Source organism: Sinohyriopsis cumingii, chromosome 12 (assembly GCF_028554795.1).
Source record: "Sinohyriopsis cumingii isolate HCF-2022 chromosome 12, ASM2855479v2, whole genome shotgun sequence".
NCBI classification, from domain to species: Eukaryota; Metazoa; Mollusca; class Bivalvia; order Unionida; family Unionidae; genus Sinohyriopsis; species Sinohyriopsis cumingii.
Window position 1 is genome coordinate 68,019,446 of NC_142972.1, and position 72,089 is coordinate 68,091,534.

The following is a 72,089-nucleotide window of genomic DNA, read 5'->3' on the forward strand; positions in this document are numbered from 1 at the left end:
TACATGTTATTCATAAGTAAGCTTATTTACCTTTAGACTATTGAATGTGTTGGCGAAATGGTTCATTTATCTCCTTGAAAACTACACATTTTCATTTCGAATCGTGATTTATTAATCTAGATTTAAAAGAAACTTAATTTGTATTTAGAATGCAGAATTCTGCATTTTCCACATCAATTTATTATTTCAATTTTGCGAATCCTTGGAGAAAATTCTAGAAGCAAGAATACCAGTCCAATTGAAATCGAGCTCTACGACAGAACGGTGATCTGACGGGCACAGATAAAAGTTTGTTATGATGGCCTTTTAAATTCCAAGTCCGCTAGATATACTCCCGTCTCTAAAAAAATCAGGTGTACATAGTAAACAGTGTACATTCATCTGCCCGGTACAAAGTCGTAACCGCAACTTATCCTGCACATTTTTATGGTTTGTCAAATTATAGTTACCCCGAATGCGCATACTGACAGATCTTGGCTGTGCACCTTTTACCATTTGTAAGATTTATCGCCATTTTAGTTTGACAGCTAGATGCAATGCACGACATAGATATATTAGTGCAAAATACTATTGCAGCTTTGAGTTTACTGATATGTGTGTGTGTGTGTGCGCGCGCGCGCGCGTGTGTGTGTGTGTGTGTGATTTGGATTTTTAAGGTAGTTTTAACAATTTTTCCTTCATATCGCTACGATGTTCGCAGTGTCGCAGTTTATAGTGATGTCTAGCACTGGGGCATCATGTCCCACCCAGTCACATTATCCTGACACTAGGCCGACCAGTCCTAACACTAAACTGTTAATGCTGAGCGCCAAACGAGGCACCTACTAGTACAATATTTATAAGTCCTTGGTATGACTCGGCCTGGATTCGAACCAGCAACCTCCTTCATTGGAGGCGGACGCTATAACCACTTAGTCCACCAATGTAAAACGTATGTACGTATGTATGTATGTATGTATGTATGTGTGTGTGTGTGGTGGGGTGGGTGGGTGTGATTATGACTTTTAATGTAGCTTTAACAATTTTCACTCCTATGGTTACGATGTCTGCAGTGTGGCAGTTGACAGTGATGTCTAGCACTGGGGCATCATGCAGCAGACATGCATTACGATGTCCCACCCAGTCACATTGGCCTGACACCAGGCCGACCAGTCCTAACACTAACCTCTTAATGCTGAGCGCCTAGTGAGGCAGCTGTTATTGTCATTTTTGTAAGTCTTTAGTACGACACGGCCGGGGTTCGAACCCACGACCCCCGCTTCCGAGGCGGACGCTCTAGCCACTAGGTCACCGGAGCGGTCTACTGTATATAGGTTTTAGTCATTCATCATCGATTGTATGGTGACTAATCATTATACTGGCACTATTTCACAAATACTGATATACGTTTTCTGACTATATATTCATTTCCATCGTATGGTACGGGTGAGATGCGCGAGTGGCAAGGGTATATTTGTGTGAGCCAATGGCTCCCGCTGAATTAGTTATTGATGGGGGAGGGGGTAAATATGTAGCGGTCAGCTACTTACCTTTTACGTATGTAGGCCTGAATAAATTTAGAAGTAAAATCTGGGGGTTAGGGGGTGTAAGTGACCCCCCCCCCCCGCAAGTGTGTGCGTACGCCCATTATGTGAGTGGATCGCTTGCCATTCCATTCAGACAGCAGCAATCCAGGTTTAAACAGTGTACATGTCATATCATCGATATTTAACCAAGGCAGAAACATTCGGTAAATTTCAAAACCATTTATAACTAATAACAACGACAATACTGATACTATTACTACTACTAATTTTATATATTTTACTAACTTTATGACAAATATAAAGTAGCAGCAGAGAGGGCGATCAGACCACTTAACGCGTCACGTACGCTTTTTAGACAAAAAAAAATAGTGACCCTTCATAGAGGTCAATACCACGTCTACGATTATTGTTTGTCCCAAACAGAATTGTAGACAAGGCCCTCTCTGCTGCTATTAATTAAAAAATTGTTATATTAAAAAAAATGGTACATCCAGAATCTCATACTGCAAGAATAGCACGAGAACGATTAGAAGCAATTAAAAAATTTCTTCCCGTGCGAGATTCATTTAGAAAAAATCTACAAGCGCAGCAAGAAGCACAAGTTGAGTACGAAGAAGAAACTAAAAAACTGTTTAAACCCGTCACTGCAGCTACTGAACAAGTTACAGCTGTCATCAAAGAAGATCTTCTTCCGGTATCAAAACAAACAGCAGAACAAATCGAAAAAATAGCAAGAAGAACTAAACAAAGAAGATTTTACGAGATCTTCCAATTGATATAGCTGCGGCTCAACCTCCACCTGTCGGCGAAGAAATACTTGAAAGTATTGGAAAACTTCATACTGAAGTCGCCGACGTGAGAAAAGAACTTACACCTGAACCCAACTAGTAGAAAAAAACGTAGAATTGATTGCAAAATTTAGGAAAGGTTTTGTCGAAGATATTAGAAATACTAAAAGAGAACAATTACCCGAAGTAATATTAAATAGTATATTTAATAAATCTGATATTTTAAACCCCCGTCATGAAAAAGTAAATGATGATAATCTTATTAGATGGATATATCGCGTATACTACAACAAAAAACAAGCTAGAGGTCAAGAATATGAAATTATTAATGAAGAAGTAAATAGACTTTATAGAGAGAGACTGAAACAACTAAAACAAGAACAACTCTCCCAGCAGAAACTTTCATATCAACTTCCTTCACCTCTGCAACAAATAGAACAACAGCAATTGATGTTAAAACCATCTAGAGAGAAAAGGAAGCAGATTGCAAAGGAAATGAAGCGAAAAGCAGAAGAAAAATGGAAACAAGAAGAAGAAATATTTAGAGATATAGAAACTAAACAACAGGAGAAATTACGTTCACTGGGTAAAGAAAGAGATCCTGACGATGATCCTCCAAGCGCTGTAGGAAGTGGGTTCCTGACTACATCAGAAGGAAATAATTTTGTTTGTCCTGATAATATCATTAATGATGTGTCACGGTTAGAAGTTCTCATAGGAGGAAAACGAGCTGGAAATAATTCACCAGAAATAATTAATGAAGCATCTGATATTTGTCGGCGATTATTTCAAGATGGTATCATGGATATCGGCGTTTACCGAGAACTTATCGATGAACTTGTTGATGACTAGTTGTTAAATAAATGGTAAATTAAAAAAGATGATCATACATAATAATCATCGTAAACCCGTACAGGTCAGAGCGGTAAACTCACGATTACCAATCTACAGAGCTACTTACGGAGATGGACTTGGTGATGTTGTGCGGGGATTATTCACAAGGATGGCTCCAAAAGCAGCACCCGTTGCAAAACAATTATCGATGAAAGCTATCGATGTTGTTCGTGATAAAGCTCCTGGAGCAGTTGTCAATGTTGCTGGTAAGGCGTTTTCGGCAATCAAAGAAAGACTAGCACAATTATTGCGACGAATAAACAACAACCGGTAAAATTACCAAGTACTGAAATTATACCCGCAGACGTAAGTAAAATAATAAATCAGGCTGCGAATAAAAAACTAGCGAAATTATCTGAAGAGGCAGAAAGAAATATAACATCAAATTTGATAGCAGATCAAGGACTCGGTTAATCAGGGAATAATATTTCAAGCATGATATCAGGGAGTGGAGTTTCCAAACCCGGTTTTCGTGTTAGACGAAAATAATTGTAATAAAATGTTTAAGCGTGAATCCGATGAAGCATTTGATATGGAGGCACCTGTCCTTAAGGATGAATCGGTACGTGATTATCAGTTTTATTCTTATGAAGCACGAATACCAAATCAACGTGGAAGAAATGAACTACAAGTTCATGATACAAGTAGATATTTTTACCCGCTGAGGCTTTTCTTGAGGTAGAAGGTGCAATTGTAAAAACGGATGATACTAATTACGGAGGTGCAGTAAAAGTTGGTTTTGTCAACAACGGGATCATGGCACTGTTTGATAGCGCCACTTATATGATCGATGGAAAAAATATCGAATCGATTCAGAAAGATGTCGACGTTGCTACAACAATAATAGGATTAGCAAGATATTCTGATGATTATACAAGATCAGCAGGTCCTACAATGATGTTTGTGAAAGATAACTCCAATCACCCTGAAAGCGATCCGTATAATATAAGACGACCAAGAAATTTTGCCGACAACAATGATGCTGATGTGTGGCCAGTGGTTCATGGTTCTGGCGAAAATTTCAACTTGGGATTTGCAGCACGTAGAAGTATGTTGTCTCCTGACAATAGAAGATTTTCATGTGCAATTCCACTATCGCATATTTTTGGATTTTGTAGAAATTTTAGAAAGGTTATTTTTGGAGCTAGACACACGGTTGTTCTTGTGCGAAAAGGTGATGACAACGATGCTCTGTGGAGACCTGTTGGTGATGCTGGTAAAGTAGTACTATCGAAACTTTCACTGTGGATGCCGGTAATAACTCCAACGATCGCAGTAGAACAAAAATTAATTTCTTTCATGGACACAGGTGGTAAATCCTTGTTGACATGGTTAACAACAAGCACAGATAGTATGCAAACTAACGTTAACGGTCAGTTCACATGGCATATAGCATCACAACAGGGTGTTTCTGCACCGCGACATATTTTTGTTGGTTTCAGGAAACTAATCGATTAGGCTCACAAGTTCGATCTCACATAATATTTAACAAACTAGGTATCACAGATATTTCTTTACGGATAAACGGACAACAAGAACCAACAGAAAATATACAACTAAATTATGAACAGAATCGTATAGGACGTGCATATCATCGTTTAATGTCATTCATGGGACGTGATCAAAATGTTGATACTGGATTGCAAATATCGCAACATGATTTCAGAACTTTGTATCCGATTTATTATTTTTCATTAGAACATCTTGATCTATCAAAACAATCTGTCGTTGATATACATCTTAAAGCAACATTGAATACAGGTGGTGTTGATTATAGGGCAATCGCGGTCATACTTAGCGATAAAGCCATGTTACTTGAAGGTGGTAGTGGTCGAATGAGAGTCGTTGATGCACCAGTGGAAAATCTTTAATTATTCAGAAAAATATTATTTATATAAAAATGTCGTATGGTCATGTTAATGTTACTCTGACTCCTGGTCAGGTCAAAAAACCTCAATCAAAAACCACCAGCAAATGCGGAACTAAAATATCACTAAAACGAGATCAGATGGGTGGTGGTCCAAACAAATTATCGTTGACAAATAATCAGATTAAACATTTCAATAAAGCCCTAGAATCAAAAACTGGAGTTCAATTACATCTTTCTCCGAGCGCCATCAAAGACATGGTCAAAACCGGTGGTATATTTCCACTTCTTGCGGCTATACCAGCGTTAGTAGCTGCTGATGCTCCAGCCGTAGCAAAAGCAGCCGCGTTAGGTGCTGTTGGAACAGCTGCTGGAATGGCTCTAAAGAAAGCAACTGGAAATGGATACCAAAAAAAAGGGACGCGGTCTAAGATTACCGGGATCTCGCTGGGGAAGAGGTCTGAGGCTTCCACGTTAGATACTCCAGCATCAAATTTTGATTTACTTAATGCTGTTAAAAAATTAAAAATAAAAGCCTTTAGAGGTGTTTTTATGCGAGATCAATTACCAAAACAACCGAATAAACTGGAAACAGGTATTATTAATCTAGACTCGAATTCAGGACCCGGTACTCCTTGGGTATCATACGCGGTTGATTCACGTGGAATCGTTTATTTTGATTCGTACGGGTTAGCTCCACCTGTTGAATTTATTAAGTATGTTGCACCACTTCACGCAAGAACCTCTGGTTGTAAAGTTTGGTATTCAACGCTACCCACACAAACAATGACAGATCCGCCAATATGTGGCCGTGAGGTAATTAATGTCCTTAACGCTATATCAAAATCATCCAAGCCACCACATAAAGTTGTGCATGATTATACAAGCAACCGATTCGTTGCGCGTAAAGCGTTTTAAACAGATCTTTAGATTATAATGGTTGATATTTACGGAAGAAGATCCTCACGCGTTAAGAAAAAATCCGGCGATGTTGATCTGTCGAAGTATGCGACTAAAGATGAACTTGCTGATATCATGAATCTTGCTGGAGTTGACCCAGATGAGGTTGTTATTTTTCAAGATCGATATGGTAAACTAAAAACGAGCAATATCAGATGGAATGATATAGTTCGACGAGTACTCGGTGCAGTTACAGATAATATTCCTGTGTTTACTGACGGTGGTAGAATCAGAGATTCAAGTGTATCATTTACAACCATCAGAGATGAAATTGCAAGAAGCGTTGCTAATCGCGTGAAAAATACCGGTGACACAATGACAGGTGAACTTAGCATGAACGGGAACAAAACAGTAGTTTTAAGAGATCCAACAACGGACGAAGACGCAGCAACAAAAAAAAAATACGTCGACACCGTAGATGGTAAACTATCCACGTTGCGGGCTGAGTATGACGTTCACGTAGGCGCGTTTACAAGATTTCGAAGAAATCATCAAAAAACCGATGAATCTATGGATAAATTCTTCGGCACTCCGCACTCCGTTGACATAAAACTTTCTGATATCAAGACGAACATCGACACAACTAAAAAAAGCAATTGAAGACATCGTAGCGGGGATTCCTGAGATCGCTAATAAAACCAATTTGATTAAAATTCCAGCCGGAATAACTCCTGGGCATATCACAGACATCGTATACACAGTATCATCGGGATTTGCAACATGGTCGCAGAAAAATAAAACCATCAAATATACCGCAACAGTCACTGGTGTGCACAGGTTGTCTGTGTTCAGTGCTGCAAAATTTGAAATATTTACAACGTTTCCATGGCGTTTTTCAACGGATAGGTTTTCCGGGGTTGTATCTGTTATATTAAATAGCGGAACCGAAGAAATATTTATCCTGGAAGCAGATGATAAGAAATTAACCGCAACATCTTACTGGTGGTGTTTGGAATTTGTAGCTGAAACACCTCAATTGGTTACTGCATACAAATATATGGACGGTGCACAATACAGATACAATCAAGCGCGTGAATGGCAGGCGGCGCTAAAAGATCAAGTCGAACAATATACAGTAAAAGTAAAAAAATATCGACGACGATTAGTTATCGTTGATGTGATTGTTTATTCAGTATCCGCTGTTGTTGCTGGAGCAGGTGTTATATTATCAGCGATGACAATGATGGCGCCAGTAGCCGTAACTATTTGTATTTCAGCAGCAACAACTATTGCAGGTGTGCTCAATATCATCGCAAAAAAAATATGTACTTGCATGAATGAAAAATTCTCCGATTACATGATAAGATTACATACAGCGACGGTCGCATACTCGAAGTTATCCTCGTTGTTATCAGCGAGTCTCAGTGATGGAATTATATCTGATTTCGAGTTTTCAATGATGACTTAAATATATGACGAAGGTATCGGTATTAAAGACATAAACACTAATAATGACAGAATTACTCCAGCAGATCGTGACTAATACAACTCCGCCAAAGATAACGATGATCTCGGTAAGTTCATCTGATCCTGAATTTAGTATTAATTTTCCTACTGCAATTCCAGTAAAAGAAATAGCATTAGCTCAATTACGGGTATATTACAGCTGGCCAGATCAAAATCATTTCATGGTACACCAGCAAATAATTCGCTTGTATTTGCTAACAAGAACAAACCAGATGGTACTCCTGACTGGATAAATGTTGGAATACCCACTGGTAGTTATGAGATCGAACAAATCAATGAGGAATTTCAACGTAGAATAAAATCAATAACCGGAAAAGAAGCAAAAATATCAATTAACGTTCATGAACCGACGCTGTCCTCGACGGTTGAGATACATTCTCCTGATTATGCCGTTGATATTTATCAATCCACGATAAGATCCGTACTAGGTTGGCCAGATGTTCCCCCAGTGTATGAAGGACCACCAGAACCGAAGTTAAATGATTTTCTCACGGACGAAGCAAAATTTATAACAACTCCAGAATATAGAGAAAAATTTCCATGGAATAGAGCCGGTGATGCGTATCGGGTTTATAATTTCAGTGATGATATTACTTATATGAATGTTTTTAGATTGTATTCTAATTCCATTAATTTTGAGATCCAACAATCAATTGATAAAATACAAAATCTGTTTTCATCGTTATCGCAACATTATTCTGAGGATATAAAACAACAAATTATTGAGTCAATACAGCATCTAAATCAAGTAGGATCAGATCTTAATTGTATTAATGATATTTTTGTTGAAGCAGCACTTAAACATGCCCTTTCCTTCCCCCGTCCTAGAAGACCATTTCTTAATCATTATACAATATCAGAAAAAGAGTATGAAGGACCGGGTAATCTCGAATTTATAGTACCAAAATATAAAAAGGATAAAATAGACAGAATTATCAACGAAATCTTCCCTAAAATACTCGATGCGTGGAGAAAACTAGCACCACCCGAGTCTATCCTCAGACATAATAATGATCCACATGGCGGCGGCAGGCACGTATCTCCGGGAATCGTTAATATAACCAGCACGATCGTGGTCAATCTGGTTTGTGACGTAGTCGATGGCAGCTATCAAATAGATCTCGGAAAATCAAATCAGGCTCAACAAGGATATATTTTATATACATTTACACCACAAGTTCCCCCTGGAAGTTTAATCGTGCAAGAACCAACTAATCCTGTGTATCTGCGATGTCACAGTAATATGTTAACACGAATAAATTTTAAGCTCACAGATCACCTTAATCGCTTAATTGACATACGTGGAGAAGAGCTTGTAATAAATCTGTATGTGAAATCTTAATTAATCCAGTAAATATTATATAATGTACCAGCATGTGAGGGCTTTTATACATGACAAAGAAGTACTTGAAAACGCCATCAGAACAGTGTTTTCACAAAACACAAAGCAATTTAACGTTAATTTAGTTATTGATGAATACGGAAGCGAGGATTTCTTATTAACACAAGAACAGTTAGATGAACTCCGTCAAAAACATATTACTGAGATCATTTGTAGCAGAGATCAGATTCTAAATTATGCACATTCCTGTATTAAAGTCGATCAACTTAAAAAAATAATCACTGATGGGATAAATTACACAAATCAATCAGTTTTGTATAATCTGAAACAATTTATTATTATTCTGAAATGAATCAGTCTGATGAGGGGGTACTTAAAATTACAAAAATCAATCAGATGGGGTGGTTGGTACTCAAATTCGTGTAAATTAATCAGTTTTGTAATTCTGATGGGATGATTAGATCTTTTATTTTATTTTATCTTATCAGAAATATTTATTTTATTTTTTCAGAAATATTTTATTTCATCAGAAATATGTCAACATTTTTTGTGAAATTTGTTATTTTTTTAGCTATAATTTAGTCGATTTGTCAAGGAAAATTTGTCAAATTACAGTCTTTCGTAGGTCAAACCTCAAGCGGTTCTCTAATTGTTCCATCGATAAATCGTCAAAAATCAGTAAAATTAGCTCAAAAAATGAGATTTTTGATGCGATTTTTGTTAATTTTTCTGGCAATTTTCGAAAAAAATGAGGATTTTTAATGATTTATCGATGAAACAATAAGAGAACCGCTTGAGGTTTGACCTGACGAAAAACTGTAATTTATCAATTTTTCTTGACAAATCGGCTAAATTATAGCCAAAAAAATAACAAATTTGACTAAAAATATTGAAATATTTCAGAATAAATATATAATATTTCTGATCAAATAAAATATTTCAGAATAAATATATAATATTTCTGATAAGATAAAATATTTCAGACAGGGTTGCTTTGGTCGTTACCCACTGACATAATTTTTCTTAAGTATTTTATACGGGTACTGATTGTTTTTTTCGTTTCGTACTCGTTGGATAATCCCAATCTGATCTTTTCTACTGCGACAGAAAGAGGAATAAATTCATTTACTTGATCATCGTTCACCATAGCCAGTGACTGAAACATAGCTGCCTGAATCCGCTTTATGAACTTATATTGAGATGATAGAACATACTTATTTTCATTTTTAAGTTCTTCTAACGTTTCAAAATCAGCTATTATTTTTTCAGGATTTAGTTCATCAGATATGTTAATTCCGTTTTCTTCTAGTTTTTTAATAGCAGAAATAATGTCTTTGATATTTTCATGGTTCATTATATAATATATAAATCTTTAAAATAAAAAACAATTATCCCTATAGAACCCCTATCGAGTGGTTAGCGAGTTCGTCGGGATGTTTCAAGGACGGCACAACATGTACAATGAATGAAGAGCCCCTATTCGAGTGTCTTAGCGAGCTCAGATTATGCATGGGACGGCACAACATATAGTATGAAATGAACTTCTATTCGAGTTTTTTAGCAAGTTCATTAAGTATGAAATGAAATATATACAATGAATGAATGAGATGAAATGAATGAATGAAGGACGGCACAAACATATACGCTCAGAAAAACCCCACCCACAGTAATCAAGCCCGTGGGTGATACGAAAATATGTATCAACCACCGGTTGATATGTGGTTAGAGTTTTGCTAAGCGGGGGGTTTTGCGGTGCCCCCAATTATAAAAATCGCAATTATGTGCAACCACCGACCAGTTGTCAGCCATGGGGATTCGATCCTGGACCGCCAGCGTCACAGTCCAATACGATACCGATTGAGCTATCGAAACTTGTTATAAACATATTCGGAAGTTAATATATAGCTAATAATCATTGAAAAGGAACTAATTTCGAATATATTTACTCAAAATACAATTCTGAATTCAAGAAATACGTTTTCACCAAACAATTTAGATTTCTAAAGCTGGATTAAGGAATTTCCTGTTTACTATACCACGCCATCTGTGATAGAACATCCGGTCCAGATCATCTAACTGCTAGATTTTTCCATCCTTCCTATAACATAACTGCTAGATTTTTCCATCCTCTCTATGACTATTACGAGATTTTCCATCCTCTCTATAACTGTTCAATGGAGAAATATATATTACGAGATTTCCCACTCGTAAATCTGTATCCATGAACATGGTGAAGGGAGTATTTAGTTGTTAATATTACTCGATAAAAAAAATAACCACACATACGCACATAAATACATAATCAGACATACGTATAAAAATATGTATCATGTATATTTCTGCACTGAACAAGGAAAATGCAACTGATTTTTAATTCCAAACACTATATACACGTATTTCTGTAATCGAGTAAATACATGCAGGATCCCTGTTCTGTACTGTAGATCTAAAATTAACCCGCCACGATCGATACAGACTAGACGCTGGATTCTGCACTCAGTAAGCTGGAATATACATGTCGGTTTTCTGTAGTTTAGATGTATTTTATGTGCTGTCTATGTGTTATGTTGTTCTAAATGTTTCACGAATAGAACAGAAAATACACGAACCGTATATTTTTGTAAGTTAGAAACCGTAGATAATTATGACCATATACCGAGGATCATAAAATTACCTCCCTTTCATGAGTCAAAAAATAAGTAGTATAATAATGATAATTTCTGACCAAAAAAAATAAATTTAATTCGAGGTGGTGATGATAGTTAACAATACTGAAAGGTGATTTTCTGCTTATATTTTTTTGAGAAAGCGGTTTTATATATATTTTCTGCTACTTTTTGTACTGAATATGAGTGAATATCAAAATATTTCGCAGCAGAACATATCGAACGAAATATAATTACTTCGCCAGTTTCTGTGTTTATAGAATTTACCGCCCTTCTAGAAACTGTCTTACATCTTCCAGTATTACCACATGCAGAGTTCTCGCTTTGTGTGACAACTCGAAGGTTGTATAAACTATTATTTTGAGGATCCCCGTCAACGCTGTCAGTAACAAGACCATCTTTGATCACTCCAAAGAAACATTCATAGATGAAACGATGACAATGATAATGTTTCTTCCCAACACTAAACATTAGATAACCAGCATTAGTAACATTACCAACTGGTCTCTTCAACCTACAATTTCTGATGACACCATTACGATCTGATTCGCAATTCTTGATGACAGGATGTGGGACAAATATATTTTGCTCCATATATGCAATAATATTATTTGTTTAAATCATTGTTTGTCTGAAATCTTGATATATAATCCTCCACGGATTTTATAGCGTTTTCACCATTATTATTTTTTTTTTGTCATAATATCTTTTAAGTTCTCTGAACCGTTTTCCACCGCACTTTCCACATAATTCTGTTTTTCCTCGCACTCCAATACCACATCGCAGACACGGTATTGGTCCTAGACTTCCTCGTCGTATGCCTTGTAAGTGCATCCAACAAAATTCACCTCTACAGGATTTATTACATCGATTTACTGAACCGATCATGAGCCATCTGCATTGAGACATTGTATATATATAATATTCTTTATTAAAATATTTGTTTTAATTATATGAACGAGTTTGAAAGATTATCCCAAACTAGGCCTTCTAAATATAAATTTAATCTCGACAGATTATCTTCTGATTTACCAGTACGAGATCTGGTTGATCCGAAAAATAAAAGTTTGATCAATAAAATTCACGACGCCAAGAAAGAATTTTACACGGATGGTGCATCTCATACATGGTCAACGTTCAAGATTATGCGCAATACTGTCAAGGACGCTACAATGAATGACAAGCGAGCGGCAACTATCATTAACTACATCGCTGAATACGAGGGTAATCAAAAATATTTCTTTAGAGTAAAATTCATTGTACTAACAGAAACAGGTAGTTGGATTATCCGTGATAAATATGATCCTGTCCTTGGTAATAATAAAATCGCCATATTAAGTAAAAATTCCAGACCGGGTCTGTTGACGGGTATTGACAAACCGTATTATGAGCGAGCGTATCCTGTAACAGCGGTTATTTATGGAATCTATGAGATAAATAAAAAACCCAACGTTGATAAACTGATACCCATCAAATTTTCAAGGTTAAATTGTGTAGCCGAACGAGTAATAGAACCCTTTACAAACGCGATGCGTGGAAACGGATTAACTGATTTAAGACGTGAAAAAATAAACTCGTGGGCTGATTCAGTTAAGGATACCGGTGCTACAATAAAAGATGTTGCTGAGTTAGGAAAAATATTAAAATTTCCAATAACCGTAGCGACAATAACGGGAGAAATACTGTACGAATCAAAATATAAATCGAAAGGAGCTTCAATAAATATTATTGATCATAACGCGCACGCATGGACCAACGCAGTAACAATATTTCCACGTGATCGAACTATTAGATTTTACCCCCCAGATATGGGGGAGGCATGTTTGATTTTATCAACGAAATAAGTAAAAACGATCCTGTATCGGTATGGTTATTTAAAAGTAATGAGGAAGGTGGACTTGATCAGTTTGTTAGACCAAACGGTGAAATATATCGAACAGAATTTCTCCATGACGAGATGAAAAATCTTGCGGAGAAGTTTTTAGAGTGCAAACACACGGAAAATACTGACAAATTACTAACTAATTGCTTTACTGTTCCATCTGCTGCGGCTCATTTCGCTAGAGAAAAAATATTCATGGAAACCAACACGATTTGATTTACTCGAGGACGTATGCGCAAGTTGCATCGAATACGGACACGGTGGATTATGGAATACCAAATATAATTACAATGATGTTATTTCGGTTGATATGGTTGCATGTTATCCGGGAAGTTTTCTAGGATACGGAGATTGTTCTGTATACTTTAAAAGATTCGGTCACCCTACAAACGAGATGACGCGAGTGGCAATTAATGGACCATTACCTGATTTTGATCTGACTGGATTCGCTTGTGTTGAATCATTCGAGCTTAACGAAAATCTTCACAAGATTTGTTATGTTTGGTTTGGCAGACATTTTTGTGAAAAACGTTGGGCACCTATAGTTTTATTACGATATATGCTAGATTGTGCGGTACTGACATCGTTGGTTGTCAGTGAGGCAATTATATCATATCATGCGCAGACCGAAGTTTGGTTGCCCATGTCAGATTCTATCAGTTTTGATGAAGTTATTAAGGAATTTAAGGAAAAATGTCCTGGCGTTTCCGAAGATGATATTATCAAAGAAGCTTCTAAAATTCTCGAGATTAAACTCAAAACCGCAAAAGATCTCGGTAGAAAAATTATAGATAAATTTACTCAAGGTGGTGCATATGATCATAAAAGACATCACGCACGATTAATTCTAGATGATGCCGAGTACGATTTTATAATCGCTGATACAACAGCGAAAGATATATTTGTAAATCGAGAAAGTGTTTATTTATCCGACGGAACAAAATTGGGTACGATCGTTAGTTACATAAATGATATCTCCCCACAGTATACTCATCTAAGATCTTCCATGTTGGCTTATGTTTCTATGAATTTATTATCGATGATTAATAGATTTCCTGAGACCGCAATCAGAGTCGCAACAGATTCGTTTTATATTTCGAGTAAATATTTAGAATCTGTTATGAAATTCACAAGTAATGATGAACGATGGAGTTCATGGAGAATAAAAAAGGAAATATTACACAATTATACAGAATCAGCAGATGTTCCGATGAGACATTTTTATCGTAAGGGTAATAAAATATCAGAAATGTCGAAAGCGCCATCGTTGAGTGATCCAATAACTAGATATAAGACAGTATATCTCAGTGGACCTGGTGGATGTGGCAATTAATGTTTTTAGAAATTCAGATATGATCGTGCTAACACCCACACACAGACTTGCTCGGGAGATGAAACAACGGCAAGTACAATCGTGCACGTATCATAGTTTCTTTCGGTGGCGGGGGCATACATGGACTCCTGAACGAATGGGAGAAAAATATATACCTAAAATAATTATTTGGGACGAGATATGTACGGTGTCATTGGATACATTAAAAACGTTTCTTGATTGGTTGTTGACGAAAAATACCGCTATACTAATGTGTGGCGATCATGGTCAACCGCCGCCCTTTGTTGGACCATCTCCACGTGATTGGTTAAATAATTTCGTTGATTATTACGAAGAAATAGACGATGATCATAGAGCTCTCGATGCAAATTTAAAGGAATTAAAAAAATTAATCAGATTACAATCAAACAAAATTCAGTGTGAAATAATACGCGGAGTAATCTCAGAGACCTCAATGAGTGATTTTTTAAATTTATGGAGACCCACCGATTTGATAGTAGCAAGCAGAAAAATAATCAGAGACGATTTACAACAGCAGTTATTTCAGCTGCATAAAGAAAAATATTCAGAATTACCTGTTCCGTTGTGTTATAGACCATCAGATACACGAAAACAGAATATTAATGTTGATATTCCAGGACAGACTGAGAAGCAAAATCTCGTATTAAATGATATTGTCGCTGTTGATATCAGTTTGGTCGAAGATGCATTATGCGCCGACAAATCTCCATGGGTGTTAGGATACGCTATGACGATCCACTCGTCTCAGGGATTAACTATTTCTGACACACGAGTCTGGATTGTAGACGATCGTATCGAGTGGTCAAATTTAGTCTATTTAGCGGTATCGAGGGTCAGAAAAATATCTCAATTACGGAGAATTATAATTCCTGAAATCGTTAATAAATTTAACATCATCGATGATGATATAATAAGAAAAAAATTAATCGGATACAAACAATCTGATAAAAAAAATAAACGCGACTTTGATCTTGATGTTGAATTTATTGAGTTAAAACAGCAACATAATAATAATTGCGCAAGTTGTAATTGTGTAATGCTGTGGAGGTATTCGAGTAATGATTCAAGACAATTTACCGTAGACAGAAAAGATAGTACTCGCGGTCATACACGAGAAAATACCGTGTTGACCAGTCTCGAGTGTAATCGACGTAGAGGCGCTAGTTAAGTGATCGCGGTGGTAGTTGTGTATCCTCTGGAATTATTTGTAATTGTTCACGTGTAAATCCACGCTGAGGAGCAGCCGAATCTAATCTGTAGATTGCAGGTCTACCTGAGGATCTTGTCACGGTGGATATTTTGTGTGTGGTAACACTCCAAATAGGATCAGTCGCTCTCGCTTTACCACCTTCAAGTTCACCCGGTTCATATCAATATCTAACTGTAACATCACCCAATATTTTTTGTTTTTCAATATCTTTTCGTTGTGTTGGTATATTTTTTTTGTAATTGCATTAATGGGTTTCATGTTGGTTGTTCGTGTAATCTCATTATTTAATGCAGCTATCACGCTTGGTAATCTTGCAACCCATTCGCGAGATCTTTTATCTTGAACAAATTCGTTAGCGTATTGATATCCAAATAACCGCTCAGCAAGTGTTCGATTAAATCGCTCAACAATTGCCTGATCACGGTGAATTGCAGTATGACCTCGTCGTATTTTGGTATTATGTTGTTTCATCAACGATGATACTGGACCAAGAAATTCCTTACCAGGATCAACCTGTAGTAGCTGTGGCCATCGCAGACCACCTTGTGGTCCGGGTCCTCGTTGATAAATTCGTTCAAACGCATCGGCTACTTCAGATGCTGTTTTCGTTGATAGCGGCTCTGCCTCTTTATACCTACTTGCAACATCAACAACGGTCAACGCGTACTTGTACGTTTTTCAGCGTACAGTATCATATGGTAAAAACAGAATATCAGCTTGATGAACTTCATTAGGAACATTAACATCGAAATACGAGTACTGAATTCGTTTCGGTGGTGGTAGATAAATTTGCCATATTGCCTGTTTGGATAACCACGCTTTAGCAGTAGAATGTTTAACCGCTGCTGCATCAGCAAGTTTACCAATTGCTGCTTTGCCTCTCCAATATCCTTTTGGTGAATAATAAATTAATTCCATTATATATTACCAGACCCAAACGCTAATTTACCTTTCATCGCAGATCTTACTAACCAATTAGCTAATGATTCTCTAATATTTTTATTTTTTATGGAATTTAACGCGTGAATTAATTTCACATCTGCAATATGCCTGTCTTGTAGATTTTTACTCTTATACGCAACATCATGAACATAACAAGCTTTATCAATAGCGTTTACTGGTTCCTCGCCTGGTTTTGGTTGATCTTGATTATCAAGTCTGATATCGAGTCGAGTACCAGGACCGCAGTAATTATATCCAGGTAGATGTTTTTCTCCTGAGTATTTAGCCCATGGAGTACCTGGAAACTTTGACATCAAATTAGCAATATCACCACCGCGTTTATTAGATAAAAACGAAAATTTCTTTCTACCGCACACAGAACATTTTCCATCATACGCTATTTTTATATTTTTTGTTATAACTGTAGCTAAATCAGTAGTTAGAGTTTTAACTCTACAGCGCAAGCAATATAAATTCATGTTATAAAATATATGGATATAATTGATTCTCAGCGACAAGAAAACGAGAACCTGTTAAGCATCATCCTGCGCTACCTAATTCCATCAGAATGATTATCATAGGACCATCTGGATCGGGTAAGACGCAGTTATTACTTAATCTGATAATGAGATGGTTGAAATGGGATAAATTATATTTAGTAGCACCATCCGTTGATGATCAACGATGTTATGAAGTATTGAAAGATTTTAACGAAAATGCAAGATTACTGGACGAAGATAATGATGTTATAGAGTTTATAACCGATATTGATGAAGCACCGTCCGTTGATGTTTTAGACGGATTTATTAATAATTTAGTTGTGTATGATGATGTGATGCTAGATAAACAATCAAATCCAGCCAGAATATTTTCTCGCGGCAGACATAAAAATACAGATGTGATCTATGTTACTCAGCGGTATACACAAATTCCGAAAGTGATCAGAGACAACTGTAATATTTTAGTTGTGTTTAATGGCGTAGACACACACACGCTGCGAAATATTCATCAAACCTGGTGCAGCGGTGACATGGATATAATTAAATTCAGAAATTTCTTTTCACGAGCGCAAGCTACTCCGCATGGATTTATAACAATAAATTTACATGATCCTAGAACAAGATATCGTGAGGGTCTTGATAAAATATTTGGATAAATTAATAAATTTAATTAAACAGATATCATTAATATAATGAACAATTGTACGTGGTTAATTCAAGGAACAACAGATAAATGCAACAAAAGGTGCCATGGAGAATATTGCAGGAGACATAATTATATTTTAAAGAAAAATCCTCATGCTGGTTCACAAAGTTGTGTTGGATGTAACAACGGCGTTAGAGGATTATATCAGATTTGCAAAAATTGCGGTGGAGATCGATACAGAAGTTTAATGATATATTACAGAAAAAGAAAGAACATAAATCCAAAAATAGAAAAACCACCATCAGAACTTGAATATTACTTGAAGAACAAAACAAAAGATTCCCAGGATTCAGATGAAGATTCCCAGGATTCAGATGAAGATTCCCGGGATTCAGATGAAGATTCCCAGGATTCAGATGAAGATTCCCAGGATTATTCAGAATAACATAGCAGCAGAGAGGGCCTTGTCTACAATTCTGTTTGGGACAAACAATAATCGTAGACGTGGTATTGACCTCTATGAAGGTCACTTTTTTTTTGTCTGAAAAACGTACGTGACGCGTTAAGTGGTCTGATCGCCCTCTCTGCTGCTAAATTTGTATGAAATGTTCGTTTTGATAGAAATATATGCAACTGCAACATTAACCATGGTTTCTGAATATATCACGTTTAAACATTTCGGTGGCCAGGTGGTTAGAGCGTCCGATTTGGACGGTTCGAACCCCGGCTGAGTCATGCCTATTACTTATAAAACTGCTACTAACAGCTACCTCGTTGTTGGTGTATTGCGGAACAGCAATTCCAGATAGGTCATTATGTGCCAGTCTGAGGAAAGGGCCTTGCTCAAGGACAAGCCGCGCGGTAGCTAGCGCTCATCTTTAAAAGGTTAGTGCTAGGACTGGTCGGTCTAATGTCAGGATAATGTGACTGGGTGGGACATCATGTGACATGTCTACAGCATGATGCCCCAGTGCCAGACATCGCTATAAACTGCCACCCTGCATGCATCGTAGCGATATGACTGAAGCATTATTAAAGCTACGTTAAAAATCCAACACACACACACACACACACACACACATTGCACTTCTGTAAATCTGGCATTTAACTCTGTAGCTTTAAAATGCAAAGGGAGTGGGATATCAATGGAAGCAATCTGAGCACCGATCCTAATACAACTATCCTTTACGGTTAGGAAACGTTTAGATCGCCTCCACACTACCTTCGTGATAATCAACCTTTATAGTGCGGGATAAATACATACGTATTAAGCCAGTGGGATTGAGCTGGCAGTATTAATTTTAACATCTAAAAGCTTGCATCTTATCACAAGGTTTCTTTCGTTGTAAAGAAAATATTTAATGGCTATATAGCTTTAATAAACTATCATAATTGCCAACCCTTCAAGTGTGAAGCAATAAACTCTGACAAGTATAAACAAAACATTTTGACAGAAAAGCGATCATTCCGTTTTATTTATTACCCATACACGTTTTCCATTCACACTACCGTCTGAAGTACCATAATTATGACAACAGAAACCAAGTACTTGACGTATAGCAGTGCAATTTAAAACGAAATATAGTCATTATTTTCAAGCTGTATCACTCGGTATTCACACTGTAGTACCAATTTCAACGCTGTATTGGCTTTAAATTTTAAAATTTGGATTTTTATTATCGGTCTTCAATACACTTTCGGTGGTTCTTCCAGGGTTCTTCCTCCACCATTAATACTGGCCGCCATGCATAGCCTATCATGTGCTGAAAATGGCGTTAAACCCCACAACAACAACAACATCAATACACTTTAGTATGTCTGCACAAAATGCTTCATGCACAGCTTTAAAAGGTTATACATGTTTCGATGATTATCAGTAAAACGCACAGTAGTATTTTGGTACTTACTTATAAATGTCCACAAATGTTAGTTTACATTATAAATCAATGAGACTTTACACATGTTATGATAACCGTATTCACATTAAATGGGGTTGATTTATCAATGCTTAACTTTCATTTCCTCATAATAATTTTGTGTATACCTTTTTGATTTCGAATTGTTGCTTGTCAGCGTCCGTTTGAGCACGATTATACACAATCTGATTAAAATAAGATCTCCACTATCCTATGTAGCACAGTGGAGATTGGATTTTAATCAGACTGGATTAATAATATACTGTTGTTTCACGTGTATACGAATTACATTTCAAACATAAAATTATAGAATTGGGATATATATTTTAAAAAACCCCACAAACGCCGATAATTCTGCGAAACTAGTTTCGCATTTACTGTATGCTTATTCAGGCACAAAATGTTTTGAAAGAAACGGACGACTTATTTTATTGTAAAATAACAATTACGTCATTATCATAACGTCATAGATGATATGAATCTTCATACCAATTATATATATATATGGCAGGATCAAAAAGATCCAAGATTCTCTAATGAAAACTGAATCACTAAAATAGAAACAAACAGTTATACATTCAAGTATATTTTTATAAAGGATATAAAGGATATCAATTTTTTAATTAACATTTTATAAAATTTTATATAGTGCCTTGGTATTAACGCCATTAGGATACAAAATATCTAACTTACGAATCCAATAACTTTCTTTTATCAGTCTGTTCATGTTTCCATGCACGATATCTACCGACATGAAAGAAAAGTAGAGTAGATAGTGATTAGTTGTATTTTTCTTTCGATTTTTCTCTCATGCCAATATATATAGCGCACGAAGAGGCAAGACACATAAAATGATCAAATTCGATCAAGTTTTGCGTTTAGAAAAGCTTCTCCTGGCGTCTAGAAAAGGTATCCATATTAAATTTGCACTTTTGATTCAAAGTCGAAGACGACATATTAAAGATGATCGGCTGGATATTGCAGACACTAAATGCTAGTATATTGTATGTGTCTAAATCTCTTCAGTCTTAGGTTCAATATGCCATCAAATGTCCTCCATCGTCGGTGGAGTTTTACGTTATTTCATATTTTAGTTTCATCCCACTGTCTGTCACTGTATCCCACTATTTGTACTCTCGCGAACATTAAAAAAAAGTTGTGTCGTTTTGTACTCGTTAATTCAAATACAAGGAATTTATGGTTAAAAAAAGAAACAACGTATGTTGGGAGGGTGGGTATGAATCAATAATCTTTTTAATATTTGCTGTTCTAAATCTTTGAAAGCTAGAATGTCGAATTGTGATTCTTATGATGATCTCAAAGTTCAACTTTTAAGATCCGCTTGCCTGGCTCATTTACAAAAAAAAACAAAAAAACAAAAAAAAACCAAAAACAAAAAAAAAACCAAAAAACAATACAAAAAAATTAAACCTTACTAAATAGAAAGTTGAATAATTTGGTGTATTGCGGAACAGCAATTCCAGATAGGTCAATCAGTGCCAGTCTGAGAAAAGGGCTTGCTCAAGGACAAGCCGCGCGGTAGTTGGCCCATGCTGATCCTATGGTAGGTTTCGCACCTGCAGCTATTCGGTCGCGATTCCATCACGCTAAAGTAACCTTTACCCTTGCCATTTCCTCAGTACTAAATTCTTGTTATATTATTTTACTCTCGTTGTTTTAATTAATTAATAATTTATCCCAATTATGAAGTCTGTACCAACTGTTATTGTCCGATAAATCAACCCCAACCCCCAGATCTGTGTTGATCCTGATGGGCGACAGGTGGTTGTGTTATTTCACATGGATTTACAAGTCATCGAACAGGATGTGCTCCGGAAATGTAATGCACATATCATCAAAAGAATCCTTCAGCCGACGGTAGTTCCACACCCCCGAAAAATACCGGTAAATGTATCAAATGTACACCGATGCGTGCAGCCAAAATTGGCAGCAAATAATTGCAGCTTTAATGAATAGGTGATATCAGCCCCATACCCGAAAATGAACATCATAAAGCATAACGGGCGAAGGGCTGATTTGTCTGCCAAGAAACTGTTACTGCCATTGATGCTGATGAGACACATTTGGCCGAATGTTGTTGTTTTTTTTTTTTGGGGGGGGGGTGTCAACACAGCAGTATGTGCAGGTTCTTCAGTGCCGAGCCAATGGACCTCTTGCACAGTACGCGTTTTGGACGAGTTACCGTTCCTGATATCGAGCGCTAAAAATCAAAACGAGGCTATTACTGGTGAGTGAATGTAGGACTAGTCTGACGTTTTATCAATAAAAAGTACGATGAAATTTGACAACACGAAATCACCTTATCGGTACTATGTGACATTTTATCAATATTTCATTGTACTTTATTGATAAAACATCAACTCCTGTGGTAGGATTTGCGGTACTAATTCATTTCCCATAGTAAACCTATGCAAACACCATATTAAAAACTCAATAACTTAAACTAGCAGTATAGATGTATCCTATATGACAGCTTTAATGCAAACAAAACCATATTAGGCGCGGCATTTTCTGGATCTGCATATGTTCGAAATATCCGCTTTCAATTCCGCACCAAACAGTCAGATGCTGATTTCAGTAATGAGTGTTCCAAACTTAAGCCTGTTAAAGGACTGAAATTCCATCAGTAAAACTTATTTTTCAGTTACAACTAGGATCAGCTCTCAAAAGAATCGTTAAAACAAAATATAATTTTCATTATCAACCAATACTGGCCAGCCAAACCCATATATGCTGTATTTTATCTTTCACCCATTTCCAGACTGGATCCCATTTTGCTTGCAATTAGTACCATGAGTCCTATAGGGAGGTGTTCACCAGTTATAATGTACTTTTGACAGAGTGACGTCTGTAAAGTGAAGTTGTTTGCATTTGAAACATGCACAGTGGAGAGAAAGTTGGCATACCTGCATGCTACTTTGATTTAATTTGGCTGACATTTCCTTGGATAGTGTACTTATTGTCCATGATCTAAGCACACTGCTAAATAAAAAGACACAGCCACGACACAGCCTTGTACTTAAAAAAATCATCCTGAATTAGCCTAAAGTACACTATTTTTAGCACCTATTAAAATAGGGGAAAATGAATTTTTCCCAACTAGGCAATACTAGCTTCTGAGAGTGCAATGGATGAATTACTACATATATAAAATGTAAACAAAAGTTATCGGCTCTTTTTTTATTACCTCTGAAGTCCAGGAAGCGAAAATGACCAAGCGGACCTAGCAGTTTTGAAAGGTACACATCTGGAGTAAGGCCAAAGCTGTATACTTTATAATCCATATTACACCTATCAATCATGCACCAAAATAAAGGGAATTAAAATTTCTTTGAATAATACCTAAAATAATCAAGGTCTTTTTTAAATAGCGAGCATAACCAGTGAGGACACGCGGAGAAATTCTTTTTCTTTAAAATTCTAACCTTATCCAAAATATAAAACCATAAAGCGCCACCATATTGACTTGTAAGTCGAGATCGTCGTTGTAAAATCGGAATATCATGTAAATGTACTTAGTGTTGATGAACAAATACGAGTATTCAGTATAATAATAATAATAATAATAATAATTAATAATAATAATAATAATAAACCTATTGCCCAGCATGTTTAATAAAATTACACAATGCCAAGCAAATGAAAAATAACTCGTGGAAATTTGTTTTATACTAAAAGTTTGATTTAGAATGTGCTTTATCATTTAATGTTTATTAATATTTGTCAAATCATGTTTAGAGGCATGTAGTTTAAACAAACTAAGTAAAATGTGTGGAAAAATAATCACTATCCTTGCAGATTCAGAAGGCAGGAGACCCCAGTCCTGCCCTTCCTGTTGAACTAAATTTTAAAATACAATTTCCCTAAGTCCCATTAGACTAATACCAATTTTAGTCTGTAGTGAAATCTACTAGTCTCTGACAGACGGACTGTTAGTTTCGAACCACGAAAGCATCTTCACAGACCGATTTTCAGAACACTGGATCTAAGTATGATAATTGTCTAAACAAATTTAATTTAAAATAATATTATTATATTGTTTTGGTAATTTAATTTAAAATAACATTATTTTATAGTTTTGGTATTTTAATTTAATAAAAACATAGTTTTTGTATTGTAATTTAAATAACATTTTAGAATTTTAATTAAAAAAATATTCTATTGTTTTTGTTATTGTATTCTAAAATAACATTATTCTATTGTTTCGTTATTTTAATTAAAATAGTATTCCATTTATAATTGCAAAGCATACTTTCTCCTGCAAAAATTACGGTATACGTATGCAACACCAGCATAGCCATTTGTCTGCTAACACTGTAACGTCGCCCTCTTAGTAAGAGGGGTGGTTAATTGGATTTGGCTGGCGTTATCTAGAGGATGTCCTCCCTCAATAGTATAGTCCGGTGGGAGTGGAGGATGGAATTTCAACAGAGAACTGAGCAAGAATATGGGGAAGAAATAATGCAATACGAACTCCTATAGACAAGAAAAATAAACTTAATCAAACAAATTAATAGCGGCAATTCCAATTCAATCTAAATTATGTCAACAGCATTTAATAGCAGTGTCTAATTTGGATTTATTTCATAATAATGAGTGGTGAAAAGAGCGCAATGTCCACGACTGATTGCATCACCTTCCTCCCTTGACCGTGTATCAGCGTCTTCCTATTTCCTCGAGCCTTCCTACTCCGAACGCTTCATCGCTTTCTGGACTTCCTAGTCCTTTATTCTGAACTCATCACTTCTTTTATTTGGACTTCCGTCTTCGAACTGTCCCATCTCTTCTCAGAAAGCTGTTCCTTGAAGGTCTACTAGAGTGCTCACACAACTTTCGTTTATAGGATAAATTTAATCTTCTATATATGAATTTTAAAGGTATTATGTAAAATACCACAACATTAATGAAAATAATGACCACAAAACATCGATTTTTTTTTTACCGCACAAGGAAAAACGCTCCTAGCCGGTTTAGCGCTCGACAGTTTCCCAGGGGTCCTATCAAACACCGCAAAGCCAGACAAAGGCAGGCAATGTCTGTTTATTTTTGTTTTATTGATACATATTCGTATAAATTATACTATATTAACTTTGTTTTGATATTTAAATTTATTTTAAAAAATGGTACATACGCACCCTTAGTTGTGTAGACAGAGTACGACAAAGTCATATAACACAGATAGCGTATGACAAAAGCAATCTCAATGTGACAAAGCCAGATTTAATAATTTTATATAATAATTGTCTTATTGAGAGACACATAATAATATTATGAAAGTAATATAAAATACATGATTTTAATATAAGTATTCAATCGAATATAGTATGCCAACGTGATGTAATAAACTTAAGATATTGTATGACAAAAACTGATTCATTGTGACAAAATAAGATGTACTAATACTTTTATTAAGAAGCGATTATGCTACAAACAGTAACAAATTACTTTGCCGCTGTCGGCAAAATCAAACGATGGTAATTAGTGATATTCTGCACCTGTAGCAGTTCGTGGCTATTTTGCATTGTCTCGAGCAGTTACACAAATCAGTTCATTCAGCAATCATTTAATCAACCTTTAACTATATACCGGAGTCGACAATCTCAAATATAAGTATTTCTTTTACTTTTTGCATATGTATTCTTTTATATTATTTGGCAACTAAATATGTTATTATCAGTCACAATCATATATTCGTGGTGTAACTTTTGTCTGAACACGCGATTTTAGAAATTTACTATTACCACACCTCGCATTATATCACTGTTCATTTGCTTCGTGTCTTTGTAGACCTGCATCGTGTCCTTTGATTTGGCTTCTTGGCTACCTTTGGGTCTTTATGGACAGTATATTTCCCATCCGAAGATGTCAGTCCTGAAACACTTGGAGTACTTGCACTTAGGAATTTGCTGAAGAGTTGTTGTTTCTCTTCTTCTGTCTTCGATGTCCATGAAAGTTTGATAATCTTAAATTTCGAAAATCCCGTGTTCAGACAAAAGTTACCCGTCCCGTATAATGCCCTTCTTAGGTCCACCATCTCCACTTTAACTAATTCGAATATCTTTTCAACCAGTTCGTCGGTTTTTCTGGGCTCCCAGTTAAGTTTCACTTTTAATCTGTGGTTCATGCTTTCGGTGTTGTCGTTTGCCCTTAAGTTGGTCTTCGTCACTGGAAATAACGTAGTTCGCCAATTTGTCCTCAACAGGCCGAACGTAATACTGCAGAAAGTCACTATGACGTTGTTCTTCAAGATTGTTTTTAAGTTTGATGTTTCGCTCCTCAAAGGTCGCAGAGTCGTTTGCCGTTGCAACGCCGTTTGCTCCGAAAATCATGTCAACGTTTTCCTATCAATGGTACTCTTTGGGATTTTGTCAGTCATTTGTCGAAGTATATTGTCTTTTAGGTGTTTTGAACACAGTTTTCTTGAGCAGCCCGGAAATGCCATGTCTATGGCATTTACCACTGCCAGTTCGTCGTCAGTTCCCAGGATCATTTCAATGTTTTTAATTTCCATGCCAAGCACTCCTCTCAAATGCGACAAAAATCTGAAGTAATTCTGTTGGCGGCCATCCCAATGAAGTACGAGTGGCCCCAGAAGTATTGGCGCGTCTCCAGTTCCCTTGTGCAGTACCTTGTTCGATTTGTATACCGTGGTTGTGACAACACACTTTCCCAGTGAAAATGTTCTGTCGATGCCCACAACACCTTCTTTCGATGATAAAAACGACTTCAAGTTCATTAGTGTAACATATTACTGAGGGTAAGGGATTGTCGCTAGAATGAATAATCTCAGCTACATACGGATGCTTATCGCTTAACATACGTATAACATTCTAAAGTTCGTCAGCAACGTTCTTCGACCCTACTCCACCTCCTTTTTCAGCCTTCACACGAGCCTTAGCATTCTGACACTGTCGGATATCGCGTGGATAATTTAATGATTCATTCTTTGCGGGGTCCATCAGTTTTCCATACATCTCACTGGGTTTTGATGCTGAACCTCTTTCCGAATCCTTTGAAGAGCTTGTGAATTGGTTCGTTCGTATGTTTCCGTGCATATTTTTGCATTTCCGTGTGGCACTTTCGATGTAGCATACTGTCCAGTATACTCGACAATGGCAACATCTCTGTTGAATGAACCTTCAACGTCTGTAACCCGCTTTCTACAAGACGGTTGGCGTTTTAACGCTTTGTAGTACCTGGTAAATATGACTATATCAGTCTTGTCTGGTTGTGGAACAAACTGTTTCAAAGCTTTTGAACCTTCTTCCTGAGTCTCTGTTTTTACACAACGGCCTTTTCTATAATCCCATGCACCGCAATCATCCCAATAGTGCTTTGGCTGTTTTGCAGATTTCCTTTCTGTGTTTTCTGAATTGTCAAGCACGATATACACATTCTCTTTGACACCTAAAGGAATTTTGTTCACGGGCGGAATTTCACTTACACAAATGTCCATTATTTGCTCTGAACTCAGCTGTCGACAGGCTGGTAACGAAGATGTTCCTGCGATATGTTTGTCTCTAGAAGATGATGTGTCGTCACAATCAGCGTAAGTATCATCACTTAAATCACCGATGTTGCTACTGGCCGTGGTGGTAGAAACATTGAAAACATTTTCTTCATCGTGAAATACTGAATGATTATTTATGCGCGATTCATCGCACGTCATGCTTGCGTCATTAATCGATTTGGCTGGCGTACTGACCTTCTCTGGTTTGCGTGACATCAGTGGTACAAAATGGTTTGGAAGCCATATCCTGCCACTGCAACCTAGTCTAGACCACATTACAAAAAGCGCTTCAGACGAATTTTCATTATGCCGTGGCTCGTGTGTTCTTGTCAGCAATTTAGGTTGGAAGTCCGCTTCGCCATTCACAAACGGATACACATCCTTTATTGTACACTGCAACGCATCGGATGCGGATTGAATAGTCCATGCCTAGAGTACCCACCAAGTTTTACACAGTTTGCAGTTGCTTCGGCAAACGATGGCGAGCATAATGAAAAGTCCTTGGCGTAAGGTTGCGTGGTATAATAGCCACAATTCACGGGCATTTCAATGCACGTGCGTGCTCTAATTTCTGCACTTAACGTTTCACTGCCAAAGTCCAATAGACAATGCATTCAACGAACAGTTCCCATCACCCGTGGTCATAAACGGTTGCAAAGTATCGATTTTGTTGCGTGAATTACATTCCAAGATTCCTAGGGCAGTGAAATCTATACGAAGACTTGAAGTGTCCTTAACATGGCTACTTTTTAGAGGCGGTAAAAGACATTTTTCTCGACGGGCAATAACACGGAGATGATCGACACTCAATGAAGCAGCCTACAGTCATACATTGTTGTTGTTGTTGTGGGGTTTAACGCCATTTTTCAGCACACGACAGGCTATGTATGGCGGCCAGTATTAATGGTGGAGGAAGAACCCAGGAAAAACCCGGGAAGAACCACCGACCCACGAGAAGCTACTGGCAAGCTTTCTCACATACCCACATTGGCCGAATCCTAGACTCGAACCCACGCAGACTGAGGTGAGATGACAGTGATCCGTAACGGAGAGCGCTTTAGACCACTCGGCCACTCGGGGCCCCTTACAATCATACATAAATAAATATATAAATATATATAACTGTTATGTAAAATAATATTTTTGTTATACAAGCGGTAGTGTATATACTTAAATATAAAAATAACAAATAATGGGGTTGCTATATTATTGTCGTTCTTGTTTATTTCTATTGCGATTTTTGGAGCGAAAATCTGCTTTTGCTTTTCGAATTACTATAAAGGGACACACATTTTGCAGAAGTACTGAAATAATAATAATTATTAGTTTTAGTTATGGTCATTTTAAACAAAATGTCATGAACGTTTGTTTGACATTTAGCTTACAAAATTAAGACAGAAAAACTACCGGGAAATGATTTGGCTCAGACGAAGCAGTAGTGGGATGGACAGCATTACAATGAGCATGATAGTACTGTATATGAATAATGACAATTGTTATTGGGTTCACAAAGTACATGCATTACCGTACGGATAAATAAATACTCTAACAGCGATACATACAACTCTACAACCTAAAGTTTCATCAAAAAAAAAAAATGTATACATGTACATAAAGCAGATCAACTACAAACAATACAATTATCACTTACCTCGTTCAGCCGGAAGAGAGCGTTCATGTAGCTATATTCTTCACCATCATTGTTCTTAATGCAAACTCGGCAAATAAATTTATAATTCCCGGAAAGAACATTTAATTCACTAACTGTGATGCCTTCACACGATGCATGTAACCAACTTTTGCAATAACCACAATGGACCGAATCAATGGCACAATTCTGTTTGCAAACAGCGCACGGGTACTGATGGAGTTTAACACGCTTACGAGCACGGGCAGAAGGCATTCTGACAAATGTACACTACGTTATCTAATAAAGAATATTATATGTAGAGAATGTTTAACACTTTAACAATCTATTAAACAATACAGCACAATATTTTATATATACCTCTAAACAACTTATTGTATCCTACACTTAGCATTAATCATTTGAAGCTTAATACCGTAGCTGAATCATGACCAAATGCTTTTGATGAAGATTTTTATTCTTGGCCATTTTATAATAATCCACAAATTTAAAATGCCAGGTGTTTAATCAGTCTGCTAATAGATGCAAACAATACATACCTTTGATATAGCCCGAAACCGCGGAAGGCGCGACATTTCAGTAACAGTACATGTGCCTACGTTTGAGATAGTCGACGCCTGTATATAATTAAAATTTGATTAAATAATTAGTTTGAACAATACTGCATGAACAGATTTGTATAGTAAAATAGTCAGGAACCGCGTTTGATTTTGCCGACAACGGCAGAGTAATTTGTTACTGTTTGTAGCATAATCGCTTCTTCTCATTGTATACCGCAAACATTAATAGCAACATAAAAGATTTGTATTACCGCTGTAATAATTATGCTGTAATGATTATGCTGAAACAAAGTATGATATTAACATGTTAAATGATGTACTGTACTTGTACTATCAATCTTGTCATGGTCGATCTTTTTCGACGAAAGTACATCATGAATTTATGATTATGAATGTTAATAGAATATTTAATATCACTTTCATAATATTATTACGTGTCTCTCAATAAGATAATTATTATATAAAAGTATTAAATCTGGTTTTGTCACATTGAGATTGCCTTTGTCATACTCTATCTGCCTTTGTTCTATTAAATGTACGTATGTACTAATTTTACTTTCAAACAACATTAAATCACGCTTTTTTAAAAAATTTAAATATCAAAGCAACGTTAAAATAGTATAATGTATACAAATAAAACAAAAATAGACTTTACCTGCCTTTGCGGTGTTTAGGACCGGTTTCCCAGAGACAAAGCGGAAGTGACGTGCTGTAGGGTACAGTGCATTTCTACTTTCGTTATTAGTTGCATTTAGTAGATGCTACCGAGCGTTATCCAACCAGTGACAGGTGAGATAGTCTGCAGTGATCATTTGAGAGACGACGATTTCGATACCGTCTATAAAATTAACGAGTCATTTGGTATTACAACCATCAGACGACTCCTGCCAAATGCAGTACCAAGCGTGTTTCTCGCCAGATAACCGAGTCCGTGAACACCAAATCGAAACAAAAACCAACATGTAGACAGAGAGAAGTTTGTACAGAAGCGAGAGCTAGCTAGGGTAAAATATCTATACATCTTTATCTTGCTATATTATTGGTTGTCAGCTCCTACCACATGCCACAAATATACCTAGCAAAAGAACGATCAATGGGATAGGGCGAGTTTAGTGTTTGCAAACCATGATAGCTCCCGACCCCTCCCCCAAAATGAATCCTGCTTTACCATGACGAGCGCGTGTTTGTGTGACCCTTGAATCTTAGTTTCGCTCACTTCCCCATTATTACCCACCCACCCCCCGAAAAAATCAATTTGCATGCCCATGCTTATTACATGCCTGTTCAACAATAATAATAATGATAAAACAAGTTTTCTGCCAAGGCCAAAATGTTGTGAATACTAGTTGTATTGATCGTGAATAATTGTAAAGGCTAATTACCCCTTAATGTTGAGGCACTGGGAGTAAATTACCTTATTTGCCAGAATATACACAACTGTGTCAACGGATGATGGTCAAATCAGAGTCAAACCCACAGCCCATTGCTTGTGCGAATACTAATGTCCATTCATTGTGGAGAGTATAGTATTATTATTCTCAATATGTACAGAACCATAGTTAAAAGGAATTTTAACGAATACTTTAATGCTGCTGGTGTAAAGATTTTACCTTCTAATGCTGCTCTAATTATATATATATCTTTGTTAGGTACTGAATGAGAACTTTGAGAACCAGCACTTGGAACCGAAGACAGTAGATGGTGTGACACATACAGTGGTGCATTTTGATGTCACAGTGAACTTTCCATTCATTCCCTATTTACATGGTTTGTATAGCTTCATAGTAGACATGGATTCCTAGGGCCTCACAAATTGTATCAACATACGAGTCAATAATGTAATTTTTATATTGTGGAAAAACTACAATGTATTGGTAATATGTCAGACTTTATAATCAACCCTTAGTTGTAAAAGTAAGCAAAAAGATTTAGTGCAATTTTCAATTATTATTCAGACATGCAAAAGACTAAATGTGTTAACTACCAGATCTATTACAAAGGCACGAAACACATTTTTCATACTCTTTATTACAGGGACTATACACCATCATGCCATATTGCTGTTCAGTGTCAGACTGATATGATACTTAAGATAAAAACAACAAGTAAACGAAACATATAACATTGTAGTAACTAAACGCAGTATGATGATGTAAGCGTTTTACTCAGTAGACCAAGCACTTGTCACCTTGTTATTATTTAGCAATGATACACTTTAAATGATACACATATTCTTGAGAAATCCTCATCTGTGTGAAAACTACGATGATCAGAATACACGTCTAAAATTTCACCTACTACACAGGTTGTTAAATAAATGTCCAGCAAATAAAGAGAAGGAGCAAAGGCATTGCAAACTTTCATGTACTTGTCAGCATCCATACATGATGCTCATGCAAGAAAATGAGTTTACTTTTTCAATGTTACTTATGCACAAGCTCATTTTTAAAATGTTGGTAAACACATTTAAGCTATGTAGAGATGATGCCACATTTCAAGAAATAATAGTATTGTTAATTTTGCTCAACACATTTTTTCCTCTTCAGATCAATGAAGTGAAGAGTAGTTATGGACAGAGGGACTTTCTAGAGCCATAAAAAACTGTAGAACCATTGTGAACATGGACACTATTATTACAGACAGAATCTATGTTACATAAACAAATCCTTTGTTTGTATTGACAAACCCATCTTTACAATGCACTGTTACATCATAATCTGCTCATGTTGACATCTGGCTCGAGTACTGATGCTTTGATACACTCAATCATGCTACTAGACTATAATTACAATCGACCGACCTCTGAAGACGTGAACAGAAACAGCTACAGTTAATTGAACAATTAATCACAGTTTTTTTAAAATAAATATACCAGTGAAAGTTTTGCTGAAACTTCAGAGAAAACCAATTAACTTTGAAGTACCAATTGCTGTGTATAAATACAAAGCAAATGGGAAAAAAATCTCAATCACAATTATATACTGTCGACAGTGCAACATTATCATGGGTAAACCAAAGTCAGACGTTGCATGTTCATCATCTCATCCTAACAGTAAGTTAAAAAAATTTTAGCAGCATTTGGATTTAGTGCAGATTCATCAGACAACAGTCACTGAACCTGATATTAAACCTAGCAGTCCAGCATCATCTACATGTAGTGATGGTAGCAATGCTTCAAGTGCAACACCACATCATGATGAACAGGTCGAAAGTTCCCAAAATTTTTCAGACAGCTGAAAGCTTGGGCGTCCGTGGCTGAGATTTGATACAAAGTTAAAGCATATGTTCTGTGATATATGTATCAAGGCACAAGTCGTTAATTCATTTACAACTGGCTGTCATATTTTAAAGAAGAGCAACATAAAACTTGAATCCAGGCGGGGTAAGTAATATATGCTAATTTTACGCAACAAGAAATAGCAAAACAAACAGGTTTTGCATAATTAAAAATAATTTTTTTCTAAAAATACAGGAGTGAAAGAATTAAAATAACTTACAGCATGGTGAATGAATTCCTAGTTCCTAAAAGTCCTATCAATTCCAATAGTTGCATGAAATCAGAATACATTCCAACAAACGAAAAATGCCCCTTCTGTGTCAAATGTACATAAAGAATTCAAATAGTCATCGAATAAAATTAGTTAATACCACAGTTATTTTAGCGTGTCATGCAAAAACTAAATCATTTCAAAGACGAAGTCAGGAGATTGAATCTGAAAACAGGCAGATTGGGACATACCAGACGAAGGTTTTTTGCGCCATATTTAAGCATCATTTTCACTAAATATTCTCGGATTTTTCCAATACATGTGAAATTTTCAAAAAGGACACGCTGTTTCTCCCTGTGGAGTGCCTTATTTGCCCCACCCCCAATGTATCCCCCATTTAATATTCTTTACAGTAGCTGAAGGTAAGACTTAAGCCTATTCGACATACTTCAAAGAAACCACCTGTTCTACAGTGAGTGAAAGCACATGCAACTGATTGACAAATAAACCATGCCCTTTTTGTTATATCTACAAATTTCTGAAATGGGTGTGAATTTATGCTTATATATACAGTACATTATTGCCAGGCATTTCATTGGTGGGAATGGAGATCTTATTTTGCTTGTTGAGAAAAATTCTACAGCATTCAGTGATCGTTCTTGGGATTCAGGAAGCAATTCACTACAAGCAAAGCATGTAAAGAACGGCAAAAATAAATTTCAGAAACTCCTGGTTGATGGAGATGTACTTTGTGAAGCTAGCCATAAGGGGGGTGGGGGACATTTATTTAATGAATGCATGAAATGGACGGTCACATTATATGTCACAGCTCTTACATTGCAAAGTACGATCACATCTTTTATAATTAACACGTCATTAAATAAAGTTACTTACAAAACTATTATTTGGAAAATAATACACGTAAAATAGATTTGCTTAATATCCAACGTTTCTATTTTAAAAAACGAATGATATTGTAGATGTCAGGAAAGTAGATATTTTACATTTGATAATGTATTTTTTTCAGATAACAACAGTCATACCTATACACTAACGGTGATGCAGGATGCAAAGACCATGGAAGTAGCGAAGTTCGCTGCTATTAGTAAAAGTAAAAATGCCATTATCAGTGCCATGAAGAACACTTTCTTTGCGGCTTACTACCACCACGATTGTTCCAAAGCTGCACCAGTTGCGTATCACACAGGTATTGAGAGCATTATACTATAGCTTATTCTATGGATTTAAATAGTAACATGGGGGAAAAACACATGTACAATCTTAAAATATTTATTGTGATGTACATCTGTATTACAGATTGCTGCATTAATGCCACCTTCTTGCTAATTATATATATATATATATATATATATATATATATATATATATATATATATATATATATATATATATAATCAGAACATGTCTAATTATAAATGAAATATTTATGGCATAAAAAATTAATGATTATTTCCATTTCATGCCCACCCAACTCTCAGACCTTAAAGTAGATATGCACAATTCTTATGCATTCAACAAGTGGGCAGCCCTAAAATTGTGACGGATCATCTTGTGACATTCTATAATATTTTAATAGTGCAAAACAGTCATGTAATGATTTATTTTGTAATATTATAGCTGTATTGCTTGTTGTTAATGAAGTAATAACTATCCCATCTTCTGCATTAATAGACTTTTCATTGCCTCTTACATTAACAAACTTGGCAATATATTCACTACTTGTTCTGGTGACATTTTTTGAAAATTGACAACAAAATATTGAGGTTGGCAATATGTTTGGCGACAACTTTTTAAAAGCCAGGGCCATCCCTGTATATCTTAACAAAACTTATTATTATTATTCATTCATTAAACTATGATTTATATGTATGTTAAATTGAATACTAATTAAGTCTTGTTTCAAATTCCATTAATTCTCTTTAGTAAATTGTCAGTATGAATATAGGCAGTGGACGAGTTTTCAGGTTCTTGAATTATTGGGGTAACTTTTTTTCCCAGACTATGTTGATGAATTGATGGCAATGCTGGAGGAAGTGGTCAGGAAGCTGTAGTTGATAGTTAGTGCCACCTCTATGCAGCCAGGTATCTATTATGACTGAAAATATAATATACAACAAATTTTTAAAGCTCAATAAAGTTATGTTATTTCATTTCTGTTAATTCATGTTTTCAGAGTCAATGCCTTTAGCATAAAAATAGATTCTACTACAACCAGTGTTAGGAGGCTAAATGAATCAAATGTGAACATGAACAGCAACATGTTTGTAATGTCATAGAATAGAATCTGTTCAAGAAATGAAATTTCAGAGGATTAAGAAATTTTTCATTAGAATTTCCAAGATAATGGATTAGTGATTTTAGTATAATATTTTAGCAAAATGAAAGGTTTGGGTAAAATTTCCACACTCAAGTAAAGTGATAGTATTGGTACATTTCGTTAATAAAGGAAGGATATTTTGGGAAAAGGAATTTTGGCATAATTTTCACATGCATACAAAGCAATCACTTGTTCCAAAATTGATCTTAACAGTGGCACCATAAGTTTAACTACTGTAAGAATAGTTTGCCTACAAGTGTTCATGTACTTGGACAGGATTTCATTGCAATTTCCATATTGCTGAATGTAGGCACAGTATGTTGCTTCCAGGACATATTCATCCAAGCAAACTGTATGAAATCTTGGATGAAAATTGATACAATCCACCCTGACATCCTCAGCCTTATTCAAAATCATATTCTCTTTACAGCATCTACACTTCTCGACTATTCATTTACTGCTGCAATTTCCACAGGTACACCAATATACATAGTAAATACTCCATTTATTACTGTGTTAGAGAGCAATCTTGTGGGTAAAATTTATGAGAAGTTCTTGCATGTTAAAGCATGATATATATATGTGTGATGCATGGTTAGACTATTATTCTTCCTAATGTATCACAACAACATAACAATAATCAACAATGTATCATTATTATTATTCTCAAGATTTGGTCCCCCACAAATATGTATACTTCCTTTGCCCTGGTATTAAACACCTAGACCCACAGAGAAAATATATGCTTGCTGAATATCTGGATACACAATGTCTCTAATTACTTTTTCTTTTGATAAAATTCTTTCATTTTACTATCTGGAGGGTAGCAAACAATCACACCCAAAGTACATTTAGGGTCTGCATTTCATCACAGTTTAAAAGAACAAACTTGTCATAAAGTTAAAAAGGTATTTTCTTTCTACACCTCACACAGTCCGAGTCTTAAGTGTTTGACTTTTAACCACTAGTTACTGATGAACCACGCCCACATGACAATCTGCTCTGAAGACATCCAAGTTACGCCTAAATTCGTGCCCTTCTCTTTTCATTATGAAATTGAAATAACATTAACGAAAGAATAATAAGTATGATTGTAATTACCAGAATTTATAGCACAAGTGCTACTCAGCCTCATTATGCTTTATGTCCTCTTTTGGGTCCTCATCTGCACTTTCATCTCGTTCGGGCTTAAATTGGTACTGTTGAACCTCAGCTGGTAGAATTTTCTTAAGATTCATTATGTTCTAGGCCAGTGCTGTCCAACCCGTGGCCCGCGAGCTGATTTTAAATGGCCCGCCAGAGCTCAATCAGCTGTATAGTCATTACTTTTCAGTTTTCTGCTGCAGCCCTCAGCTTCAAGAACAACATTTTTTCAGTGGCCCATGATGTCAAAAAGGTTGGACAGCACCGTTCTAGATCACCTTACTCACACGACGAATATGAGCATGACAAATCTGCTGTAAATTCACTTGAATCATCACTAAATTCAGCCATCACTACATACGCTAAACTTGAGGAACTTCCCGACGGTACGTCACTTCCGGAAATCCTATTATTACTGGAAGTATATACATATTTTCTTCTCCGAGTTAAAATATGCATTTTCAATGCACATTTCTGAGTTATTTAGCGAAAAATGAACATTCTGTATATTACATTCTAGTGGACCTTTAATGCTACCACATGCTCGGTTACAATTCACAAAATTCACATAACTCTAGCTCACAGCAATCCCTAACTTCCAAGATTTATTTAAACATTACAAAATCAGATATAAAAGCGATTATCATTAACCCATGATAATCATTATCATCCTAACAAAGAAAATTATTTCATAAAACTCTATGAAATCCTACACATGAGAATTTGGATAGTTCTATCAGTGAACTAGTAAGTGTAAAATTAAAGAGATAAATTGCATAACTACTCTAGCATCAACAGATTTCCATGAAATCAAGTAAACTATACATAATATGGATCCTAGTCATATCAAACACATTTGCATAAAACAATCCAAAAATAGAAAATTACGTGGGAAATGTAAATTGCATACCTTTCAGAAATTGTGCCTCCTAGCACTAAACCCAGTCTTTTCTTACAAGACAGCCACCTGGTCCCCTTTTCTTGTTTAACCAGGAAAGCACTATTTATAAGGCATCCTCGTAGTCCAACTTCTCTCAGGAAATTTAAGATTAAGGTCATCACTTGAAATTCATATTACTTTCAAAGTGTACGCCTTAATTTAATCTGCCCAATCACAAGCAGCAGTTTATAAATTATCCCAAGATAATCATTTCTTCTGTCAGAGTTCAGACAGCATAAATGAGGTACGGGGCATTTCAATTTCCCTTTGAAAAGGATAGTTTGACATGGGTTCCTATCAAGCGGTTATGGTTGGTACCTCAAATGTTTACTTTCTCAGAGCAGCATAGCAATGACTGGACAATCTCACAGAGTCGTACATTCTAGCCTTTCAAGTTTTAACACCGACACGGGGTGAGAAAGTAAGGGTCAAAGTGACCCTTCACCAAAACTTTTCTGGCTTAAATGTGATAAAATTTTAATGCTCAATGCATTCAACCTTAGGATTCATTAAAATTCAAAATTTGACACTTTACAAACACTAATAAGTTTTAATATTTCTTTTAATAGTTTAATGGTTAAACACAGTAAATCCCCTAGGCTATATTCGATATACCTCTAACACATTGACCTTTTGTTTGTAATGGTCCCAGCTGTGAGCACCTCCTGGAATTTCTAGATTTTTGCAAGATGAACCGAAAGCATTTTATTTTATGTATTGTGGAATCGGTCATTCCAAACTGATCCAATGTCACAATCGTCCATCTTTGGTCAACCCATTTCAAATTTTCACCCAATTTACGAAGTATGTGTTCTCTAAACAACACAAAACATCATTCACAACTATGAGGTCAATCCTATGGAACATACCTCGAATGTATGGAGATAGATGCATTCTGACCACCTCAGCCAATTATGAAACACGGATAGACCAAGAAGATGGAAATGCATCTATATCCATTTTAGGTCAGTCATACAATGGCATCGGGATTGCTTTCGAAGAAAAGGTTTCCCAGGTTTTCTCTTATTTAAACAGCTGGTATTGTCTAATCCGTGTATCTTAGGCAGTGTTAAAGTACTTTGGAATTCTCATTATTTTGGTGACTGATGTAATTTGGGTTCTACAGCTTGCCCATATGCACCACTCAGAAGACTGCTAGCCCCACCTGGTCATTCAATGCATCGGTGTGGACTTCAAAGGTAAATTGAAAACATAAAAAAAAAAACAGCCAATAACTTCCATTAAATTTTTCAAGATCAATGTTACTTTAGACTTTTTTCAAGGTTTTAAAAGAAATTTGAAGTTCATGACAGAGCTGTTACAAGTTTATTTCCACAGCGAGTTTAACATTTAAAAAAAAGTTAATAAAGTATGCTTTTGAGTTTGTCAGACCCTTTCCAACCATCATGCATACTCCGTTTCTTAAAGTCAGTTTATTTGGAAAAGAGTTTTACTATTGCTAACAGCTATGTGGTATTTTGAAATCTTCATTTTTAAGGAATATTCCCTTTCTGGATTTACCAGGGTCTCAGTATTGTTTTTGTCTCCATCCCTAATCCTGAATTATTATGCCAGAAGCTGATTGAAAGTCGACATAAAATAACAAGTAGTCAACATTTAAAACAATTGGAGATCAACAGTACTCAAGGAATTTGCAACACATCAAAATAGAAACATTTTTTTTTATAGTACATTGAACTAAATAAACATTAATATTCCATATTTCTTCAAATGAATTAAAAAGATTAAACAGTGTGTATCCATGTTCTTCCCATCTAGCATTATTTGCAGGTAAATAATAAATGCCCCCCACCCCTTGTAAATTTGAATTAACCTTGCTTTGATTTACTCCTTAACCCATATGTCTTCAGCTTGCCCAGTTTGCACGCTTTCTCGACTGCTAGGCTAGCCTAATGAAAAACCATGTGCAAAAATGCATTTTTATCAGGTCAGCATAAAGCTGTACATTTTTCAAATCATTTATGTAAAGGTTTCTTGAAGCTTTTTGTGGGGGTTTCTCAAGTCAAAATGAAGTGCTGGGTCTTTCAAGGTTTTTGAGGTCCGCTGCAGACCCTTTTTTAAATATTTATAACCTAGCAAAATTTGTTTTCACTATCATGATAACTGCTAAATTTAGTGCACTTTGGACCGAGTCAGGCTCACCTTCCAAACAGAAATCAGATGCCTGCTTTGAATAGTTCTTAGTATTCCACAAGTAATACATGTAAAGAAATTTAGATCATACTTATGAAAGAATAGAGGCAAGCCAACATTCTCTTCATTATGCATGTTGCTAATGCAAACAACTTCATATATTGGTCCCCATTTAAAAAGAAATTAACCAAAACTGTTCTACAACTGTTGACCTTGACTCCCATAATAGCAGAGAAGCAGGTAACAGTTTAGTCCTAGTTTCTAAATGATTTATCTAAAGTAGTAATTCCATCAAGAAGTTACGGAAATAAAATCAAATGAAAAACTTAATCAAAACCTTAATGCAGATGTTCCATGACATTGTCCTCAATATCAGCGTTGAGCTGTTATTATACAATGGATCATCTTAGTTTCACAATGATTTCTCTAACCAAGTAAATAGTCTTAGCTTTACAATGAACAATCCTATGTACGTGTAGGACTAAAATCCATCATGAGGTTATGTTCTGTAAGCAAATAAAAGAACTGGAACCAAAACCTGAACGCAAAATTTAAATTTTTTCCTCCACAATTCTTCTGATCACAAATCAACAATTTTGTAAATATGACTACCTCCAGTGAGAGACTCTGTATTCGGTAGATGGTCTCGAGTAACATAGGACTGGTTAATAGTTCTCTTTTTGATGGTTTAATGGCTAACAAGCAAGACAGTACTTGGTAAATGGGCTCCTGCTGAAGACAAGATGACCAGTGTGAATAGTGGGAAAGAACGCATTCCATATATAAAACATGGAATTAAATGCCACTGCCCTGTAGCGCATAAGACAGGGCTGGATTCAGGAGGGGATGGGGAGAGATGTGTTCCATACCCATCCCCTGGTTAAAAAAGATAAAACATACACACGAACATTTGTCACTTTAAATCTTACTGTCATTTAGTCTTGTGCATGCTTATTGGGTATTATGCACACTTTAAGGAAACAGACACAATGACTTTTGCTTTTGTCCTCTTCGAAGAGAAGTCTGAGCTCTTTTGAAATTTTGGAACCCACCCCCTCAAACACTTGCCCCGATCTGGCCTGATAGGGTAGTCTCTCATTACAGGTCATTCAAGTTTAATAAAGCGATTACTCTTCAACTACTGTGCACTGGATGTTGATATCCATATTTTCAAGGGAAAACATTCCACGGCCTGTCAAAACTCTTTAGACAATACAATTGCTCACACAATCAATCTCATATATAACACCAAAATATGCACAAAGGCAGTAATACTGAAAAACAAACTATCAAGTTTCCATTTTTTTATTAATTTTTTCTTTGAATACTGTTAAAACAGTTTTCTTCAGCCCTATGACTTTTGAACAAGAACCTCTAAAGATAGACAGAAAGTCCAATTTATTAGGGCTGGATCTTGTATCAATGCCCCAGTTTAACTGTCACCATCCAGGGTCTCCTTGTCAAACATGTATTCCCCAAGTCCAGGTCCAACACGCTTGAGGTTAGTAATGTGGTTACAGAGCTCCTTAATGGAACTCACCTGTTCTTCTAGGAACTCGTGCTCGATGAAGTCCATCATCTGGCCAACAGAATATAAAAAAGTTCATTATTGGTTAAGAATATAAATAATTTCCTACATACCACAAAACTGAACTAAAAATTCACATGGCCAAAATTTCACCACATAAGCAACACTGCAAACCTAAAGTAAATGACCAGAAAAATACAAAGTCCATGCTGAGTGGTGGAGCCGATTCTGGTGAAATGGTCTCCCCCATCTGTATGTCATTTTGGTTAACCAGACCCAAAATGTTCACCTTTGATTTTCAACTAAAAATTTGCTGTAGTTGACTTAGACCTTAGGGACTTCTAGTTCAGTTTCAATTTGAAACTCCAAAGAGGTCATTCTTTCTAGATCTCTAAAAGTGACACAATCCAATCCGTTCTATTTATTTTAAATTTGAATTTCATGTAGCAGCAGTAATAATCTCCCATCTAGAGCAATGGTCAAACTGAAACCTGATCTTTAATACAAGCACCTGGGATAGTCGTTGCCTTTCCTGCCCTTTTCTTAAAAATTACTTTGTTGATCTTTTTTAACGTATGCAAAGTAGCACAATGGGCTCAACCACTGCAGTCTTAAAACGTACTACATTAGCTTTTGTAAGCCAATTAAGTAAACCATGAGATGTTGATTTATACCTTACCTCATTGCTTTTTAATTGCCTGAATGATAGTTTACATCAGATCCAATCAGTAATACACACTGTTTATATATGCTACAGGTAACAGGCATACACTATAGTTTACATTTTTGTTCCATTCCAAAAACTGCTAAAAATCACATTATTCAAAAAAACAAACCAGTCAGGGTTTTCGGGAGTACAAAATTGTGGGTTTGACATTACACACAGTCTTGACAGGTCAGCATCTTGAAAATAAATTTCAGCATTTCATCAGCTGATTGAAAATAAGGTAAATTCTATTTTTTCAACAGGCCCAATGGGCTCCTCACTAAGAATACAAGACGGGCCCAATCTGAAACCAAAGGCCCCCGGGCATCGAGCTGTTAAGACTTTTTTTAAAGCACTGTATGCAGGCATCTTGCATGAAAAACTTGCCCAAGATACTAATGTACCATTGTCTGGTCCTCTAAGAAATACTGAATATCAAGATCAGACTTCAACGACGGTCGGCTTATATGCAAATACTTCATTGTACCACTTTACTTTTTAAATAATTGCAGTTTTTTCTTCTTCTTCTTGTAACAGTTTTTCAAGGATACAGATTCAGACCTGTACAATATATTATACATCTACCATGTGGAACGAAAACAATTTTAAATATTTTTATCATGTGTTCATTGTAAATTGTCTGCATTATAATCATCTGATATGAAAATATGCAAAAGGAGAAATTAAAAGCAACTTTTCTAAACATTATAAATATTGAATTTTTGACACTTGTTATCATTTTCTTCTGGCTGATGGATTACATGCCCTGCATGGAATGTGAACATGTATTGCTGAAAAGCATGAATGCTAATGAAGCAGCCATGAATAATTTTCATCTATACAGTATGATATGCTAACTGCACAATGAAATTATTGTACCATACCAGTACAAATTCAATATCCCCTGGCCAAAGGCATCAAACTTTAATGCAATATTTAGAGTACAAACCTTTCTTTAACTGATCAAATCTACATTGGCAGTTAATGTGAGGCCCCATCAATTGCCCACAGTAGACAGTTTCAAGTGTCCTGCATATCCACTAAAGCTATTCAGGCGCAGTAAAAATGGTTCTAGTCTAAATATCATCAATGTGGCAGGGTGGGGACCCAAGTGGGTAGAAATACATGTTTTTATTGTAGAGTATTGTCTACAGACTAGACTTAAAGGTCTTGATCACTTATAAATATGGTCATCTCCATGGAGATTGTCTATATATGTGAACTACTCACCTGGGGGTCACCATGAGAATCTGCCACCTTGTGGAGGTCGAGAAGAGCCTGATTCACACTCTTCTCAAGATCAAGAGCCACTTCCATTGCATCCAGCCCAGTGCCCCACTCATCCCGGTCAGGCTTCTGAAATCACATGACAAAGGATAAAGATATTTACGTAACGAGGTGGAGTAACTGCAAATGAGATCTTATGTATAAAAAGGACATTTTCTGTGAATATTTCACACAAGTGCCCATACCTGAATACACCCGACTCAGCAGAACTATGTTATCAAACACCGCATCATGCAAAATGACAATGATCCAGTCACCAATTCAGGCCGATTACAAATTGGGTTACAATGCTGCTAACATGTGAACCGTTCATTGGGGAGGATATCAGTAGTATTTAAACGATCTATTAAAATCCTTTCCTTATCATGATGGAACAAAAGTTTTCATTTCATTGGACATTTTTTCAGAATTACAATGCTGGTCATATGCTTTCAACATGCCAGAGATCTTCCTGTTGACTTTGGTTTGGGATTAGGACCATTCCGATGCCTACAATGTAAGTAACAAGAAGAAATAACATTCTTTGAAGCTGGTATATATAACTTCCTCCAAGGCCCGAGCCAAATAAAAAAGTTTTAATGCCACGTCATGTAAACAAATTGATAAAATGACAACCAGCATATGCATGTTTCATACTTTCCTTCAATTACCGTTTCAATGTACTGTGTGAATATTCCATCAATGACAGAAAGTGTCCACAAAAACAAATTGTCTCCTTTTACTGACCTTGATGTCCTGGAGGACGATGCGGCCACCACGCTTGTTTTGATACTTCATGAACTTCTCTGCATGCTCTCTTTCCTCCTCAGAAGACTTCTTGAAAAATTTGGCAAATCCTTTCAGGGCCACATCATCCCGGTCAAAGTAGTAAGACTAAATGAGAAAAGACCATCAAAATCTTTGCATATCATCCTTAAAAGAAGGAATCTGAGCCTTTTTAGCTTAAGTCTTGGTCTTTTTTAAGAGAATAAAAATCTGAAAGTCATATTAAAACATATATACATGGCTGTTAACATTTTATTTCAAATATCTTGGCTCCGATCAGTTAACAGTATTGTCTCCAAGTACTCTTTCTATAAATGCAGATGCATACTACATACAGAAAGACTACAATATTTGTAACAAGTCACTATTCAAACCCTACTGCTCAATACCTCCAATACTATAACTGGTCACTGAAAATCAAATGTCAAGTTTTCCCAGTGCTGGATTAAACCGTTTTGAGGCCCCTAGGCAGTTTAAATCTTGGGGACCCCCTTGCAAATTATCTCCAAATATATTCTATCAATATTATTTTGATCTTGTCACTGGGCCCCTAGGCCTACCTATCTGGTAATCCAGCACCGAGTCGTCCTGTGTCCATTTCAAAATAGTCCACTTACAAAGGGTTAAAGCTTTTGATGAAAGTACCTCTCATTTTGTGCATAAGGATATTCAAACTTGTCAAAATAGTTCTTCACTCGTATGATGTCTGCTCTTTCCAAAATGCCTTGAAAAAGCTATGCTCAAGGTATTGTGAAAATGCATTTCCACGGAGTGATGTTACCATGTTACAATTAATCATGGTCTCATTATTACATACTTATATTCATTACCCTCATAAACCATACAATATTACGCCAGGACCTGTGCAAAAAAGGAAGTCTAGACATAACTGGTTGTAAAAATTTCAGACTTTTGGAGATAAAATGTTTCCTCCTCAACGAAGGGAACTATGTAGAAAATGTTCCATTTATATTGCTTCTATCTAAAATTCCATACAAAACATCATCCCCTGTTGCTCCGGTATTGTACATTTACAATGCTGTCTGGCATTTCTGCACACTTAAGGTTTCCGTTTCCAGTATTGAAGCAAAATGCATACCCAATTCGACCGACTTATGAAAATAAAATATAGCAATGCTTACCATCTGAAAAGAGGCAGCTGTCACCAGAATATTCTATTCAAAATAAAATTAATTTTGGACACAGGGGATACCAACCCCGTGTTGTCCTGACTCACAATATGTCGGTCTATTCAGTGCAAAACATTGAAAATATGTGATATTTATTAATTGGGCAATAGAAATGAAATGCATTATATTGGACTGTTTCTGCATAGCTGCCAACCTTCCAGGCTCACAATTAGTGAAAATAGGGATAAAAAGTTGTGAATTTGGACATGAATTAGTGAAAAATACCATGATAACAACTCCATCCACTCTGACCATCAATACTACACTGTTATCAAGATCGCAATACAAAAACCACCACTACATATATGCAGAAATATATCTGCATTTCTATTTATTATGGTATTCATAAATTTCACTTGTTCTTGTGGTTATTTATCAAGACAAGATACTGTGGCAGACTTGAACTTCCTCAACCGCTTGATCGTAAATTTGTTTTTGAAACAGTTCAGACTTCTTGCCTGCTGGTTGATCTTGGTGAATAAAATTGCTGCCAAATTTTCTGCTGCTAAGGAGGCCCTAAAGTCTGTCTTATTTTTCATCACTAGAGAAAATACTCTTTGGCTGTCACTGTTGCTGTGAGGAACTAAATAAAGCACTTTTGGTTCTTCCGCAGGAAAATTTGGAAGTGATTTTCAAGTCCGGGAACATTTGTCGGAACAAATATTTAGCACGGTCTCCTGCTGATAAAGGTAGATTGTATTCAACAAGAAAACTCACAAATAATGCTTCAGCGTTGGTAGCTTGCAGGTCTTCCGCCAATGGCTTAAAATATTCCAGTGCTGAAATCTGCAAATTCTTAATTTTCCCAAATTCTACGTGTTTTTTGCAACAGATGTGCTTCCTCACATCTCTGTGACCATCACCAATACTACAATTTGTGGCACACTGTGTGCAAAAAGCACGACATGTATCAATGTTTAATGGCAGAATGCACGGCCAATTTTTGATATATTCCAAATTAAACTTCATTTTTTGAGCAATACAGGGCTCGAAATTAGCGGTATTCTGCTAGCCCGAGGCTAGCACATTTCCTGTCGGGCTAGTAACTTTCATAATGTTAATAGGCCGATGGGCTAGCAAGTTTCAGTTATCAATAGTCAGCGTTTGTTTATGCCATTCCCTAATAAAGACTTGACTTAGCTGATGTTCTGTAGAATCAACACATTGGCCATTGTAGACAGTCATAAAATATTAGCATGAGAAGATTAAGTCAATTTCTGCCTTGGAAAGGTACATTTCTAAAACAAGAATCCATCCGATTGTGTGCATTTCACTTAACAGCGCTAAGTATGGTCCCGTCATTAACGGAAGTTTGGTAATTGATCCTAATTAATCTGATAACAAATTAAATGAAAAAAGAACGTGGTATCACACTTTATTCACTTGACCACAGTAACAAACTACAAAGCAGTATACCACACAAAAGAACACATCAAAAACTATTCAAAGAAATTAGTTTGCATGTTTTTTTTTGTGGTTTTTTTTTTGCTCGCTACCCAAACGCTCCAACAGTCACAAACAGGAAACTACATATTTCACATTTCCATCGAAATAATTATAAGAATGAGGTCAATTTATTACGATTACATTATTGACACATCCTTTCTATACAACTACTTTTTCTATGATGACAAGAATAGCTTTTATATTTTTCCCTTACAAGAATTAACAAATAATTGAATACACTTGGAAATCTCCAAGCAGAATGCTGTACATTTGTTGGGAATTAAAATCTCTGAGCATGGGCATCCAAGATTTGAAACTTTTCCGCCTTATTATTAATTTCAACATCACATAGAATTCGATTAATTAGGAAAATTACCAAACTTACGACTTACGATACCGTAATTGGAGCTATTAAATACAACGCGTCGAGTGTCATGCTTCGTTTGAACCTAATTAATCTGATAAGCTGAAACTAACACTATCTTCTGATGCTAATATTTCACAACGTTTACAACAGCCACTGCTTTGATCATGCAGAACATCCGCTTAAGTCAAGTCTTTGTTAGGTAGAGGCCATTTAATTGTGAAAGCAGGCAAAGAAACGTGTTTCTTGCTGACTTTCTTATAAAGGGCACTGTGCCATTCCTTTTCTTGCTTTAAATAATTCGCATCAGCTATACTATAACATCTCGTATTTCAAAACAAGCCACAATTCCCTCCTTATAAGACAGGCAAAATGTGGCATTTGATAGGTGTTCAGCCACCGGGAAAAAAGCAAAAGTTGAATGAGAATGATGAGGAATAATTCTTAAGATAGGGAGAAGCGTAATGGAAAATTTCAGAAGAAATGGACAAAAGACGGAATGGCTGAATTATGACGAGGAAAGGAACGTTATGTGGTGTAACTGGTGTATGCAATTCGCAAAAACACAGAAAACATCCAGTTTTGTTGCGGGTTGTTCAAACTTTAAAATTGATTCGGTAAATGTACATGAAAGCTGTGCGACATTGTTTTGTAAACAGGACTAGTAAAGATTTGGCAGGACTAGTAAATTTCTCAATATACTAGTCCTTCTGGCTACAAAGAAATTTGTGTTAAATTCAAGCCATGCAATACATATCTTTTTCCTTGGTGGTGAAGACATTTTCAAGATTTTACATGCGATGCTGAATGGTAACTCAAATCAGTGTTGATGACGCATGTGCATAGCAAAATTCCGGTTAAGCCCCAGTTTCTCTTGAAAGCATTTGTAAAACTACTCATATACATATATATATATATATATATATATAGTAAAATAGGCTAAAATGCTTGCTACCAGGCCAACTGTACTAATCGGCTGTAGCTCTAGTAATATCATGACCAGCAGTACCAGACCGTTTTGGCAACTGCGAATATCACGATTAGCGCTTAACGGGAAATCTGTTATTTTATTAAAGATTTAAAATAATTGAGAATTGGAGAATTCGTAAATTTTTGGCTTTGCGGTCGTGAATTGCTGAAAAAGTTGTGAAATTCACACCCGATTCGCAAGGGTTGGCAGCTATGTTTATGTCAGCATTTCAGTTGATTAATTAGGTCAGATATTTATAGTTAGTTTTACAAAATTGAATGTAACAATGCTAATGAATGGCAAGATATATAAAGCAAACAAAACCGATCTTGTAAAAAAATTAGTAAAGTTCAACATTTTATATTAAAAAATATCTTATGTGGAAGAGAAACAACAATGAATAGGATTAACTATTTACGTCTTGCTGATGGTGAAAAAATTACTTAAGAATTTAGAAACAGACTATACCCCAGTGAATTTCTTGAGAATTTATATTTTAGTGGCAAGTTGACACATTGGGTAGCAGACAATTTTGTACGTGTGGGACAACTTCCTGCAAAAATGGAAACTTGGATTAAAATGCAGTATTGTTTTATGGTATGCATTTCCATCTTTTATGTAATGTATTTGTATGATTCTATAAGGTACGTAGTAAAATCGGATTCTCCCGGGTGACCGGTTCAAGAAGGTCATTGAGTGGGGCTTCATGATGACATTCAGAAATCACATTTTCATACGCACTTTTGAGTCGAAATGCCGGATATTTTTGTACACTTTTATAACACTTTTATGAATTAAATTGCGATCGTTCTTTCTCGATACAAAATGAATTTTTGACCCAAAACAGCATGTGATCCGATGTTTAAAGAAATAACGTATCGTTACGCAGAACTGGCCGACATGGTGGCATGCCGCCTTTAATCAAGTGCAAAATTACACGCATCACTAAACTCAAAGCTGTATACTCAGTGTTTTGGCAAGTCACGCTGGCTTTTACGATTATCTAGTTGAGGTACGCATACATTTTTAAACCGTTATCCTGCCAAACTAAATAGAGACAGGTCTTAAATGGTTAATTTCAATACCTATTATTAAATTATCATACCACCTGGTACAACTTGGCCACGTGACTAATGACTTTAATGATCGTCCCCTAGGAAACTGCGACGTTATTCCGCTTCAGCGATATTGAATCGTATGGTATATAAAAAAAGAAAAAAATTACAGCTAAAAAAGACCATGTACAATAGTACATAAAGTGCTAATTAAGCAGACACGCCTAGCAAACTACATAACACGTAAAACATCATAGTGCTGTTCTTTAACATCGCCCTGGCAGCCATTTTGTTTGCAACTCACCATGGACTGGTAGACATAGCTGGCATAAAGCTCCATGTTTATCTGCTTGTTGATACCGGCTTCATTTTCGGCATGGTAGTTCTGACGTGGTCTTGTCTGTGCCATTCTTTAGCTGGTAATTAATCAACCTGATTTGTTTTTATCAAAACGTTTTAAGTTGGAAGGTTTATTTGCTCGTACGTTCACTGACGCAGCAAAGCAAATAACACCAGAAATGATGAAAATGTCCAGACGCTGCTTTTATACCGTTTCAAGTCCCGGATGTTTACGTCATTAACTGCCTCGCGCAAAACGTCCCAGGTTCTATTTTACGACCGAAACGGTTGGCGAGTACATAGTGGATCGTCATCATACGATTGGTTATGCTGTCCCACGATCTGTGTACGACCGCACAATTTCAGGGGTACAGAAGGGTGAAAAAACCTCGATTGTTTTAACCAGAAATTATATTGGCTTGCTCGTTAAAAAAAATCAGTAAACTTTAATTCATGATGATAGAAAGTGTGATGAAATGCAAATTGCAGAACCTTTATATCATATCTAACTGACAGAACAAGAAAACTGTTGCAAAACTGAATGAAAAAAAAATATTATTCTTTCATATGCATATAATAAACACGTAAACAGTAGCGAATTATTTGAATTTTGGCAAATGTCGTGTGCTGCTTCGTCCATAAATATCAAATAACTTCCGCACACACTTTTAGCGTATTAAAGGGGGAAGGGAGATCAGTAGAAAAGGCTAAACACGGAGAGATGACCTCAGCGGTATGTTTGATGGAGCTGTTTTGTTGTGACCATGTTGCTTATCCAGACGCTACTGTGTATACCATACCGTGTTGATGAATGGAATCCTTTGAACAACACCGACGGTAATCTTTTGATTTTGTTCTGCGATGTCAACAAGCTTAACGTTGGCGACCATTGGATCTCAAAAAAACGAATGGCGACTTTATTTTTATTTTGCGAAATTTATCAAACGCGGTCACGTGATTATTATATTCAGATCTAAATATGGCCAATCCATCGCAGATCGTAATTAACGAGGTCCTTATCGCGATGTCGTTGTTATACACCTGTTTTTTATTTCTGTTTTCTTGCAACATCATTGTCCAATTCACGTTCTCTCAAATTAGCAATTATATCTCCGCCGAGATTGAGTTCACGTTCATTGTATCGCCAGCTTTAGCAACGTGTTTAAGGATATCTCATATCGTCTCTCCGATTTGTACGCTTGAGTCTTGCATTTTCCGTCGCCGGTAAATACCACGATGTTATCGTTGGTCGCACCTGAAACTCGCAGGATAATATGGACACATTTGAAATTGCTTGTCTTAAGCCAACCATATTTTTTACCCCGATTTAGCGAGTGCCAGCTCCAAGTTTATGTTTAGCACTAATAATTGCGCGTGCAACCGTTTTATCGGTAACAGATATCATGTCTCATCACTGTAGCGCCGACATGATTATAAGATTCTTGTCCTGGCAGCGGTTGATCGTTTGCGTGAAGTTATTTCTCCAGATGATTATATGGTTCTGTGTACATAATTCCGGATAACGTCCAACCGTCACGTGATCAAACCAATTTTCCTAACATCGAATCCACTGCTCGTCCAAACTGAAGCGGTGGCGACAAACCGTACATATTTTTTTAACATTTACGTTGAAACGTTTAGTCGTCGAATACTATGATCCACTATACACTTTTTTTTAATTTTAGGCTCAATTTTTTTACATTACGGTTTACATAAAACTTGATTTACGCCAATACACGTTGTTCTCTAATGTCATTTTCCAACGCTGGAAGCTGCTTAAATCCCAGTAATGTGTGAAGCGGGAAACACCAGTGGCGCATGACCGGATGTATTAAACTCAATACAATCCACCTGCGTTACTGTCTATGTAATGAAATTGGAAGAGTTATACACGAGAATATATAAAGCTAGCTAACCACGTGTGTACTTGAGTATGACATTACCCGGAGGCAGCCCAGAAGAGTCAGAATACTGCACACCAGGTAAATCCTTGTTACGACAAACGTAAACCCAATGTGCTCCTAGTACATAAAAAATTATCTATGTTTGCGTGGCAACACCGTCTTGCGTGTTTACTTGTCAATATCGCGCCCGGTCACTGATCTTGGAATTTATGCTATCAATCCCTGGTTTAACGATATCAAAATTACTTAGCGGCCCACCGTCCCAGGAATAAATAATTATCCGCTTCATCCTTCCTCCCCGGGTACCACGGCTAACCTTTTTACCGAGTAACCCATAAACATCCTGCAATATGCGCCAGTCAGCGACGGCAGTTTAGAATGAAATCCACCCTGCTTTATTGCCTGCGTCGCCGACATGCGTATTTATACGGCTATACAGCTGAACGGTGTTTAAGGATTTTTTATGCTACTGTTCAGTCACGGTGATTTTATAATTTCCATCCAACTGTGCTTTATATAACCGTATGGTGACTGGACATCCTCGCTTAGCCTCGACAACCACGTTAGCGCGTTCATGTTTGTTCAGATCAAGTCCAACCTGTTGATATTAAATTCTCGCTGTATAACATCAGTTTGCATAACACTATCCACTCTGCTGCGTTAGCGTTAAAGTTAACTTTATAAGCCATATTTGTGTTGGCTTGTAAAATCCAGTCCTCGGTGTTGGTAGCACTGCAGCCGTATCCGGGGTTGCTAGCACTACAGACTGAAGTGATGATGTTTCTGAGCGATCTTGTCTTGTAGCTGTGGATAGTTTTAACGAGCTTAATACCTTTAAGATTTTCGGAGCCAGCGAGGGAAATAGTGCTCCTATAGCACATAATAATCCGCTTGTTTGACCAACTGGGACTGGGACATTTAAATGGTCAATCTCGTGCGTGCTCAAATAACGCATTATGTTGTTTTTGTGTGAGCATGATTTTGAGATTCTCTACCGCCACTTGGGATGTGGAGAACACCAACGTGACTCTGGTGACTCGCTGGGCCGCTCGTGCTATAGTAAAATTAATTCGCTGACAACAACCTGTCTTGTCGATGCGGAATGCTTTATACGATTAGTTTACATTAAAATGTACCCTGATGTTTTATTTACTAAATCATCACGGTCATATTAACTATTTAATGTCGAGGGTGATAAATCCGATCAGAGGTTTGCAATGCATAAACGTATCATCAGCCAAAATGAAATTTGTTTGTATTGCCTGAGTCTTCTAAGGTCTTCACAGGCACCATTGTCCATTTTACCTCACTTTCTGACATCTAGACATCTTTCATTCGCGGGTCGTGTTTGGAAACGTTAAAATGATTAATCGCGCAAAACTTCTTGAATTCTTCGAACGACAAGTGCATCTTGGTATATGTGTCCTGGTACTTCTGCATAGCCTCGACTAACATCATGTACGCACATGAGTAATTTCTGGTGTCGTTGGAGTAATTAAACTCATGTTACCATTTGAATACTGTCGACTGTTGATTAGGACGTGGATTCGCGATACATTTACGTAAACGAAAATCATGTACTTTAACTCCTGGATGTTTCCTTGCACGGATGTTCGTAAAACGATCAACATATGATGTGGTAGTTCTATTTCTGATCTGCTGTTATCTTCCACGTGATATAAACGTCTGATCAAAAGCAAAACAGAAGATTCTGAATTACTGCTGCTCCCTTGGAAAACCACGAAAGTATGTTCTCGAGTACGTTCTCGAGCGCCAAGGACGGTGTGATTGTTCTTATCTACAAAGGAAATCATGTAAAAACAAACTGCCCAGCCGCTACACCTTATGCCCAATGGATATAATTTGCAGCGTTGTTACGTGTTTAGCTCTTATGTTTCTTTGACCCCTCGAAAGACAGCATGAAAGTCATAACAGATTCCAAAAAGCGGACCTCAGATGGCGAAGCCTGCGCATTTGATGTCCCTCCTAGGTCAACATCCATCGTATCGATAATCCGTCGTTGTCAGCAACGCCGGTAGCATTGTCAAACGCTGTTCTGATCGCCGGTGTGGAGGTTATATACAGTTCATCGATTCTAACGTTGAGGTTTGCAAAACCACCATCACTACCTGCAACAGCATTAGGATGGTTTACCAGTGTAGTATCTTCTAATATAAAGTTTGCATCTTTTTTATACCCACGGGCGAAAGTAGTGTCAGTGGATAGCCTTTGAACCACTTCATGTTAGTCTTGGTGCTACAATTATCGATGAATATCATTAGGTGTTTGATCGTGCTGATCACTGGGAGTTCGATGATTCTTGCAGTACATGGTTTTTATGTTTACAGGTCGCGGATTCAAACAGACTACAACGTGATACTAACGTTGGCGGCAAACATTAACTGGAGGTACCGCTATCGTTTGCATCTTCCATGGATTTGGATAATCACCTCATGTGGAAGCAAGTAAACATCCTCGTCTCGGGTTTAAAATTTCCTCGGGCTCTGTTTTTTGATTTCATGAGAATCCTTATCGAGATATTCGATGTGGACTCGTCGATATGGTCCATGTGGAAACGTTTGAATAATCCGGAATGATTGAGATAATATTATTATATTGCGCGGTTACATAAAAAGTCGAAGAACGCAGACTAATCTTGTTCTGGTCATCACTGAGCTAATTTTGGGGCTGGTGGCGGTGGCAGGTCACGCATGATTTCCTGCCAACGCTGAGACAATATTCACTTTGCAGTAGCGGTCATTACACGCCGAGTTGGAACTGTTGGGGCTATTCAGCAATCGCGGATTTTTATTTCAGATGGCTGGCCCATAATCTCATTAGAGAACTTATTCTCCATGGTTTTACCCGCTGAAGATGCTACATCAGTCGCACCTAATTTTGATGCTTCACTTGCGATCGGGTCTACATTTCTGACTGATACTTGCAGCGCCAAAGTAATCTTTGAAAAGAGCGTCGACAAAAATATTATTATGTTTGATTACCTATGAATTATCTTGGTCTCGTCGTTATATACCAAACTAATTTTTTTTTTAATTTGCTTGAACACGGAGGTTTCCCCCAATATAAGGCAAACTTGGGCGCTACATTTATTTGAGATAAATTACACCTGCATGGACAAATTACATGCACATGATAGAGGTTACACTATCTGAGTTGCACTTGCATCCGCCTGTTTCATACAAATTAAATTTGTCTTAGTTGATGGTAAATCGTGTCTCAATCGTTGTTAAAATCCACAGGTTGCCCAGATTCGTCTGGCATCGACAAGGTCAATACGGGGATGATGCGGAAATTATTTACCGAATAATTTGTCACCGTAGACGGCTGCACGACCATTACCCCACAGGGGACTGGATTGGAGGAAAACTGTAAATCACACTACTGGACCCACCACGGGTGTTGTTGGATCCTTCGGCGATCGAGCAATGGATGCGCAAACTATTAGTGTTACTGATGTTCACCAGAGAGTCTCCATTGGTGACCGCGTCGGAAACCATTCAACATTGTGTAAAACCAATAACTGACCCGATCGTGTTGTCGACGTTGAAGTCCACACGGTAACCTCCTACAAGTGTGATACGGGTTTCAGCGTTCTATATTTAGACTCGACTTTAATATTGTTCACGTTGTGCTTGTTGAAGGTCATCAATCGTCATATTTCCGTAGCGATGTCGATCATGATATATGCCACAGGGATAATCGTCATCGTTGCAAGTGTGTCTGTGCACGAACCATCGGGGCTGTACCAAAAACGTTATAACACACGGTTAAATTATGAACCATGGTCAAAATGTCCGTACTGATCAACGCCATTTCATACTCAGCTTCGTGGTCGAGCGAAATAGGGATCGCGTAATGCATTGTAAAATTACCGCTGGTGCCGGCGCTTACAATTTTGAGTCAAACAGCAAGGTGATATGGTTGGTATATAACATCAGTGTGGAAAACAAGTAAGTATATGGTCCGACCAAATCATGATGAAATACACGAATATCCTCACGTGAAAGATAACACTCCTGATGCTGCTAAATCATCCCGGATTTCGACGATTTCATTATCGATTTTCACTTCGGTGTTTCCGACGAATTTACTCCTGGCGAGTAGATGCATTCGTTGGACCAACTCGGATGGGGATGTGTAGTATTTGAAATCGATTCCTTCTCGCTCTGCGCTCATTTGTTTCCTTCTTAAGTTAACATCGATTCGATATTATTTCTAATCCGTTTTATATTACATAAGTTATCATCAATGGAAGACTGTTTTAGCAACCGCGTGGTGCCGATCGATAAACTCTTCATTCTTATTACTGATATCTGATAATTTTTTGTAATATAGGTCAGATTTGTATTCTTTGGATTTTAGCCCAATAATTATAAGAAGGACCTCTTTATTAAAATAATGCAAATTGTCGTGTTTTGCTTTGTTTACATAAGTGTATTGGCTACGAACTCGGCAACGTTGGCTAGGTCAATTTCAGCCTTAACGATTGCTTCGGCGATGATCTTTGTTTGCTCTGCTAACTTATCATGACTGGCTTTTACTTTCCTGATACTCTTATCCTGCTTTTTATCATGCTCTGTTGCCGATTCAGATTCGCTGTTGTTATGGGTTTAAATAGCGACACGGCAACATCATGTTGAAACTCGTGGTCGCCAACAAGCTCGATATTATTTCTAATCCGTTTTATGTCATTTGTAAATGTATCTATCAGTGAGCGCTGTTCAATCCTTGGGTGAATATACTTTGATAAAAGGCATCGTATATTACAACTTTGGATAAAAACCCTACGCCGCTCAAGGATGTAAAATCAATCAACTCCACGTCAGTACATTTCTGGGATTTCTTCTCCGTCGCGGTGAAACATCAAAATATCTTGTTTGACAGAGATCACCTCGTGATAAGCCCGGTTGAACTCCGCTTCGTAGATAGATTTACAATGGTCTTGCGTTATCGAGTCGATGTCACGATTGTCCAGACCAAAAAGAGCACAAAACAACATGTGTTATGTCTGATGTGCTTATGGACGTAATAATATAATCGTGCTCAATTACTATACAACGTTTATTTCTTGAGAATGAAAAATAATCGCTGATTGTCATCATGTATTGACGATCAATTTTGATATCATCAAACACCACTACCTGATCGTGATCATCCCCGATGTGTTCCACCAAAATGATCTCATCCGGTTCACTTATCGTAACCGCGTACCTGTCATCTTCAGAAGATATAGGCGTTTTGTTAACATATGACAACGTGTGGTATTTATCATAACCAGGATTAAACGTATACACCGTCACGGAGTCCTATATCATACCGTTGTTCAGCAGCATGTTTATCAACAGATTAGTTTTACTTCGGCCGTCGGACCTATGATCATATAATGACAATATGGCAACAAAAAATCATGTCGAGTTTTAGTCATGTTTGCAGTCAAAATTGATTATATCCATGTTGAATTTATATTCGACAAAAACAACACTGGAAAGCTTGTTAACCGTTAACACGGGGTAGCGTATAAACTGTTAACACACGGGTATTTATGTATATGCATGAATAACACGAGCTATTCCGCGTTTGGCTTCGTCGTCGGAGATGAAATAGTTATCGAATTCAGCGACGATGTCAGCAAAAACCGGGGATCCTATTTCGGGTAAACTTAACAAGAGCGAACAACGTGTTTAGCTAGGATAGTAACGACCAAACGTTTGTCAAGTCATCATATCCGGATTAAAAATTACCATCCTGAGAAAAGTATACCGGAGGTTAACTCCTTTCCAAGATGGCCCTCAGTGAAATCTTACTCCGACATTAAGTTGTCTTAGAGTGAGAGCACGATGACAGGACACGTAAATATGACACTATCATCGTTGGTGGATGGATTAGTATAAGTTATGGTCAACTCGATAACGCGTTGAGTCTCAAATACAACACAACCTGGTGTGTAATCACCGGAAATGTCGACGTACGTGGGCAGTTCACCGTGGACATCTGGGATATAATTGTGATATCAGCAGCATCGGGAACCTGCGCAGTACCCTCGGAGAGGAAAATAAGGTCGGTTTCTGATCTTGAATCGTGCTTCGATTTGGGACTGTGCACTGTAATGTTTTCTTAAACCGTAAAATCGTGTCGGAATACGATCCAGGCTATGATCTTGTCATGGTCAGCGCCCCAGAAGAATTCTAAATTATCGTGTTAGAATTCGGGGAGGTTTTAGGCGTAAAAAAAATAATATGTAAACATGACACAGACGCTGTACATACAAAACCAAAAACGTCTTAGAACTCTACAAAGAGCCTAATCCCATCCAGGATTATCAGGCAGTGAGCTGAAAAACCTAAAAGATCACGTGATTAGCACGACCGGAAACGATATCATGGAGGGTGATCTCGACATGGATGGTCATCTGACCGTCGTAGTCGACAACTCGGTGGTGCTGTTGGATGATCAATTTCCAAGTTACAAGCATGTGACGGATTGAGTGCTCAAGGAACGCAGCGAAATGACTAGTAATCTCAACATGGGCGAGCATGTGATCTCATGAGTCTCAACGACGTTGATGTTTCAGGATAGTTACGTACCGAGTTGCAAACACATGACCGATTACGCGTTGTAAACATCAGGCGTATCGATGACGGGTGATCTCAATATGGACTTTAAAAATGTATGTAATCGACGCCAATCAATGTTTTTGATGTCATAAACTTTTCGTCTGTGCCCAAGAAATATAAACCCCATGGAAAGTGATACCGCCATTAACATACAACGTGTCAAACCAAACAGGATTTGTTGCTAATTCGTCCTCGGAATACTCTACATCTTGCGCCGCATTTTAAGCTCTCCACAGTGAGCGAATGAGCGTCCTCATCGTCTGACATAATTGGATGACTCGAGATTCAATGTCTGTTCGATAACAGCATTTGGAAGTTTCATTTGAGGGAATGATTTAGTAACACCTCGAGGATCATTAGTTCGACCATCACAGCTAGACGCGCATCCGAATGCACATGGATGTCGCTGTATATCATCACGGTCACTCTCAGATCAACGCTGCAGAAATGTATGCTATCGGGACCGTCACTAAAATACAGCTTTTAAGACTTAACCTCGTAGAGGCGGGACCAACCAACGCAAATCAGCCACTATCAACTTTTTGACCATTAACGATTTAGTTTTTTCCATATGATTGTATAGATTACATGAATCCTAGGCGTCGCTCGCGATCTGTTCAGGCTACTGTTCGTGTCCAAGCACAGGGATGTACCCGGGTAGGAAAAAGCCAAAACCGCACACAACACCATCGGAAAATTTAAAGCCTAAAGGGTGAATGTAAAATGCAAACCTATTAAGTTTATTCGCTGAGGTTACGACGTCGTTGTAAAGAATTTAATATCCGTAGCTGAAATGTGACAAAAGAAAGTTCAAAACACCTTCGATAAATGGATCCTTTTGTCAAAATTTTGAAACGTAGAGAATCCTAAGCGTTGTCCAAAGAAATCGGAGACATTCTGAACATGATCTTTTCGGAATTAGATAACGAAATAGTGGAAGCCATCGTGGCAACAGGAAAAATCAGACGACGTGGAATGAGAGCCGTTGATGATAATAAACACGTGGATCATCACGAATATATAAAATAATCCATCGAGAAGAATACTTTTAAAAACCGTCGCGCGCTGAGAAATAAAATTTCCAGGCCAGCGTTATTTGATGAGACTGGTATTTATTATGAAAATGTTGACTTGACCATGGAAGCATGGCCCTGTCTAATAAAAAGGTAAATCATGACAACACGATGGAAGAGGACAAATCCGATGACGAAATGGATGATAAAAAGAATGGAAGCATTATTTTTACATAATGGTGTATCACAGAAAAAGAAAAACCGAAGAGGACGAATCCGATGCCGAAATGGATGAAAAAAGAATGGAAGCATTTTTTACATAATGGTGAATCACAGAAAAGGAAAAATCGACCCTGATCTTGTCGCTGCAGAGTTTAATTACATAGAAGGTTTTAATTTGACAAAAGATGTATTTAGAGTTATGATGGAGAATATTATTATGGATTTTGCACAATTTCAACCGAATATTTGTTGATCATCCGGCTGCATAGCAGGATATACTGGAAAAAAGAAACAATCGACGCTTTGATTATTCAAAGTCTCAGATATTGTATATGACTAATCAGGCACGTGTAGCCTTTATCGAAAACGTGTGCAAAGATTCGGGAAAAGGTTATTTAAACGCTGTAAACATTGCTAGAGCATGAAAACGATCATCAATTTCAACTTTATCAGTAAACGTTGCGACTACGAAATCAAACATGAACTCGTTAGACTGTCTCGACATTACCATAAAAATGTATGGGTGCAATCATATGTATCGTTACTGTTGAAGATAACTCGCCATGATGACGTTAGCACCTACAGCATTAACCACAAACTTATTTTATCTTGTGCATGATTGGCATTGCAATTAGCATTAAAGAAGTTAGAACCGATACTGAAAAAAAAAAAAAAAATAAACGACGAAGTAAGCGCACACGAAAATCTTAAATAAGATTAGGTCGTGCCTCCGAGGCACTCATTTTGTCAGAAACGAGCTGATTCAAGAATTAAAAATCATCGAAACAATGATCGCCGAATTAACGCCGATGTCCGTTGGTAGATATTAGAAAATGTAAGAGAAAAACTTTCTGATTTAAAATTTAAATCAAAAACGAAAATCGAACCTGATTTGTCTTTGAAAACGATGTTTTTCTCGTTCCCTCGCAAATCAGTTTCATTGTCATAGAGTAAATCCAAAGAGCGTTAAACGATTTTCTCGGTTTCCACGTTGACTAGGATCACCGAACATGATCTATTAGCGCGTTTTCTTGCTTGACCTCTTTTTAAATTTTCACGCTCCGTGACCAAATTTAAGTTCACCAGGCGGTTATCATGTCGATCACCATTGATATGATCAATGACATTGCCCTTAGGAATAATTCCGTGGTGAGCCTGAAACACAAAGCAATGCCGATACAAATTTGTGCTCCTGATGCGATGCTTTTAGAATAGCTTGTGTTATTAAAATTTTGTAGTAATAATATTTTGAACTTTATATGCCTAACGTTACTTTCTTCGTCAGCCTCGTACATATCACAGACTGAATGAACCTTTCCCTGTGTTTCGATTATTTACTGCACCAACCTGATTTTCCTGTCTAATGGAACAAATCAGTTAATGAGCGGCCGATGATGTCTGGGTACGGAATCGTTTCTACGTGTTGAAATACAGCAGCGAAAAATTTGAACAGCAATATTGCAACCACATGCTCATCCGGATGTTTCCCATCTTGAAATTCGATTGCATCGTACTTGAACATTGGCATGTTTTCCTTAAGTAAAAAACATGGAAAACTCAGTAGGTTGTTTTGATGATAAAAATTTCAGCAAGTCAGCTTCGACTGACGAGCCCAGGTCGGTTGGTATTGTCATTTTATAAAAACCAAAAAGAATATAATTCCTATCGCGATCAGATATTTATAACGACTATAATCCATGCAGTGAAATCTTTATTGTACCAAGGATTAAAATCCGATTGAGTCATTACACATTTGCGAGAAACGTCGTTTATAAGCAATCCGTGATGAGTAACTGGAGATACATTTACTCCTGATAATATTTACGGGAAATAATATTATGTTAGCCTGTTCATACCATGACGAAACGGACATTAAAATTCCAACAGTACAAGTTAATTATCTGTCATGATGTATCCATCCTGGGAGTAACATAATCCTGATTTGTTCTTGATGTAGATGTAGTCACCAACAATTTTTCCATTGAGGGACCGCTCGATGTACTTTCTGATCGTCGGCTCGAAAAGACAAATCCAACAAAAAAGTAACGTCGATGGGCTTTGCTTTTTCATTAATGACATCATCGATATTAGAAAAAGCAAAACAACCCATCACGGACGCTGATTCTGAGCCAACAATGGTGCTTTCCATGAGCTTGTCCATTTATCAGTTGTTTGATTTTATAAGGGTTGACAAATTTTTCTAACTTTTGCTGCAATGTTTGTTTTATTGTGATTATATTCATTATCAGTTGCCTAAAATTAGTAAACCATCATGCTTTGTATAAGACAAGCATAGGTAGGCAGTATAGGTACTTGCGGGTACTGACCACACTACGTGATCTTCCATCGATCTTTATTTAAGGATGCTACATTGAGCACAATCGGATACGATCACCAGGGAGATCACAAAAATGTGGTCATACTCTCGCGTACAAATACTACTATCATGTATCTTATAAATAGTATCGGTCCGCATTGAGTTGTTTTTTATCGTTTGTTGTTGTTTGTTCTTGGAGGGGGGGGGGCGATTTTTCCTTTATGGTATCACGGTACCAATTGTTTTTCCATATACCTCAATGCTAATGTTTTGTGAAATAAATATACTTTCTGTCCTACTTGGGCATGCATGTCACACACTGTCATATAGAACAATGCTAGATTGTCAATTTGACAATGACATAACCAGGTACTCCATTGCATTTAAGAGAGATAACTCTACTGGAACTAGACAGGGGTAAGAGTTATCTAGTCACAACAAGCACATTTTCAGCCATGTGTACCATATTTTAAAAAAATCATAAAAAATACAAAATATGATCTAGATAGAAATTAACACAAACTCACATGTTGCCAAGAGGCTCAACATTTTTTTTAAGCCAAACAGAAAGTACAACTCTTACATAATGCACCAATCACAGCTAGTGTTGTTCTTTAATTCTGAATACAATGTTCCATACACCTTAAGCTCCGCCCACCTGGACTTGCGCAATTGGTACCGTTATACCTTATGATATACTGCGCCAATGTGCTGGCTAAAGGGGAAAATGAGGAGCAGTTTTCTAGACTGTTTTTGGAATGACGTCACTCGCTAACAAACCGGGAGAAACATCTTTTACTAATTACATGCCTGTGATACTGGGTTTTCCAGTTAAGAATGGGAACAAATAAAAGGTGGCCTACATTGTGTGACATCATGTTCATACAGTGTACTGACTATCAAAGCAAGACGCGATACAGATTTATAGCAAGTACGTGAGTGTTCAAATGAAAATGTCAGGGGAAAGTGAAATGTTCTTTGTTTCTTTCAGTTTCTCTGGTTTAAGTAGGTTTTCATAATATGTTGTAAAAATCCATATACAATCGGAAATATTTCTTAAATCCTTAACGTACTGAATTAATGTGGACCCCGATCAGTCTGTTGCGACCGCTTTAGCCACCAGAAATATAAAGAACCAATTACATTTTTTTAGGGACAACGTAATCTGTATAAGAACGATAGGGCAGATCCAGTTGTTCCATTATGCAACCATGTAATTGCTTTTTTCTGATTGGATGCTTGTAAAAACGTTTTCATTTGTAAGGTTTACCCATACGTTATACAACAAGCTTTAAATATATGGGGAAAAGATAGCAAGAGTTTTGACATTGATATAATTTGAAAAATTGTAAATTAAATCACTATTCAAAGATCAATAAAAAGCAGCCCTTCAAAGCAGTTAAACAGAACTTTGACACCATTCTTTTAAAAGAACAGTTATTTATCCTAGGAGAGACTATGCATACCAACCTTTTAATAAATGAAGTTATTACAACAGACAAAATAGCAGCAGTTTTCGCCATTAAATTCATTTTAAAGAAAAAAATTTAAATAAGTGGATTTAAAGTTCAATAACAAGAAAAATCAAGCAGTAAACCACAAGTTGGACAACAACTGTTTTCTTAAAGAAAGTTACTCATCCTGGTGGAGGGAGAAGAGCTAACTACTTTAAATTTAGAATATTGTCCTTATGTAGAATGTGCTTCATTGAACTGCTTCTGTTTAGTCTGTGCACGTTTAGGAAACATATTGTGAAATGCGTATTAAATTGTTGCGCAAGTATTTTAGGGTGTTTGCTTTGTGTTATTTCCTTTTAGGGAATATTAGTAAATTAAGAAACGAATCCCAGCTGTATGACCTCAGGGTCAAAAGTGCAGGTATGCATCTCACCAAGTAAATAGTCTTAGCTTTATAATGAATGATCTCATACGTGCATGACTAAAATTCATCATTGGGTTTGAGAAACATAAGCAAAGAAAAGAACTTGAATCAAAACCTGAAAGCAAACTTTTAGAGCTTTTTACCCACATCTGTTTTGGTGCAAAAATGAAAGTTTCGTACAGTATGATTCCCTACAGTAAGAGACATCTGGGTTGGCAGATGGTCACTGGTTACATGGAACTGGTGAATTTTTATCCTTTTTATTGGTTTATTGGTTAATACCATTCAAGACAGTACTTAGCGAATTGGCTTCTGCTAGAGACAAGTTGATAAATGAGGACCAGTTGGTAAGAATGCATTCCTTGTTTAAACCATGAAATTCAGTGCCTATGCACTGTAGGGCATAGGGTAGTCTCATTACAGCTTGGCTACCATTCCCTGACCTGTCAAAACTCTTAATACAACTGCTCACACAATCATTCTCCTATTAAACACCAAAAACATGTACAAAGTCAGGAATACAAACAAACAAAAAGAGTTACTAATCATCAGAATGAATTAGAAATTAGTGCATGTCACAGATTTAATATCCTCTGATGAAACTGGAAAACGTTCAGCCTAGAAATTCATTTTCCCATATAAAATAAATAGTGTAGATCACATATAGAACTAATGAAGAACTAGTTCTTAAAGGTCTCGGTGAGTTCATACTTTTAAAGCTTAAGAAAGGAGCAAAGGAGAGGGCTGGAACACTAGGTCACACGATAAATAGTGACGTACATATGAACAACAACTGTATCAACATTACAGCAGATCTTGTACAAACAAGGTGACGTAGGTAATATAAATCCTCAGACGGTATACATGTTTCAGGTGAATGTCATTCCAATAAGAAACTCGGGTTTAAACATTAGCTTTATCCAATTTGCTATATATTATTTAAGAATTTATACTGACCAAATCATTGTCTGTATCTCTGGATTAGTTAAATAAGCAAAGTGTTTCTTTTCCATTAGGCATGAATAAAAAATAATCTGAAGAATGATAAAAGCTGTAAACTACACACGTAAAAAAAACATTAGAAAAGAACAATGTTTTAATAATTAGATTTAAACGTTAACAGGATCCAATCGTTTTTGTTTTTCTTTGTACGCAGGGTTTACGGAATATTAGCTAATTATGCAACGAGAACAAAAACCAGTGTGAATTGTGTGATCTTAATGTTAAAAGTGCAGGTATACATCTCACCAAGTTAATAGTCTTAGCTTTATAATGAATGATCTCATACGTGCATGACTAAAATTCATCATTGGGTTTGTGAAACATAAGCAAAGAAAAGAACTTCAATCAAAACTTGAACGCAAACTTTCGAGCTTTTTTTCCCACATGTTTTGGTACACAAATAATTTTTGTACAGTGAGATTACCTCCAGTGAGAGACTTCCGGATTGGTAGATGGTCACGACTTACATAGCACTGGTGAATTGTTATCCTTTTTATTGGTTTATTGGTTAATAACATTCACATTACCTAGTAAATGGGCTCATGCTAGAGACATAATGTGGAACAGTGGTCAAGAATGCATTCCTTGTGTAAAACATGGAATTTAGTGCCCTTGCACTGTAGTGCATGTAATAGACTCATTACAGATTAGGCAAGTTTAGTAACTGTATATGAAGAGACTACACTCTCAACTACTGTACACTGGATGCTAATATAAACCTTTTAAAGAAAAACACTCCCTTACCTGTATAACCTCTTAAGAAAATACTCACACAATCATTCTCATACATAACACCAAACTATGTACAAAGGCAGTAGTAACAAAAAACATACTAGATTAAATTTTCCTTTTTTTATTAAAGCCTTATTAATGTTGTTTAATCAGTTTTCATCAGCCCTTTGATTTGTAGTATGTCATCTTTATATTTTCCTGTATAAACCAAACGTTCTTATTTTGTTACAAGCATTTTGAGCAAGATTCACTCAAAATAGAGAATGAAATATTGATCTGTTATATTAAAGTCTGGTTTATTAGGGCTGGACCTTGTATCAATGAGCCAGTTTAACTGTCACCATCCAGGGTCTCCTTGTCAAACATGTACTCCCCAAGACCTGTTCCGACACGCTTGAGGTTGGTAATGTGGTCACAGATCTCTTTGATGGAATTCACCTGTTCTTCTAGGAACTCGTGCTCGATGAAATCCATCATCTGGTCAACAGAATACAAAATAGTTCATCATTGGTTGAGTATATATAAATAATTTCCTACATACTACAAGAAAGAACTAAATTCAAAGGGATAACTTTCATCACTTGTAAACAACATGGCAAAACTACACGTTTAGTTGCTATACAATGTTCCCTAAGTTAACGAGCAGACAAATACACAGGGTCCATGCTGGTGATTCTGGTAAAATGGTCTCCCTACGAGTACGTTAATTTGGTTAAATCTGACCCAAAATCATAATTTCACCTTCCGTTGATTTCACACCATTCCTCTCATCTAACATTGTTTCAATATAAAGCATAAATAATCAAAGTAAACAATAAAAATCGGTCGATTTTCTATTCATTGAGGAAGATGTAGAGCCCGAAAAAAATATTTAATGCTCTGTAGTGAATATTGGTGATAACCTATGATCATAAATTGTACAAATTTTAGATTGCTATCTACAAACTTCCTGCACAAAATTCAAACATGATCCCAGGGGACAAAATTTACATTTTGCAGCCCAATCAGATCGGACTGTGACTCGAAATATGTAAGTCCAGCACTAACAGTTTAAATTAATAATTTTATCTAACACCAGACCCGATATCCTGACAAGACCTCTGTAGTAAGGCAGTCCATATTTTTCTGCGACTAAAAATATTTCAGCAAGGTGTAATGAAAAGTTTATGTACCACCAATGTCAAATTGGAAACGTGCTTTTAAAAGTTTATTAGTTCCAATGTAGTGAAATCAACAATATTTGCAACAAACATTTAAACATTTTACTGAAGACCTTAGTGACCTCCAGTTCAGTTTTCAGTCCAACCCCCCCCCCCCATGGCGCTAATTTTTGCTAGAGCAGGAGAAAGGACACAATCTAAACTTGTTTGATTATTTTATCAAATTTCATGTGGCAGCACAAATAGTCTCCAACCAAAAGCAATGTTCAAATCAAAACCTAATCTTTAATAAATGTACCTGGGAGAAATGTTGCTTTTCCTTTCACTTTTTCAATAATGTGAAAGTCACTTTCTATTGTTTTAACATTTTGTGTGTAGATGACATTTATAGATATACGAAAAGGCTTGATATGAAGGACTCCAACATGATAACATGGGCATGAGTCCAAGTTCCAATAATGTAAAACTGTTTGGTTCTCTAAGACACTCCATCGAATTTAATGTGAAAGTCCAGATATATGCCAATTAACGACAAGCTAATATCCAGATCGGACTGTAACAGTTGTATTTGTTCATAATTTATGATTTTATTCAATAATTTAAGAGTAGTTATTAGCAAGACTGACAAGGGTCAGCCGGTTTGCAAATATTTCATCCTACCACTGTGTTAAAAGGCGGCTTTTACTTTGTAAATAAATGCAGATTAGTTACTTTAAAATATTTTTATGGAAGCCGATCCAGACCTTAACTATATTATTAACCCCCTAATTGCACACAGTATATAGTGTCATGCTTGCTGGAAGCGTATTGTAGCTATTACGTCAGACAAATGGCTATAGCGACTATATAATCAGGAACTAATATGGTGGGATGGGGGTCTCAAATGTGTTGTAATACACATGTTTACTGTAAAGTATTATCTACTGGCTCAAAGGTCTTGATCATTTATAGACATGTTCAGCTCCATGGAGATCGTCTATATACGTGAACTACTCACCTGGGGGTCACCATGAGACTCTGCCACTTTGTGCAGGTCAAGAAGGGCCTGGTTCACGCTCTTCTCAAGATCTAGAGCCACCTCCATTGCATCCAATCCAGTACCCCACTCATCCCGATCAGGCTTCTGAAATCACATGACAAAGAATTAATATGTTTACGCGACAAGGTGGAGTAACTGCACATGATATCTTTTTTTTTTCTTCCTGTGCATCATTTCAGCCAAGTGCCCATATCCCGGATACAACTAGCTCGGCAAAACTGCATTTTATCAAACACCCCTCATGTATAAGGACACTGATCCAATCATCAATTCGTCTTGTAGAAGAATCAGGTCACCCTGCTGCTCCACTTGTGAAATGTTCATTATGGAGGACATTAATAGTGACTAAATGATCTAATTTGATCCTTTCCTTGTCATGATTGGAGGAACGTTTTCATTTTATTGGACTAATCTCAACATTTTTACAGAATTACAATGCTGGCAGTAAGCTTCCAACATGCCAAATATCTTCCTTTTGGTTTTGGGTTAGGACAATTCAGTTGCCCACAAAGTAGGTAACAAAAAGAAATTGTACAATACCATCATTTAAACCCCAGACATACAATTACCTCCACAGCATTAACATAATATACAATTTTTAAACCCACGTCATGATGCTATGTAACTAAGTGGATAAAACCAGGTTGTACACACTTGGTTTAAAGTGAAAAATGGCCAATATGTGCACGTGTCATACTTTGTTTCCATGACCTTTTCAATGTACAGATGTGCATATTCTGTCCATATAAAAAAGTGTAAATACAGACCTTGATGTCCTGGAGGACGATGCGGCCACCACGCTTGTTCTGATACTTCATCAACTTCTCTGCATGCTCTCTCTCCTCCTCAGAGGACTTCTTGAAGAACTTGGCAAATCCTTTCAGGGCCACATCATCCCGGTCAAAGTAGTAAGACTAAATGAGAAAAAGCCATCAAAATATTTTCATACCATTCTGAAAAGCAGGATTCTGAGTCTTAATAGCTTAAATCTTTGCCTTTGTATAAGAAAAAAATATCTTAAATTCATTTTAAAACATTTTTGCATGGCTGTTAACATTTCATTTCATATATCATGGTTCGGATCAGTTGACAGGTATTATCTTCAGGTATATTTCTATAAATATTGATGCATGTTATATACAGCAAGACGTACAGAAAAGAACAATATTTGTAACAAGTTGCCATTTAATATCTACTTTTTAATACTTCCAACACTACAACTGGTCACTGAAAATTACATAGCAAGTCTTTCTGTGCCCATCACAAAATAACCGACCTGAAAAGGTTTAAAACTTGTCAGAGAATAGTGGTTAGTGCATACTGATTTCAGCTATCTCTTTCAAACAATGCCTTGAAAAATGTACTACGCAAAATGCATATGTATGCTGCCATTTATCAAGTGCAAATTTACACGCATCACTAACTCTGAACGTCTCACTGTACTCTAACAAGTTTACACCAAGTGTTTTTAGACGCCACCTCTATGCTGGCTTTTATGGTTGTCTAATTCAGGTGCACATAGATTTAGAATTGTTCTTCTACCAAACTAGATAAGCACAGGTCTATAATAGATCAATATTTCATTCATTATTTTAACTCCAGAATTGTCTTGCAGCTGTGACTAATGTGTTAATGTTATAGATCGAGTTAAATCGATCTTTCCCTAAGAAACTGCCACGTTATTCCGCTGAAGCGATATTGAATGATATGGTATAAAAAATGCAATTAAAAGCTAACCATGCACAAAAATACATAAAATGATATTTAAACATACACGACTCGCAAACTACATAATACTTAATACATAATAGTGCTGTTTTTTTTAACATCGCCCTGGCAGCCATTTTGTTTGCAACTCACCATGGATTGGTAGACATAGCAGGCATACAGCTCCATGTTGATTTGCTTGTTGATACCAGCTTCACTTTCGGCATGGTAGTTCTGACGTGGTCTTGTCTGTGCCATTCTTAAGATGGTAAAGATTTGATTTGATCTTTTTAGTTAGAAAAGGAAAAAATTGGAAGGTTTATTTGCTCGTACGTTCACTGACGCAGCAAAGCAAATACGACCTGAATAATGCGACTGTATCGAGCTGCTGCCTTTATATACTTTCAAAGACTCGGATGTTGACGTCATCATCATATGATTGGATTATACAATAATATCCATGTTCTACATTACGACCGAAACAGTTGGGTGAGTACATGAAAAATAGTATGCATTATACCGATGATTATGCTGTCCCAGATTCTACATAACGAGCACACTTCCAGGGGTACAGAACGAGGGATTGTGAGTTTGATTGATTTAACTGGAAATTCTACTGACGCGCCCTTTTTAAAACAAATTAGTCAACTTGAAATATTAATGCGGTATGAAAGAACGTACGATAAGCTGCTACTTTCTGAGCCCTCTTTTTCACATCTAACTGACTGAAACAAGAAAACTAGCAAAACGGCATGAAGAAAGTTAGTATACTTTCATATGCATATAAACAAAATATTAAGTAGTGGAGAATTAGGAGGGTGTCGTGTGCTGCGTATCGTATTAACTTTCATACACAAACCCGAAGGCAAATGCGTATGGTTGCCGTTTTTACATATATTCAATTCAATATATAGTTCTTGTTCCAAATAAATTAGAAAGCTCTACAACTGAATCAGAGATCTCTCTACAACAATTAGAAACCTATCAATTTTAGACCTCTCTAATTTGTCTCCAATACTTTTTCTGACTTGTAAACACTGTAACAGAGTTAGAGACTACAGACCTCTATAACATAATTAGAGACCTCAATACTAAAATTAGAGACCTCTGAAATGTATTTAGAGACCTCTCTAATTTAAATGGAGAAATCCCTTATAATGTATTAATTCGACAATTGTTGTCGGCGTAAAACGATTTCTTCCGGCACATCGTTGGACAGATAGAAAGACGTCTTGATCTTGAACCTGTCAAGCAGCGCTAAGATGACGCCAAAGGCATTGTAATCTACTAAAGTATGTTATTCATCGTTCGCTGGAGAATAAACCTGTGTGCAACATGTATCTGAAAATATAGCCAGATATAGTGAAACATGTTGATGCATCTGAATCAGAGAAGATATCCAGCCAAAAGAAACAAACCCTGCGATATAATAAGTAGAGCAATTAAAGAAATGTTGACCCCGGCAAACGTACAGTTTTTCAACTTACTTGCTGGTCACCAGAAACTATTTTTGGCTGCATAACAAACTGACAAAGGAACGGTTTGATTTCTTGTCAGTGATCTGTCATGCATCTAGCAATGTATCTTAAGGAAATTGGCATAAAGAGTGGTGTGATTACAGCTTGTACAACATCTGAAACGCTTATGATGTTAGATGTTCAAAATCAAGAAACAGCTTCGGTGGCCTAGCGGCTAGAGCGCCCATCTCGGATACGGGAGGTCGTGGGTTTGAACCACAGCCGAGTCATATCAAAGACTTATAAAATAATACTAACAGCTGCCTCGCAGTACGCTCAGCATTAAGAGGTTAGTGTAAGGACTGGTCGGCCTGATGTCACGAGAATGTGGCTGGGTGGGTCATTATGCTAAATGTCTGCGGCATGATGCCCCACTGCTAGACATCACTTTAAACTGTCGCACTATAAACATCGTAGCAATATGACTGGAAAATTTTTGACGCTACGTTAAAAATTCAAATCACACACACACTCAAAATAAAGACAAGTAGATAATCTTAAATAATATGGAAGTGGAAATAAACACGATGTGTCAGTGATGAAAAACTGACAGAGTTTCAAATGAAATGCTGATTCTTTTTGTGAACTGGACAAACAAAGTATAGCCAGTTTGTGGATGGACTATGATATATTAGCCAGACGAGTTCTCATATGTTTATAAACGTCTCACCAAACACAGACAGGTTTCATGAATTCTATTCAGAGTGTATGTCAAGAAATATGTAATATTTGTTACATAACAGCGGTTGTGTTCTTGAACTTTGATGGCCAAAGTAGTGTTGGGCAGGTAATTCCTGCCCCCCCCCCCCCCCCGAAAAAAAAATAAAAAAAATTCAAAGTTGAATATATGACAAGGCTTTTTTTGGCACAGAGGTTTATTTGTGAATATTTTAATAACATTGGTGGGGTTCCAACATGTACTTGTTTCAAAATAAATATAAGAACCACACGATTACTTCATCAACGACTTGGTGATGTTTGGTCTTGAGAGCGCGGATTAGGTCAGCTGAGTTGGCAGGTACGGGCAACCATTTGTCTTAATTATGTCCGCACTTGTCGACTTGCCAATGTCTAATGATAGTCATTTTTAGTATGCCAGCGGATATCTTGAATGGCAGCTTTTACGTAATCTTCTTTGTACTGGCAATTCTTTTTTATGCTGGCCGGTATCTCTACTCGTCTATGTTTGCTTGATGTTAACGCCATAATAAGGTAAAACTTTTAACGAATACAAAATTATATCTCGCAGTTAAATGGATTATGGTAAATTAAAAAAATGCAGCCTTTTTATGAATCATGTTTAAAAACTGCTACAGCTGCTAATGCGCTGATACTTGGCGTAGCTTTTAATTCTGAAGTGATGGCCTATACTGTCCATATCTTAAATCTATCATCTTCATCTGTACAGCTTCAGCGAACTGTGATTGTTATAACTAATCGGTAAGGATAAACGAGAGTTAATGGCACAATCATTTTATTAAATATATGCTATTCCAGAAGTGTGGAAAATTTGTTCCCATTGTGTTTATTTAATTATTAAAACACACA

At 36.7% G+C, this 72,089-nt stretch overlaps 3 protein-coding genes and 1 long non-coding RNA gene across 4 annotated transcripts; 2 read left to right on the forward strand and 2 right to left on the reverse strand.

Moving 5' to 3' along the window:
- The first annotated feature begins 30,417 nt into the window (after positions 1-30,417).
- LOC149786649 (uncharacterized) lies at positions 30,418-32,415 on the forward strand. The gene is made up of 3 exons (XR_016425002.1): positions 30,418-30,703; positions 31,349-31,466; positions 32,246-32,415. It is a non-coding gene; the product is annotated as an uncharacterized LOC149786649 (long non-coding RNA).
- A 313-nt stretch (positions 32,416-32,728) lies between these two features.
- LOC149786650 (uncharacterized) lies at positions 32,729-35,358 on the forward strand. The gene is made up of 3 exons (XM_089977179.1): positions 32,729-33,081; positions 34,215-34,394; positions 35,207-35,358. The coding sequence occupies exons 1-3, from the start codon at positions 32,982-32,984 to the stop codon at positions 35,257-35,259; spliced, it is 333 nt and encodes a 110-aa protein (XP_089833305.1). The 5' UTR covers positions 32,729-32,981; the 3' UTR covers positions 35,260-35,358.
- A 5,693-nt stretch (positions 35,359-41,051) lies between these two features.
- LOC149786651 (soma ferritin-like) lies at positions 41,052-49,642 on the reverse strand. The gene is made up of 4 exons (XM_089977176.1): positions 49,378-49,642; positions 44,010-44,156; positions 43,227-43,352; positions 41,052-41,341 (listed from the first exon to the last, which is right to left on the reverse strand). Exons 1-4 carry the CDS (start codon positions 49,480-49,482, stop codon positions 41,195-41,197), a joined length of 525 nt encoding a protein of 174 aa, XP_089833302.1. The 5' UTR covers positions 49,483-49,642; the 3' UTR covers positions 41,052-41,194.
- A 15,581-nt stretch (positions 49,643-65,223) lies between these two features.
- Positions 65,224-69,415, reverse strand: LOC149786652 (soma ferritin-like). Its single transcript, XM_089977177.1, has 4 exons — positions 69,178-69,415; positions 68,085-68,231; positions 67,276-67,401; positions 65,224-65,595 (listed from the first exon to the last, which is right to left on the reverse strand). The coding sequence occupies exons 1-4, from the start codon at positions 69,280-69,282 to the stop codon at positions 65,449-65,451; spliced, it is 525 nt and encodes a 174-aa protein (XP_089833303.1). The 5' UTR covers positions 69,283-69,415; the 3' UTR covers positions 65,224-65,448.
- Between the last annotated feature and the right edge of the window lie 2,674 nt (positions 69,416-72,089).

Excerpts from the sequence above, each read along its gene's own strand:
- LOC149786651 (XM_089977176.1), bottom strand. The coding sequence starts at position 49,482 with ATGGCACAGACAAGACCACGTCAGAACTACCATGCCGAAAATGAAGCC. Across the intron at positions 44,157-49,377 it reads GCTATGTCTACCAGTCCATG|TCTTACTACTTTGACCGGGA; the intron begins GTGAGTTGCAAA and ends TTTCTCATTTAG. Across the intron at positions 41,342-43,226 it reads ATTCTCATGGTGACCCCCAG|ATGATGGACTTCATCGAGCA; the intron begins GTGAGTAGTTCA and ends TCTGTTGGCCAG.
- LOC149786652 (XM_089977177.1), bottom strand. The coding sequence starts at position 69,282 with ATGGCACAGACAAGACCACGTCAGAACTACCATGCCGAAAGTGAAGCT. Across the intron at positions 67,402-68,084 it reads TCGTCCTCCAGGACATCAAG|AAGCCTGATCGGGATGAGTG; the intron begins GTCTGTATTTAC and ends ATGTGATTTCAG. Across the intron at positions 65,596-67,275 it reads AGTCTCATGGTGACCCCCAG|ATGATGGATTTCATCGAGCA; the intron begins GTGAGTAGTTCA and ends TCTGTTGACCAG.
- LOC149786650 (XM_089977179.1), top strand. The coding sequence starts at position 32,982 with ATGTTCTGTGATATATGTATCAAGGCACAAGTCGTTAATTCATTTACA. Across the intron at positions 33,082-34,214 it reads AAAACTTGAATCCAGGCGGG|ATAACAACAGTCATACCTAT; the intron begins GTAAGTAATATA and ends TATTTTTTTCAG. Across the intron at positions 34,395-35,206 it reads ACCAGTTGCGTATCACACAG|ACTATGTTGATGAATTGATG; the intron begins GTATTGAGAGCA and ends TTTTTTTCCCAG.